This window comes from Periophthalmus magnuspinnatus, chromosome 16 (assembly GCF_009829125.3).
Source record: "Periophthalmus magnuspinnatus isolate fPerMag1 chromosome 16, fPerMag1.2.pri, whole genome shotgun sequence".
In the NCBI taxonomy this organism is placed as follows: domain Eukaryota; kingdom Metazoa; phylum Chordata; class Actinopteri; order Gobiiformes; family Gobiidae; genus Periophthalmus; species Periophthalmus magnuspinnatus.
Window position 1 is genome coordinate 8,701,660 of NC_047141.1, and position 51,575 is coordinate 8,753,234.

The 51,575-nt window shown below is 38.9% G+C and overlaps 2 protein-coding genes across 2 annotated transcripts; both read right to left on the reverse strand.

Moving 5' to 3' along the window:
* Positions 1-5,286: 5,286 nt before the first annotated feature.
* On the reverse strand, positions 5,287-42,628 carry crppa (CDP-L-ribitol pyrophosphorylase A). Its single transcript, XM_033981242.2, has 10 exons — positions 42,302-42,628; positions 40,841-41,132; positions 36,155-36,304; positions 34,011-34,115; positions 33,353-33,398; positions 31,847-31,944; positions 27,120-27,197; positions 26,948-27,037; positions 25,054-25,185; positions 5,287-6,397 (listed from the first exon to the last, which is right to left on the reverse strand). The coding sequence occupies exons 1-10, from the start codon at positions 42,538-42,540 to the stop codon at positions 6,293-6,295; spliced, it is 1,335 nt and encodes a 444-aa protein (XP_033837133.1). The 5' UTR covers positions 42,541-42,628; the 3' UTR covers positions 5,287-6,292.
* Positions 42,629-43,073: 445 nt separating this feature from the next.
* sostdc1a (sclerostin domain containing 1a) lies at positions 43,074-48,360 on the reverse strand. Its single transcript, XM_055227800.1, has 2 exons — positions 48,083-48,360; positions 43,074-44,493 (listed from the first exon to the last, which is right to left on the reverse strand). Exons 1-2 carry the CDS (start codon positions 48,285-48,287, stop codon positions 44,042-44,044), a joined length of 657 nt encoding a protein of 218 aa, XP_055083775.1. The 5' UTR covers positions 48,288-48,360; the 3' UTR covers positions 43,074-44,041.
* Positions 48,361-51,575: the final 3,215 nt, after the last annotated feature.

The following is a 51,575-nucleotide window of genomic DNA, read 5'->3' on the forward strand; positions in this document are numbered from 1 at the left end:
AGGTGCGCCGCGGGGCTGTTGGGGATCAATAAATGGCGTCCGAGCGTGGAGCTACTTGGAGGATTACAGAAGTACAAAGTGTTTGAGAGCGAGAGAAGTCATACGGGGTGGTTCTGAATTGAAGGGTTGTGTGGGGTGAGTGCTAACATTATGGACTTTAGCATGAATTTAACCAGAAAGGGTTCATTTTGCAGTCTTTGTTTCTCAACCAATCACCTCTCAAAACATGTTTTTTTAAAATAAGCACACTCTCTCGCCCCCTTTTGTCATGTTAATATTTTAGCTAGGCGCATCCCGCTAATCAAGCTAATTGACTTCAACATTGGCAGCGCCTTTTTAGCATAGTTCAAACATGGTGACATGCTTTGCGCCTTCTGCTGGTGTATATAGAAATATCATGTAATGTTTTTTGACTCTTTTACATAATTTGGCATTTTTTTTTTTTTTTTTTTTTTTAAAGTATGAGTTCAGTTAGTAAGTTCAGTTAAGTTAAATCGGACATATTATGTAAAATGTACTTTTATGAGCTTCTAATAATGGTGTTCCCTCATCATAATCTCAGAATTGTATGATTGATGATGGTTAAGTAATCCTGTACAGTATTGTCCTGAATATTGAGGCTTGAGTACTCAGAAAATGGCTGTTTTCACCTATCCCCTATCTACGCCCACTCCTCATGACATGTAGGGTTGAAAAAAAATGTAACAGCCATTTTGCAAAATTAAAAAACACATGAAATCCTGCAACTTGTTAGAGAAATGATACTATGTAGGTCTATGTTATAGTGTAGTATTGTGATCCTTATATGTATTTTTGTTAACTTTATTTACATCATAAACTTGCAGTATAGTGAGATTTGTTTTTAATAAATTTATATAATTTTAATGCCTTATTTTTAGTAACAAGTGCTATATCAGCTGGCGATATATCGTGCTAATATTTGGACTTTTTAGCTGATATTTTGGCTGTCGGCCTTACATCTTCAGCATAGGCTGATATTTTGTTTTGGTGGATTTGCTGCCTAGAATCTACACACAAAGCTTTATATTAACACTTTAATGCAAAGAGACAACTGCACTAAATGTGATATACAGCTCTCTTAAAGGCTTGTGGTAAAAAACGAGCTCTGGGTGAGTTTGTAGGAAAATTAAATGACATAATTTGAGGAAAATAATCAAAACCGGCCCAAAAATAAAAAACTCATATCAATCAATCTCTAGTCCATATACAGTGAAGGAGAAAAACTTGTGTCCGTCTTCTTCAGTTGCAATTGTAGTACCTTTTTTAAACCTGCCAAAAAATCCAAAAATGTTGTGAAAGTAGATTATAACTCAATGCTCAGATCACTAGCGACTTCTGTCCATTCTCCAGATAATGAGTCAGAGTGGTAAAGTTGTAGCCATTGGAAAAGCCGTCTCCAGGCCAGAGGACAAGAGGCTAATGCTCTGGCACCACATGAAGAGCCAAGGAGCTGGGGACTCACAAACCGCTGATGGATTGGGACTATTACTGAATTATTGAATTACTGAATGAAAGTGAAAACTGCAGACAGGGGTGGCACTGGCTCCGTGGATATAGTGCTTGAGTTACACTTTATAATAACTACACCTTATTTTGCCCTATGAAAGCATGAAGAAAGACATCATTCATAACGCCCAAATACTTTCATAACAGCTTAATAACAACGATTCAAGCTGAGTAACTAACTAAGTCTTTCTTAATAAACATTTTTTTTGTTATGAATCAATTTTTTAAGGCTGTTTTTGTGTCCTTAGGCATGGCACTTCACCCATCTTTGGTATGAATGTGTCAAAATTTTACAATGACAAAAATTAAACTTGTTGTAAAAATAAAATAATATTATTACATATTGGCTGCTCTGGATTTTGGAAGAGAAAAACAGTGATTGAACATTGAAATATGAACGGCTTAACTAATGTGGGAGTCCTATGCATTTCCAAAAATATAAGGTTACCCAGTTTTTCTCCATAAAAATACATAATATTGTTTTGTTTGCAGAGGACAACGACCACACACGACCAAACCTCCTTGAAAATGCCTTCTCTCGTCAGATCCCAGAAGCTTTGGCCTGGTTTGTACTTGGATGGAAGACTGTTGGGAATATTCATTTACCGGGCCCATATCCCAGGTGTGTGAGAGTAAAAAAGTCCCCTCGTCCCGGTTTAAAATCCTGTGAACAAGTTTCCGTATTTCAGTTGCCTCTTTAAAACTGTCGGGTATAAAAACAAACTAAACCTAGGTCTGGAAAAAGACCAGATAAACCTCATTGGACTATTTTTTTTGGTTAGTTTGCATGTAATTGTGCTCCATTAACTCCAAGTGGGGTATTTATGATTCGCCTATTTAATTTAATAATATAATCTAATATTATAACATTGTTTAAAGATTTAATATTACATTTTGGAATAAGTTACATATGCCAATTTATGTAAGAAAGTGAACATGGCTACGTCGTAAGAAATGATTGTGCTTGTGTCTACTATATAGTTTTAATCTATGACACCTGTGGATCATTATGTTATAATTTGAACGTTGTAAATCATAATATTCATCTAAAACGACTTCCACTTTAGTAATCTGTGATGACCAACGGGAGCTGACGTCTGACATCACAACAGAGAGCCATGAAATTGTCGGCCCCTCTTATTAGTTTCAAAAATAACGACGTGACGCTACTGAATCTTACAGATATCACTGATTAAGTAAATTAAATTGGAGAGCAAAGCAAGTACAGTGCAGTGGACGTATCCCAGCAGCGGTGAAAACGGTTTGATCGGCAATATGGTGTCTTGAAAATAAGTGATTAAAGATTGTTCAAAAATGCACGAATCTCTCCAAATACAGAAAGAAAGTAGAGAAATAACTATATCATGGTTAAAAGCTTTGAAAAGTCCATTTTGTGCATATTGTCTCTCAGGACTTCAGTAGTAGCTGAGGTTCGTGTGACGCCATGTAGACAGGCCGGTCCCAGATGAGAGGAGGGCTATGGGGAGCGGTGGGAGCCTTCTTAAGTCTGGACCAGACCCTGTCCATGGGAAAGACCAGCCTGGGACCAGCCTGGGACCAGTCTGAGATCACTCGGACAAATACATTTTTCTCTAATACATTTGATCTTATCACGAGAGATGACATATTTCTGTCCCAGTTGGGTATGCTGTAATCCCCCCTCATCAACATCACTACAGAATCCCTTTTTTGTTTTCACCTTCACAAAAAGTTGGGCCTGCTTTATACACGTAAATAAAAACATATGTGTATACAATTTAGCTCTTAGTTATCTCTTTACTGAGTCAGAGTTACCAGACTACAGTATAAAATCTCATACATTCAGAATATTCATTATTATCTGAGTACTTTTTATGAGTTAAAAGTCCTGTATTACACAAAATTGACTCTTGTGAGCTTTAGAAAGTTGTTATCTCCTCAAAAACAGATCTGAGTTGTGTTTTGTTTCATTCACACAGGTTTGAGTAATCCTTTATTATTAGTCTGTCTACATCTCTAAAGCTCAAAATGCTCTGTTCCACCTTGTGATGTCATGAAGTGAAGTTTTCACATTAACAGCTACATTTGACCTTTTGTTTATTGTAGATTGGATATTCCATGGTTGACATTATCCACATGATTCTAGTGAAGGTGTATGGAGTTTAAAAACACAGTGGGGCACTTCCTGTATCACCACATGACATCACAAGGTGGAACAGAGTGTTTTCCGTCTGAAAGAAGAACTCAGCCTAAACATGCAGGGTCTATGTGTCAAACATGTGTGAATGAAACAAAAAACAACCCCAGGTATGGTTTTGATCAGGAAACAACATTATAACGTAGATCAGAAAACAGCATAATACTGGCCCTTTACGCTTGATTTAATTTGGTTTAGAATATAAATCTAATATCTAATTTACAATCTAGATTGTTTTTAAAAATTAGTTCATGCAAAATGATGTTGTTATTGTCTGCTGAATTATTAAATTACATTTTCTGTTTCCACTGAAAAATATGAAACCAGACAGATTAATTTTTGGCTGTATAAATCTAAGAAAACAACAACATATTCTGAATAGAATTTGTACACAGCCTGTTTATTGACAAAAACAAAAATGGTCCAAAAGTGAATAAATGAATAATATAACAATAAATCTATTAAAAACAAAAAAACAACTAAGCTACATCTTCAGCAGATAATTAAAATAAATACAAAATAAATTAAACCATCAAAGTAACACAATTGTTAACTCTTATTATATTTGATCCCTCACACTGTGTGTCTGCACACAGTGTCACACAGTGTGAGTGAATGAGACCACATTCTTTCTCTCAGGCCAGTCTCTGTGGATGCTGTTGTCTTTGGCTTGGCCCTCACGAGCTTCCGTAGCTTTGGTCACTGTCACCTTTGACCTGATCTGTTTGTTTGGTCTCCAGGAAAAGACATTCAAGTCTCAGATTCCTTCATCCAAAAATATATATATGCTTTGGTTTAACAGTTTTCATATGCCTGAGTATTTTTTATTTTTAAATCTTGTATTATAAAAAATATTTCATTCCCAAGCTGAATGAACAAAACTAAAGTAAAATGTACCCAAATAATTACACATACTTATCTAGATCTAATCACTTGATTTCTGATAATGTAGTGTTTTTAATGGGAGTTTGGGGACACAGTGTGCTCTAATTATAAAGTAATGTAACGATGTTGTGGAACGTAACTGTAATGAGCAATGTATATGTAATAAAAGTTTTAATTTTTCTTTTATTTAAATGTTTTTATATTTTCCTCAAGGAAACATGTTACTGAAATGGAAAGAACTATTTAAACATAATAAACAATCGTTAATATTTGGAAAGTTTTATCTTTCAAAATGAACCTGTTGATTGTAGGATTTGTGTGTAACTGTGTAACAATGCCCCCCAGTGGACGAATAGTGTAAACAAATGATATGTGCTGAAGTTTCACTAATGTCCACCGGGTGGCAGCAAACTTACATAAATATCATACTGCAAAACTAAGCAAAACTGAAAAAAAATATTATACAGAATTTGGAAAGGCAACTGAGAAAGGGACAAGGCAACTGAAATGTTATTTTGAAGAAAAACTGTAGGCTAATGGTAAAAAGTGGTACATCATACATTAAGTTTATTTATTGCAAATTATTAGTTTGACACTTTGTCTTCAAGGACAATGGCAATAAAAGTGACTCTGATTAGAAAATGTAAAGTAAAATAAGAGCACATTTTCATTAAGAAAAAAGTCACCAAAAGGACTATAAGAAAATACCAGAGTTTATTTAGACACAAGATAAATATAGTCATGTTACATAATTCAATCTCCCATTTATATATTGTATATAGTAAGTTGTTGTGTTATTTCATACATACGATACATAGATTGTTTTGGGGTTTTTTGTAAAAGCAATTATTCTTTCCAGTATGACCCAGAGGAAAATTGGGGAGTATTAAAGCATATAATAAATGCTAATTAGCTGCACAACTTTTAATAACATGAGATTACATGACAAATGCCACAGTGGTGTAATAAACAGAAATACATCAGACTGTGCATAAACACTCTACAGAGCTTCAGGTTCCTGGATTACATGGAGCTGATACATCTGCATGAGCTGCAGGCATTGGACATAATGGATTTAGGACAGCTGTTCCCAAAGTAGAAGGCGGGACCCCCGGGGGGTCGAGAGGCAAGAGCTGGGAGCAAGATGATGCATAGTTATTTTGGGAGTCTTCTGCCTCAAAAGTTTGGGAACGTCTGTTATAGGACTGCAGGAGCAGTCCTAGCAGAGGACTGTGGATCCTCAGATCTGGGGTTCTCTCCTGGTCCAGGGTTACCTGAACAGCCAGAACTGCACTTTGGCAAAACTTTACAAAGAGGGTCTGGAACCGTATTCTGTCTCCCTGATTTCAGAGGGCGTGATTGACAGGTGGGTTAACCAATCAGAGAGACGCATGCTCTGTTGGTGTCAAAACAAACACGCCGGCTTATGAATAAAAAAGGGATAATGTTGTTGATCATATTGTTTGGAACATGCCAAGTTAAGATGGAGGTCTGTCACCCCCCGTCTGATTCCAGACTCTTTCTGGATTCAAACAGAATGTAGAAGGGACAGGCTGATCAGACAAGGCCCAGGGGCTATAATTTGGGCTGGGGTTCTCTTCTTGTGCAGGAGGCTGTAGTTTGGGCTGGGGTCCTCTCCTAGTCCAGTGTCTGTGGTTTATTGGGGCTGTGGTCCTCTCCTGGGTAGAGGATTTCAATGGTTCCTCAGGCCTGCAGGAGCTGTCCCACCAAGGCGGGGGTCCGGTCTTGGATCAGAGCTGATGTGATTTCAGTGAGCCCTGACACTGACCTCTCCCAGCTCTCTGGATCCTAAGAGACAGACGAAAACAGTGTTATAGACTCAACAATCACATGAGTCATCTCAGTAACAGGCCCTTTTCACGACACTGCCTCACACTAGTTCCAGTTGACTTATGTCATTTTATATGTATTTTTTTATGATTTTCTGTTCTGAAGACTTAATTGGACAGGATAGTTACAGCGTGAAATGAGGTGAGAGGGTACAGACATTTGGCAAATGGTTGGGCCAGAAAGCAAAGGCACAATGCTGCAGTGGTATCTACCACATGTGCAATGTCCTAAACATGAAACATGATCATCCATGGAGAGGCCCTCCCACAGGTGAAATAAATCAGGTTTGTGAAGGTGCAATAAAAATATCCCAAAATAAAAACAAACATGCTTTTATTTTGGTCTATTGTTGGTCTAAAAAGTTACACAGTGTGGCTTTAACAGTATACTCTATGGTCTCTTCTTGCATATCTCCAGTTGCAATATTACCTACTAAAAAAATAAATCTCCCATCTTTAGTAATGTTTCTACTTGTGCGTTAACAGCAGCTGCACAGCCCTTATAACGCCTGTGCCCTGACTCCTGCCTCAGTCTGCAGTGGTAGACACACTCCTGGTTTCCATCTCTCAGCGGCTGGGCTCTTCTGGACGCTTTGCTTTGTGTTACCCGTCTGCTCTGCTTCATATAGACTCGTGTTGTATTCTGGATTCCTTCATAAAACCGTGTTGATTCATAGCTATGCGCTGATGAACTGAGTCATTATAAAGTCCTTAAAAAACAAATATCAAACTTGAATAAAAAGAAAGTTGTATTAAAGGGGCACTATGTAACATTTTTGATGTAAGGTCCCTCACTTACTTATTTTCATGGAAAATATTATTGCTTTCCTTAGAATGTTCCAGGAAATGGCATTCATTTTATCTATTTCCATAGAGACAAGTAGATAACACCACCAGACTAAGTTACAGGTCAACGTGAGGGAGTAGTAAACCACACCCTCACTAATCAGGTGATCGGTGGCACTGGGTTGGAGCCACGCCCTTATTGCGCCGATTTGGACTCTGCCAAGTGCTGCTTGGGGAGGGGAGGTTTAGCTAGGAAAATGTTTTATTTTTATTTTTTTTTAATTAAATAATCATACATGAAATTATATTAAAAAGAACTGCTAAGGCTAAAATAACACTGTGCAATATTAATATCCGAACACATAATTGTAAATAGTGTAATAGTATTATTTTTTTTTCCTACAGCTAAATTGACCTGTGTCTGGGGCTTAGTGGTTTAGGCCATACTATATAATGTTTTTTTTGTTGCACTGAGGACATGCTGTCTATCAGATCTATGATTGTGTGCTCTATTAAACGGTAAAGAGCTCAAAAAACTTCCTTTTGTTTTTTGGATCCCTCAGATGCTATGGCTTTCCTGGGCTAGTAAGAGGCCAGATAACATCTATAATCTTACAATCACATCTGTGGAAAGGTGAGAGAACACTAACAGAAAAACTTTTTATGGCTAGTCCTCTCATCTCACAGCCAGAAGGTATCAGGGTTGACTCTGCCTGTGCATTTCTGTGTGGAGTTTGCATGTTCTCCCTGTGCCTGGGTGGGTTTTCTCTGGGCACTCTGGTTTCCCTCATCAACCCAAAACATGTACAATAGGTCGAATCCTCCAGCTAAGGTCCTGACCAAGACTAGCTCAAGATCTGGAGATGGGTTCCACTGCTCTCAATGAGGTGGCATTCAAGGATGGGTCAAATGCAGAGGACACATTTCCCTACAATAAAGTGTGCCTTAAAGCAATAACATCTCCCTGGAGACAAACAGGCCGTATTCCCCCCCATCAGTTACATAGTGCATCTTTAACTAAACGTTTAAAATAGTATAAAGCAAAAATGTCCAACGGTTATTTAAAAAGCCAGTATAATACATCTCCTCTCCCTGGTATGTAGCGTGACTAGTACCCTCCCCTGATTAGATACTTGCTACATCTGCTCGCAGTCAACAAAATGCAACCAAAATATTTCGCCGTTAGCACCGTGCCTCATCAATGATCGGTCCAGGAGTGAGGCAGCCGCGCCTGATTACAACTATTCACTGTTTACCCCATCACCAATCACGCAGCATTCCTCGCACTGGTATCTAAAGGCAGGGGTTCAATTCTCAGGCCAAAGAACACAAAGAAAGCATGTGTTTGGCACAGAATGATCGATGCGACGAGTATGATGCCACCCACGAGCGGTACCGTGCATCCTGGGAAAGTTACGCAGAGTCCTGTATGTCTCTGGGCATATTGGATACAGATATAGGCGTCAAACCACAACTAATGGTTGAGTTACTCGGCTCTGTTTTCTCGTAGGCAGATGCAAAAAGACCAAAGAGAGCCATGATCAGTGAGTAAGATCAAAGTTCTGGGTTCTACTTTAGATATGGCGCTGTGAAATATGAACGAGACTTTATTAAAACAGGTTGTTGATTCAAGAAGCTCCATGCTGTAAAACAGACACACTGCAATAGTTTTAAGTAACTATATGAAGAGCAAGGGAAAAGAGCGACAAGGATTACATATCTAGAATCTTGTTTTATAATGAGCGTTCACTGGTCTAAACAAGGACAATACCAGGACAAAACCAGGACTAAGCAGGGACAATAATGGAGGTGGCACTTCACCTGCATAATTCCATGGAAATAAGATACATTTTATGCCATACTGAAAGATTAAAGTCAAATGGACAATATTTCCATTGAAACAAGGAGGAGGCCCTCCTTGGCACTAAGTCAAGGAGTCAGTAAAAACATGTGCTTTGTAGCCAAGCAGACTTTAGAGGAAGAAATCTAGTATTTTTGGTGTTTTTGGGTGTTAATTCGCAATGATATTTATTGTTTATGTACAGGAATTCGTACTGACAGCATTTATTTTATTTAATTATTATATTATTATTATTAATTATTATTTTACAGTTTTTAATGACAAAAATTTGATCAAATTGAAAATCTTGATTGACCAATATCACAAAAAAAAGTCATGTGTTTTTTTGTCATATCACCCAGACCTAAAGTATATAACCTTTTTTTTTTTTTACAGTGTACCTAGGCCAAATAAAATGGGCTTTTCCATGAGCACCACAGCCACACAAATATTCCGCCTTTGAAGATGAACATTTGAGCCCAAAAATGGAGCTTTAAAGCGGGGACAATTAGCACGCCGTCTGCCCCTGGGGACGGCTGCTGCACGGGACTTGGGTTTCCTTCATCTAGTGCCAATAAGTGCGTGTGTAATAGAAAAAGTCATTATGGCGGGCTGGCATGTGCAGTGGAAAGACTGGAGAGAGGGCTGTGGGTCACACGAGAAGTGCCTAAGCAGATTTACAATGTTATTACTGCTGGATTCTTTTATATGAGCAAAAATCCCAATGGTGTTATGAAGTCATATTGACAGAGTCCACGAGGGGGCAGTAGAATTACTTTCAAGGATTGTGTCCATGCTCTTCTTGGTTGGGTCCTTGTTAGGGCCTGAATGTGCGAAGAGGGCGAGTCAGTGAAAAATCAAGCAATAAACAATAATGTATAGACAAGTAAGTGGTATCCAATAATAGAGTTCAGTGAGCTCAAATTTTGAGTGAAGATCCCACCAAAAAATTAAAGACGACTCAAAGCGCCACCTCAAAAATGTATTTACACTGCACCAATGGGAGCCCAGCTCAGAAAAATGTCATCATAGACAAGTGAAACTTAGCATCAAAAATAGGTCGCGTCAGGACATGTCAAAAATGATATGATGGCCTCGTCCTAAACCCTAAAGGAAGTCGGCCATATTGGATCAAACCAGGGATTGACAAAATCACTCATCATGATCTTTTGACATCTCCTCCAACAGTTTTCATCAAAAACACTTCAATCTTAGCCAAAAGACACACAACCCAGGTGCAATAAAAAGTTATCAATTACATTTTAAATAAAATGCTGCGTGTGGTCATGGTGATTTTTCAACAAAATGTCAATTTTTGAAAAAAAAAAACAAAACATTGTCAGACCTGTAAACTTCTTTAAAAATTACTCTCCAGCGCCCTCTGCAAAGTTAAAATGGGGCCGAAAAATTGAATTTGTCATAGAAAATAAAATTTGGTACAGATAGCCTGGAAGACCACGCCCTGTCTACATCCACATTTGCATGGCTACACCTCAAAAAAGTCAATGAGAAGTGACAAAAAAGTTTGTTATAATCTGATAAAATTTGGGACACTCATTCTTCATTTGACCCTGAGCAAGAAATTCTATGGGGACCACACCCTATCTATTTTTATCCAACCAACTCCAAACTGAGAAAGCAACATCAGGACATATCTGGGGTCAGACGTTGTTAAAATAATTTACATAAATCTCAGGGTGTGGTCATAATGAGGTCTTAGTGAAGCAGCCATTTTGGAAGCATAAAAATTCCTGTAACTTTTGCAAACATCGTTCAGTTCAAACAAAACCCGATGTAGTGTCTGTGTATTTTGATAAGCTGGACAAAATGATGTAGGGATTAAAATTCTATCTTTAAAAATGGCTCTCCAGCGCCCCCTGCAAAGATACAATAGGACGTAAACATTTATCTCCAACATGACACTGAAAATATTGAATCACATGTCAAGCTATGGTTGATATGAAGCTCTCCCACTGTGGCACGCCCTTCTGCGGTCGCAAGTGTTGCGAGGGCCCTTTATCACCGCTTGCAGCTTTAATTTTGTCTTATTCCAGTGCAATTATTTTAAAAATACCTGTATGTAGCCTGCACTCTTGCAGTTAAAAAATAACTAGAATTACAGCTGAACCTGGGCTGCCAGTGCTTTAACCTGCAGATAGAGGAGACATACATGCCCCATATGGAACCTCCAGAATTCACTCACTGAGCTGCAGAGGTTGCACTAGAACTGATTAATGATGGCTACAGGTGCTGGGGTGTAGGTAGTGATGATTCATATCAGAGAGAGTCCTTTTAGGTTTAAACCAACTGGATTTCAGCATTGAAGTTGGCAACCCGGATGAGAGACTCATGTGACGCTCATTCTACTTTCTGATTGGATAGTCGTCTTGACATCAAATAAATGGGACATTATGTCCAATGGTTTTGTAATTAGTAAATGAATTAGTACATTAATAAATCTGCTCTCACTGCCATCTCAGTCCTTGTTATCTTGGCCTACGTCATCAGAGGTATAATACTCCCTACAACTAAAGCATAGACTGGACTGCACTAGACTGGAATGGACAACATCATCACAATGTCTTGAGAGTTCATGCCTTCTGGTGCTCTACTAATGTAATAAACTTCTTCTGTGTTAAAACTCAAATGTCACTCCTCTTCAGCTCTCGGGCTACTACAACTAATGTGCTTCTATCTGCTTTCATTGCTTCGTGTTGTGTCCAGTTACAGGTCTATAGCTGTCCACTTTTGTTTTTATGACTTTCGCAATGCGTTGTGGTCGATATTGATGAGTCTAGTGATCATTGCTGAACATTACTTTTAAAGGTGCATTGTGGGAAATTTTGAGTGTACTACTTTGTCACTCACTGGACATTTGGAACCCACAAAAATGGCATGATCCCTAAATAGTGCCCTGAGTAGAGTTATGTAGGTAGTAGGGTGGACATTCAGACACAGCCTTAGCCAATTAAAAAGCCACAGAATAACCTAAACGGCTTGAACCATCCAGAATAATTGATTGACCTCTTGTCATCTCGGTGACACATCAGAGCAGCAGCTATGGTCTGGGGCAGATAGAGTTCCAGAGTTTGCGACTGCTGCCATGTTAGTCCTGATGTCCTCCCTTTAAGGTCCAATCACAGACAGGCTCCAGTTTCTTCGGGGTCAGAGCTTTGATTAGAGCCACCACTCCTTCTCACTAGAGACGCTTTGAAAATTAGTGACGCTTTAATGAAGGGCCTGTGTGAGGAATACCACTTGAACTTAATACTCATGGGGGTGACAGGCAGCAACACACAGAATCTGCTAAGATAAATACCACAGGAAATCCTGAAGGAAAATGCGCTAGCTAAAATACTACAAACACAATGTTGGTTGGTACGAGAGTTATAGTGGGACATTGGAATTGATGTTGTTTACCCAGCAGCTGAAAGGTAGCCAGTTCAAACCAAACCAATCCGTAAACTGCGTGTATTTTTGAAAAAGATGTGTCACATGCATTGATGGCTAGAATAATATCCAAACCACTATGACAGAGACCATTAGAGCCAAATAGAAACAATTCTTAACCCTATTTCTTTATACAGATAAATTAATAGCATGTGCAAATCATGTATTTTTTTGCATGCCTGACCAAACAATATTTTTCACTCAAACAAACCTGTAGACACTGAACTGTTACTACATAGACCAACTGGTTGGGTCATATTAAAGAACAAATTATGCAAAAATTTACTTTTCTGAGCTTTTAACCAACTTATTACTTACATTGTTCCCTCATCAAAAACATACCCGGAGCTGCATTTAGCTCCATTCACACTGGTTTCAATATTCCTCTGTTGTCTCTGAGCCTCAGGAAATGTGGCTAGAATTTTCACAGGATTGTTGCGTCACAGGTAGAAACCCTGCTAGGTAACATTTATGATGTTACTTCTACTTATGTCTTATCAGCTGCCCATGTCCAACCAGCAAGTAAACTTATAATACTTTTGACTAGCGACTTCAGGTAGAAATTAGAAACTTGGCTAACTTAACACAAACATAGTTCCTTGTTTGGTGTAAGTTAATGTTGAATTCTACATGACAATAAAAGAAACAAAGTAAAACAATTGTGTCTTTTTGACTTACTTGTGGCACATAAAACCAACTCTAGCTAGCAACTTATTTGTCAAAAGTAAATTATAGGGTAAAATCTTTGTGGGAAAAAATTTAATATGTAGCCAACAATTATGTCCCTTTATAGATTCATGAACAACAATAAATAGGCCAAGTGAGGGAACTAAAATCTAGTTGTGTTGACAGCTCCATCCATTCTCACAGCACATATTGGTGTAATATTGGATGTTTTTGAAGGTGCTGGCCCTGTGTCTTTCCTGTGTTTAAGGAGTTCTATTCCCTTTCTGCGTCATGTCATCTCAAAATGACCAGTGTATTTTGGAAAATTCATAACTTTTATAATCTCTAATTGGTTCTCAAAAGCAATATTATGTTCATTTTATGAGCAACTGCACACGTGTTGTATGACTACTCACCAGGGTTAGTACAGTCAGTGACTTTCCATAAGCTAGCAAACATGTTTTTTTAACATTACTGCATTAACAACATCTGTGTTCTGGGAAATTTCTGGAAATTCTCTGGAATGCTTTGAAAGAGCTTTAACTAAATATTTCACTATCAGGTAAAGATTAGGGTTATGATTAAGGCTAGGTTTAGGAGCAGATGATTTGGTTAAGGTTAGCGCTTTTGGGGCAGACTGTAGTACAGGGAATCAAGGGGCTCAGAATTTAAAAGAAACACAGGTAGAAGGTCGTGAGTAGCTGACAGCATAGATTTAGATCACCAGAAGTGCACTGAGTGTGATGTTATGGCACTCGGATGCAGCCAAATGAAGCCCATCAAAGTTAGCATTTATAGTGTCTAATCTGCACCCTTAGCAACAAAAACCCATTGTGATATCTGTCAATCAGACCTGTTGCGAATGCTAGTGAAAGCCAACATTGAAGAAAGAAGCCACCTCATTGGTCTGTTATTGTTCATATTTTGATTTACAGACAAAATAGCAAAATAAAAACACCAGGATCATTTAGAGCTAAGAATGAGAAGCAGCAGTTACAGAGAGAGAGGGGCGACAATATTTCAATAGAAGTCAATTAGAATCAGATGAGACCACTTCACGTCTATGCTCACTTCCAATTTGAAACGCAGACGATAGCGGGCTAGCCATGTCCATCTATACAGTTTACGGCTGACAGTGACATTGAGTTGGCAGAAAGAAGGAACAGGAGGATTCAAAGACTTCCTTGTGACATTTTTTTTGGTTTGATAAGAATTCTTAAGAAAATAAGACAATTAATGTTCTCTCAGACAAAACATTTTGGGAGGGGGCGGAGTTTCCACAAGAGCCCTTCAGCTGTGGGTTGCAGGCTCCCTGACAGACGCATCTCACAACACTGCTCTGAACAATGGTGTCTCAGTGGACAAGGCATGAAGGCAGAACCTCTCAGCAGGATTTATATAGTGTGAATGCCGTATCTCCATTCTCCAGTAATGTGTCTGAACGCTTCATTTGCTTATCAAGCTTAGGTGCACAGAGCCTGACAGGTAAAGATGTGATGAAAAGAGAGAATAGTAGTTTTGCTAGGACAAATGCCTTCTCTTTGCTCCTGGGTACTGCAGTGGTGAATAGGAGGTGATGAAGTAGCTGAGGAGGCTGTTGGATCTGCTGCTGTTGAGGAAACCTGCTGTGGTGCAGATTACTTTTTGTCAATATAAATATTAATGTGTTTTTTAGCAAAGTGAGTGTCCCAGAAGTCAAAGCGCCTTGTGATGCAGCGCCAACGCACAATATATTGGGCTGAATCTACTGTTGGCACACACCGTTTTATCATCATCATCATGAGCATCATCCCAAACACCGCATCATTAGCTAAGCAATCAGGTGACCGCAAAACTTATTTATAACAAGCAAAGAAACCCATGGATATGGCTTCCCTGGAACTATGTGGTGATCATTTGACAGCTGGGTACTTGTGACTCCAGAGAAATATACAGCGAAAGAACCTCACAGAGTACTTCGTGAAAATTTGCCTCATTGTGTTTTGTTCATACTATAAACTGTAGATGGCAGTGCACTGAGGGAGTGTAACATCACAGATAACGTTTGGCTGCAACTAAATGACCAGGGACAATATTTGGAAATCTGGGTTCAAAACCAAAGAGCCAATCAGGAGCGGGGTCACTGAAGGTACTGGGCCCATCACGCCCACACCGCTGGTTTGGCAAGGGGTGGGCGCTTAGCAATAAGGCTGTCAGTCAACCTGTTGCTAAAGCTAGCAGCAGGGACCTCAGGGAAAGAAGGCGTCTGATTGGTCTGTTTTAAATGTTCATGTCTTGATTTATGGACAAAATGGCGAAATAAAAAATAGTATGCAGAGCGGGTTAAACGAAAATTGTAAGGTCAGAATGAGAAGCCTGACAGCAGCAGTTACTGAAAAAGGGGCAATAATTTTTTGTCAATTGGAGCCAGAACCACTTCATGCCCATGCTCACTTCCTATTTGAAACTCGGTTTGCTAGCAGGTTAGCTATGTCCTTCTATATACAGTCTATGGTCCACACTGGCTCAGGTGTACCACACACAGATTGAAAACTCTTGTGTGAAAACTACCAGTTTGCAATGGTCTGATGTTTTGACAAGACGTGAAAGCAAAACATCCCAGCCATAATTTATGAAGTGTCACGCCCCAAACCCCAACCCTCCCACGGCTGTCTCCATACTCCCCATGTGTTTTCCTCACACTCTATCACTTACACAGGGGTATCTCAGGTCAGGTGCATAAGACACTAGTGTACTGAGGAATTTTGGCAGAGACAGCGGTACCCACACCTCCCTACTCCACGTGCACGAGATGGTATCACAATGGGAGGCACGCTAACAGAGGTGTATAGTTCTGGTGCATGTTTGTAAGAAGAATCAGGGCCCGTACAGACTAAACACCAGGGGACCAGGCTGCGCGGTGTGAGCTGAGCAATGGGCTGTGAGACCGAGAGAGACCAGGAGAGATTTAACCAATGCTAACAAAAACACGCACGATGGGAGGAAGGCGTAATAAAGGCGATAAGATGTATTTGGTTATTTGTAATCTTATAATAACACTCAAGTATAGATAACAGGTTTTCATGTTTTTTTTCTAATTATGACTTGGTTTGGTGAGAGAGTACCTGTGGTAAATATTTATCATAGTTTTACATCAGTCAAGTGGTAGTTTCTACAGGAAAACGTTGAGAAGAAAAAGTACAAAAATACAGGAAGTAGGGCTAAGTTTGAAATTGTTATGAAATATGTTATGAAATAGCTTCATTATATTACCAAATAATGGTTCTGCTTATGTTCTCACTACACTGATGGGCTAAATCCACTTGTCACTCATAAAAAAGTTTGACCAATAGGAGGAGTTGGTGGGGAAATATAGACACCATGTGAACTGCATTTTAAACAAGACATATTGCGCTTGTGTCTGCTATCGTTATAATTTATGACGGCCATGGATTATTATTTTACATGTTGCACATTTTAAATCGCAATATTGATCTAAAACAACTTAATAAAAGAAACACGTCTGCTGACTTCCGAGTCTAAAAGTGCAGCACCAACTTAGGATTTGGGAATTTTTGGAGCAATGACGTCTTGAATACAGGAGAGTAAAGATTAATCAAACATGCATCAATCAATCAATAAATGAGTAACAGGTACACGGAAACATTACAACATGATTAAAACCAAGTCAATTTTGCATAGTGAGTCTCTTTTAACAGAGCAGTACAAAATCACAATGGACCAATCTCTACAGACTCATCACAATTCAATATAAAATCCTTATAACATCCACCCCTAATTTTAAAAGGCAAGTTGTCCTTCACTTCTGTTGTGCTGTATTCAAAACGTTTCCACAAACTTCGCTAGCCCACACCCAAACATGCATGCAAGTGTTCTGAGAGGTCCCAGCAGACTGCGCTAGTACGTGCTGTGTGCATTAAATCACTCGTTAGCCTCTTGAAAGATGTGAGATTCTTAAAACTGCATGTGTCTACTGCATAAATCTGTATAAATTCTGTGGGTGGTCAGAACCTGCCACAAATCTCCAGGCCAAACAAACACTACACCCATGTGACTGACTGCTTACAAACTCATTGAGAAGAACTGGCTTATGTTGATCTTTCAACACAACACGCAGCCTTGTTTGTAGCCTTAAAGTGCATATGATAGATTTTTATGTTTTTGTAATTATTACTTGGTTTTCGGGTAAATATTTATCATAGCTTTACATACATTTTATGTCAATTGTTTGTACGGGGAAAAGTAGGCTATAAAATTACCATAAGTCAGCAGTGAGATCTTAAAAAAACACCAAAAACTCCATCTGAAACCCAGGAACAATTTAGGTGTAAGGAAGGCATTATTCTGACAGTTTATTCAGTATTTTTATTTCTCATAATTTCTAATCATCATAACTATTGTGCAATTTAGACTTCTTTTGGGCCTTTTTAAAATTATGGTTCCTTGGTAATGAAATGAAAAGTTTCCTCACATACAAATGAAAATGAATGGCCCATCCCCATATCAAAGTCTATAAAATATAAATTTCAAGATATTTATGTTAGTTCACTGTCAGAAGAATGCCTTCCTTGCACATAAATTATTCCTGGATTTTGGATGGAATGTTCAGTGTTGACAGGTATTCCTCACCAGTAACATGTAAAAGAGGATGTTTAATGGTCACTAGTGTGCTGTATGTTTACCAGATGCACACAAGTTCAGAAATTTCAGCTGAAAGTTGGTTAGCTTTTAGCTCAGATACTACTACTTTTACATGCAAATTATTATCTACAATAAAAAAACAAAAGGTTTACACACTTTTAAAGAGTCTTTGATCTCACGTAAATGTAGTCAGTGGGTTGGTACCGACTGATATCCTTTATTATTCATCATTTATTGACGGCTACAGGAAAAAATACACACATGTTAGTGCCACATGAACCATCTGGCCCTCAGAGGACCTCAGGGACCGGCCTCCTGCTGGTGCCCAGAGTCAGGACTAAACATGAGGAATCAGTGTTTTAGTTTTATCCAATTGAAATTTGGAACAGTCTTCCTGAAGATGTGAGACAGGCCTCTACTTTGACTATGTTTAAATCCAGGCCAAAAATGGTTTTGTTTAGCTGTACATATGACTGAAAGGGTTTTCTTTTTCTCTTTTCTTTTAATTTTATGATGATTATTTATAAACTTATTCTAAATTATAAACTTCACCATAATAATAATAATAATTAAAAAAAACTAGAACAAACTAGGCATGATTTCTCGTAAATATTTAAATATAATGATGTTAACTGTGTCTTAGTGAAAGAAGTAGTCTAATATCAGTCATATGGACTTTGACTCCCCCCGGCTGCAGTTATCCGTAAAATCCGAGTAACGTCACATTCTAACCCTGCGGTGTGTGGTTTCTTGATCTTAATCGGGTAAATCAAAGTTGAGTAAACAGACAGCTTTGGTAGGCCTGGGATTGGCCACGGTGGATCAGGCTTGATGTTGTGCACATGTGGAAGAGGAGGGAGCCGCCTGGAGGAGATGACCCCACACACAGGAGGGGTCTCAGGGCTTCTGTCTTGTGTGGAGATGTCAGGATAGCACTGGCAGCCAAGCACACGTATCCAGGGGGAGATTACGTACAGTTTGAAGACATCATTGGAAAATTAAGTGGTTAGAGCAAAAGAGAAAGGGAAGGAGAAAAGGGGAGTTGGACGTCAATCTGGTTAATATGCCGTATACTGGAAAAATGTATTGTATACTGTAGGCTGCCTTTAGTTTTTTAGTAAGTTGAAGCTGGGTTACCTGATTTTCAAACATTTAATGGAGGAATTAGGTATTTACATCTATATAACTTGCTCTCATAAACCCTTTGGCCTATTCAGCTTTTTCAAAACGACAAATGAAGGACTGGACTTTGGACAGCTAGCTCTCATCCCAAACCATTGTATAGTGTCTTTTCTTACAAATGTGTAAAGACAAAAAGGCCACATGCAGTTTTTCCACAGTTACTTACAATTACACAGAACTGACTTTGAGAAAAAGCTTTAATCAGACGATGGATTCTTAGTCAGTGAATATTTTGGAGCGCAGCAGAAGGCATGGAGTGCTAAGATCTTGGCAAGTTTTGAATTTTCATTTTTTGACTAATATGGAATTAAAAAGGCCTGTACGTGATTTCTTTCCATGTGTTTGAGCAAAATGGTCTTGCCCCAGAACAGATATATTGTATTAGCAGCTCTCGAGGTCAAAATAAGTTAGCAAAACTTCGCTCTGGCTTCTAAATGTTGAGAAAAGCACTTATTGCACTGAATAACTGAGATGCTCAGACTGCATAAGGTATACAAGGAAAAACTTTGGACCACTGCAAACCTTTTAAAATGAACCTGTTCTGTTTTTCACGTTTTTAAGACAATCAGGTACAATACTAAGCAGCCATGAGATAACTGTTAGAATAATCCAACAAACTTAAGTTTTTAGCCGTTTTTAGCCAGGTCTTCAGTGGAACATAAGAGTCAGATTAAAGGCTATGTGAGGAGAAAATACCTTGCTTCCCTGGACAATGGCTGGATTTGGTGAGAGCTCAGTGTGGAGTGTGCACCCATCACCGAAGAGACAGGACCCATGGGTGCTCTGGGCTGACCCCTGTGGGTGTGAATACAGAGGTGTGACAGCCTAACCTTAGCCCAGCTCTGGTTCCCTGGCTCGAGTTTCACTGTCTGCCAGTGAGGGGGAGCGAGACCTGAGGAGCTGTCTGATGGATATGGTGAGCGGCGACTACTTTGAACTGGTACTAATGCGCAAATGAAAAAAATATGAGCAGATTCTACAGTTGAGATGCACAATAAAACACTGTACAGGGCTTGATATAGGGCTGAACAATTTGGGAAATATTCTACAAGCTTTGTGACTGTGATTAGATTTACGATTGATGTATTTATAATAGGACTGGACTGGACTGGACTGAAAACTAGCCTATGAACTATCACAAGAATCACGTACTTCCGAACAACTTTTTACAGATCTAAACTACAAGGTTAGAAGATAGGATGTTGCTGTTTGTAAAGGAATGGTACTTCAAAAATAGTGTCCATTTAAATTGCGATTTTGATTTGATTGTGATTAATCTTTGCAATGAACTTGTTGCCAGTTTGCCAGTTGACATAGCAATATAAAAAAAAAAAAACTAAGTGGGTGAGTGGGTCCTTGGTGTGAAGCGTGTGGAATGCCTTGAAGGTACAAAAGACTTTTATGAACGTGACCATTTACTATTTCGTTATTTCTGCTTCCACTCTACAAATCTGCTTCTGTCATTAGGTATGTAATTATTTTAGTACAGTGGTCCCTCGTTTATCACGTTCTAAAAATAACACGCAATAGGCGAAATCCGCGAAGTAGTCAGCTTTATTTTTTACAGTTATTATATATGTTTTGAAGCTGTAAAACCCCTCACCACACACTTTATACACTTTTCTCACACAGGCATTCACATTTTCTCACATTTCTCTCTTGCTTAAACTCTCTCAAAGTTCAAACCTTCTTAGGTGCCTTAGTTGGTGCAGAACGTTTCATCGACATTGTGGATTTTGTCGAGGAGAAAACTTGCAAACATACAGCACTTCAGAGTCACACTGCGAACCAACATTTATGTAAATCTGGTTGAGCACATTCTGTACTGTACAGGAAAATAATTGACAATGGTCTACAGTCCCTTAACTAATCAGGACACGGAACACAATGCGGATTAAAAAAGCATGCAAAATTGCACTAAAAAAATCCACAAAACAGCAAGGCCACGAAAGGTGAACCGCGATATAGTGAGGGACAACTGTAGTGGGTTAGTCAGCGATTCATTTTTACATTTAGACAACTATTTAATCAATTATTTCTATTGTACATTGGGACTTTTTAACCAATTATAGGTTGAAATATGGAGACTGAAAGCTTCTAAATGGAGACTATTTACAAGTGTAGTATTAATTAAAAAATGAAATTTTTGGAGTTAATAATGCCACTGTTTTTGTTATAATATAGCCTGTATAGTCCAATTATTATCAATTATTACAGCCCTATCTGTTATTATTAGTATTTTTAGCCTCTGCAGAGCCTCTATGGTCAGTGGTCACATTCAAATCTCACTAGACATGGACACAATGGACATAATACACAATTTATATGGACCAACGCAATACATTTTTACTGAATTTTGTAATGGGGAACATATAATGGTATGTTCTATATAGCCTTTGGCATGAAACTACCATTTGGTCTGTCATATGTAACATCAGCACGGAGTAATTGTTGAAACTAAAAGACCAGGTTAAAGTACCCAGGACCTCGGTGACCCCAGCCCAGATATGAAACCAGTGGTGTCCCGGCAGAACCTCACTGATGGTGTCTGGTATCAGCTGTCTGCCTTTCAGAGCATTATGATCAGGTACAGCAGAATAGGCCCAGTCCCCTCCCTCTGCTCCATTCTTTCACCCTCTTTTCTTCTGCTCCTTCCACTAATCTGCTCCGGTTTAGGATTCCCTCCGCGGCTCTGTGAGGGCCAGGAAGTATGGGTTTGGGTAAACATGAGGGCCCACAGTGCAGGGGATTACAACAGCCATACATCACAGTGACAGGGCCCTTTTCAGCACATGACAAGTGTGTGGAGCCTGGGAGTAGAGATCTGATGACACGTCCCGTCACCACCGCGTCGGCCGATACCCTACAACATCAGCATTTTTACGGCTATGTGCAGGCGAGCAAAAATCTGGCTTTCACTTTTACCCACTTTTTACTCTGGCAGATATATTTTCTATGAAGATTTTTTTTTTAAATATATTTATTTTACCTTTATTTAACCAGGAATATGCATGTCCTGGTCATCAAACATTTTACAATTTTCTTGAATGCAAGTGACGCTGAAGAAATATTCAAATTTATGACTTAGTACATTGTAAAAACATGGCATAAAAACTTTATTAGGCTGGGTTGCCAGTTACTCAAAAATTTGGTTGCGTTTTACTGTCACGTCCAGCCATGCAACACATTGGCAGCCAAAAATGGTGAGAAGAAGAAAATAAATAAATTAATTAAATCAAATGGGACTTGACAATATAAGAATCTAGGTCAGTTTTAAGAGTATGATTCCCAGTTCACATATTACACATTATCTGTCAAATATATATTACACATATCTGTCAAATCACATCTGAAGTCAGCAGTAATTGCAAACAGAATTCGAATCAGGGATAATCTATTTTCAGAAGTTTGTATGGGAGGAGACTATGTTTAGAAGCCAAAAAATGTCTTATAATGGTACTATATATACTGCTAAACCTTATATTAATCTATTTTGATTTTAATATTGATTAGAATAGATTTTTATATTGTATTAGACAACGACAGGTTAGTTGACAATAGAGATATTACAAAAAAAATGCTATCACCATTTTCTAGTTGATGATTTCAATTTTATCATGACTGTACACATAGTTTTCAAATGGCTTCAAGGCCCTATAATAGATTTTTCCCATATATTTAAGCAAACCCAATAAAATATACATACAATTATAAAACAAGAGTCCAAAATTGGACCAGTAGATACATTTAAACAGTAATTGTGAAGCGTTTTATTGTTGTTATTGATCATCAGGAAGTACGTGTTTGCATGCTAGTTGCTGCTACCTTCACGGTGATGGCAAAACTCCGCTCTAGAGATGTGAAAAGTGCTTATAAACTCATCGCACTGAGTAATTATGATGTTCAGGATAACTTTGGAGCACTGCAAACCGTTTAAAATGAAATTGCTGTTTTTTTCAAGTTTTTAAGACAGTAAAAAACTACAGCTCCCTCTATGGTGAAAAATGGTGACACAGGGGACAGTTTGAACCCCTGTGGCTGCCTTCTGAACAGTGAAAGTGAAACTGAAGTCATGCCTCATTACAGAGAATGAGCTTTCAATTCAAACAGACATGAGTAAAGGATCACTTTCCCTCCTGACAATCCCCTGAGCTCATGTGATTAAACTATCAGGTTCAAAATCTATTTATCACATGGAAGAACCTCCTCTAAAGCAATGGCTGTAACCGCTCATTTTTCAATAACAATAAGAATACCCTAAGGACAACACAACAGGATGGTACAGTGAATGTATGACTGACACTTAAAAAAGAAAGGATAAAAAATAATGATATAAGTATAATAATGATACGGTGTTGGGGTTGGTTTAAACTTAAATATACTTTCTGATCTGAATTGTCACTACCTCCACCCCAGTACCTGCAGCCAATCATGAATCAGTGCCTGTGCTGCCGCAGTATATACTGTCCATATACTGAAAATGAGAAAAACTTGGTCACTATATGCAGGTTTAGGTACTAACAACCTACATTCAGTTGTAATTGTAATACGTTTTTAAACTGTAAGAGTGCTGGCTACAAACAGTTACTTTAAAACATTTGAAATAAATTAGCTTCGTTACCACCAAAGCTACAGTAACTTCTATAAACCTGGATCCTCCTGCTGCATGCGCTCATGTCTAAAAGTACTTTATCAGAGTTAGGAGGACAAGTACATAACGTGAGCTTCTCCCTTTTCAGCGTCTCTGAAGAGTTTAGACTAATCTACAGCACAAGTCTTATAAGCAATGTCTGGTGAAAATCAAATACACATGTGGCCAGTTTACAGTTACAAATATGAAGTACCTTGTGTATCCGGTGTTAGAGAATTATGGAGGTGAAATCTCAAGCCAGATCAACAGTACACTAATCACCAGTTTTACTCTGAACTCAGACCTCACCTTAGAGACTGTGTGGGGTTTTTGGCTGCCTGACTGGTCCAGACCACACACTTTTACAACAGTTTACAAAGACGTCTAGAACTGTATCCTAAATAAGATTCTTTAGGATCCTTTAGGTTCTTATTTAAACTGTTAGGTACTATATAACCATGGCTGATTTGGTCAAATTAATAGCCTAATAATTGTGAAATGTCACACACTTTATTGAATCATATTCAAATGAGGGTTAGGCGAGTCAGAGAGAGAGTCAGTGACCCCATATCATCACACACAATGTCAGCTATTGCTAACTGATGTATTGTGAAGAAAAATCATGGGTAGTGATCATAAACTGTATAAAGAAGTGGCCTAAGGGAGTGTGACATCACCCATATCGCTTGGCTCCAGTCAAATGAAACTTATCGAGGCTAACAGTTATAGGGGCAAATTTGGAGCCGAGTTCCATATCTGGAAGCGGGAGTGACCTCTGGGAATAAAGGCGCCTGATTCATCTGTTATTCATGTTTATATCTTATTTATGGCCATAATAGCGGAATAAAAATCCCAGGATCATGTAGCGCGGGTTAATACAAACATTTTAAGACCAAAATGATGAGGCACTCACTACAGCAGTTACAGAGAGAGGAATGATCTTTTTCAATATAAAGTGAATAGGGGTCAGAGTTGATGGAGCCAGAAGCGCGCCCATGATCACTTCCTATTTGGAACGTTGAGGCTAGCAGGTTAGCTATGTCAATTTATGTATACAATCTATGGTAGTGATGCTATTTGGCTTATTTAGTTTGTGAAAGTCCAAGGTTTCAAACAGGGCATAACATATCCAGCTGTGACATCCCCCAATCTGCAAAAGTGTAACCACTACCTACATTGGCCTGTCTCTGTTAAATAAAATAATCTAATCTGAAGCAATATTTGATTTGTGGTTTGAAAATTGAACTTAAGAACAACAGTATTTGCCTGTATAAATATCCTTCTAACCACTCTGATAGCACGCACATGACAGTGAGCTACAGGCAAACTCATCTGAAGCAGAATGGTTGAAAACATTACTGTAATTACTACAAAAATTGGAGGTACGTAAAGGGCAGAAATGTGAAATATTAAACTGTACCTTGGAGTGCTGTAGGTGGATGCCGTACAGGAGGATGTTTTTCAGTTTGGCGTCTGAGGCCAGGTCCCTGATTGCTTCTGGCTCTGTCGCAGTTTCTCTGATGGAAGGCACATCCACACCGCTCAAATGCACCTGACAAAACAAACCATCAGCATATTTAGAAATTTAGATGAAGTCCTAGCTGAAAATATCCTGTTTCAAACTGAGATTATTACAGACCAAATTGTGTAATTACATTTTTGCTACAGTAATTAACATAAAGGGTTTGGCAATAGGATATCACAATAAACCAAATCTATGAAATGGTTGTTTTTAACTCATTTACTTTTTCATAGTGGATATATTCGCTTGATTTCACATCTGACAGAAAGCCCACAGTCTTAAGTTCACTGAAATATAGATCTAAAACAACCAAAACTATAAAAAAATAAAAATAAAAAAATTGCAGTTTTCTGGTCAAAAACATCTCAAACTAAGTGTGTGCTGCCTTCAGTAGCCTCTGCAAGTTCAAGTACTATGTGACATCATGCAAGACTGCCCTGATTACAGCCAGATGTTTCTGATTACAAACACCTGACTGCAGGGGTGGAGTTTGAAATGCTGATCACTGTTATCTCCTATGTCCACATCCCGCCCCTCTTCTCTCCTCAATCTCTTCTTCAGTCCTCCAGGTACTGCACAGTTTAGCAGCAAAAAATGTGGCTGCGTGTGGAGTTTATGTGTTTAGTTCCACTTTTATAAATAGAAACAGGGAATTTAACAGGAAGTCAGTTAACTATCTGTTTGTTCCCCTATGTATTTGAGCCAATTGTCTTGCCCCAGTAGAGATATAGTGTATAAATAGCTCTCAAGGTCAAAATAAGTCAGCTGTGTACTGAATCTAATTATAAAGCGTATTATTGTCCAATAATCAGGAAGTGCAGGCAAGCATGCTAGTTGTTGTTAGCTTTAACATCACAAACAGTCTCAATCAGTTGTGAAATGAGCTTATAAAATCAGCGCGGTGAATAATTATACATGTTCGCAAAGCATAAGGTAAATGAGGAATAACTTTGGACCACTGCAAACCGTTTAAAATGAACAACTTCTGCTTTTCGTGTTTTTGAGACAGCACAATTCAGATACAGCGCCTTTAAAAAGTGCAGAACTGAGAAGCCAGTAGATAGTACAATTCTGAGTGAACTTTTGATGAGGAAACACTGTTATAATGTGATTAAAATCTCATAAAAGTCAATTATACTAATATGTATTCTTTAATCACAAATACTGTATGTCTCATTGTATATTATTCAGAGTATAGAAGCCAAGAAAAAGTGGTCACAGGGTCACATTTGAGGTTGTAGAAGCAAAAACTTGGGCCGCTGTGAAAGTGAGCCAACATCAGTAGATCCTTGCTTGTGACGTCTTTGAAAACGTATCCTCAGAAAAATAAAGTGAGATTTTCAGTAATGTGGTGTGACTTGTGGTATTTTTTTGCCAAATCCACTTGAAATTGTTGTTGTGGCTTTTCGGGTTTCCTTGTCTGTTCCAAATAATCTTTCACCAATAAGAAATGAAAGCACAAATATTTTCATGGCATGTGTGTGCAGATCTGCCTGGTTTATTTTGGTATTCGTGCAGTGTGTTTTGAAACTGTCCCATTGGTGAATGTGAGGTCGTTTCCACACATGATACTGCACTCAGTGGAGCGACCCTAGTGTGCATTACATTTATTTCAGTTTACTTCACGTTTTTGGGTAGGTCTTGTTCACGAGGACTGCACATCATTCACCACACACACGCACCATGAGCCACGTAATATGACATCAGCTGATCGCCAAACTTATTTCCATGGCAACCTGTGAATACGTACAAACACAGGCTCGTTTCCCTGGTGCTGTACACATGCACTCACCCAGATGACCACCACGGGGCTGAGTAGAGCTCGATCTGCTGCTTCCAAAGCCGCGAGTAAGGTCTTCACTTCTGATGGACGGCCGCTCACCTACATTAAAAAAAGATCAGGGGAATTAGAAGTATTTCAAAGCTCAAAAAGAAGGTTCAAAAAGTTTGAATGATGAACATACAGATATTTGTATGAAGTTCCACGTTTTGAGCAGGTAGGTGGCGTTGTCTCCCAGGACGTCAGGAATGATGTCCAGGTTCTGGCAGGAGAATAAATGATTTGTAAGATTATAGTAACTAGGCCTGTGTGATATGCTGCCAAAGAAAATATAGACAGTAAATGATAATATAGAAACTAATTTATGCCACTGATGCAAAAACCCTGAAGTAGAAGTAGAAGTATTCACAAAAAAATATTCAAAATGTAAAATATGGTTAAAAAACACAAACTGGAATCAATAAATAAATAGCAGAATTAAACACTTGAGTACTTGAGATGCTAGTTTGTATCTATAATGAGTCATAGACGTTATTTATTCAACCCTCTTCAACTCAAATCTAAATCTAAACAAATATCTTTTACTCATAACAATGGTAATGCTGCTTATTTCTTAATTACAAAAACATTGGACATGATGGCCCAGTTGTTTATGCTGTGATTTAATGTTTTGGTTCTCAAGAGCATGAATAAGCCTCACATAAGTATCTCATTTGGGTTGCCATGCTGGAATAGCTGTCCATCTGAGCATGAGGGAATTATTATTTTTTTCATATTTTTAATTGACACACCAGTATTCTGCATTACCAGCGGTTCTCTGGCTACTGTTGATATTATAGAGGATTTAAACAATTGTAAATGAATGATTGCGAGAAGGCACGACTATTGGAGAAATGTTCTATGGTTGTTCCAAGTTACAAGCATATGGCCCACAGATACTGAGACTGGGTCCCCTCAAAAGGAATAAACAATCTTTTCATATGATGTTTCAGCTAAAGGAACTATATGTAGCCTGCATTCTTATAGGTTCAAAAACTACAACAGAACTTGTGTGTCCAAAGCCTTAACCTGCAGATTGAGAACACATACAAGTTTTTCTCAGTCTCAGTTTATGGACAAGCCTCATGTGAAAACTCGGAACCTCCAGAATTCACTCACTGAGCTGCAAAGGCTGCACTAGCACTGATTTATGATTGGCTGCAAGTGCTGGGGTTTAGGTAGTGACCATTCAGATCAGAGAGAGTCCTTTTAGGTTCACACCAGCTGGATTTCCACATTGAAACTGGTATCAGACTATGAGGTTCATTCTGCTTTCTGATTGGATAACCGTCTTGAATCAAACCAAACCACCAAATTATAACATAAATGCAACATCATGTCTAATGTTTCTAAAATCAAGAATAAAACAGCAGAATTCTTACCAGTAAAAGCTATATGTCATTTTGGATGACCTCGTACCTGGGGACACAGATCACGTTCATGTTCACGGAGAATTTAAAATAAAAATCAAATCTTACATAAGCTTCCTTTAAGGTTGTTTGTATTGTATTGATGAGATTGACTACCAGCTGCTCCACTGCAACTCCCGGGAGCTGGGGCCCAGAAAGAACTCTCCCAAAGAGCACAATGCTTTTTCTGAGTTCAAACTGTCCTTATGCAGCTGACAGGGCATCCACAGCAATTGTAGCGATTCTTCTCTATTACGCCATTTTGGATTCACTTTTTACTTCCATGGCCAGGATGTTTGGGTGCACCTACACACCTACACACACCTACACACACGCAGCAATACCAACACTGCTGCGTGCCCATTTTTGCCCATTTCACACTCTATTTATTTGGACATTCACACTATGCAAATAATAACATTTCACAAACAGGAAATAAACTGTTTCTGTGTTGTTCTATGTGAGTCCTGAGGAGAACACACAAATCACAAATGTTAAATGTTATTAAAAACATATGCGAGGGTTTAGCAAGTTCCAAAACATCAGTGCCAAAGTCCTCTGTAGAAAATCACTTCAGCCCAGAGTGGAGATTGGCTGGGATTGGAAAAGTTGTTCTAAATGATCTTGATCTAAAGCAGGTTGGGCATGAAATCCTGCAGAATTGGGAATGTTTATTTGAATTTAGTCATGCGCCACAGAGCCAAGCCGTCATGGAGGCTAAAGACCACACTAAAGAGAGGGCTACCTGCACTGAGAAAAAAAACACGTTTTTTCTACAATATGTTTAAATGCATGTGTTGTGTTGCATTTATATCTTTAAAAGTATTCACAGCAGCAACCATTTCTGTCACTGGACAATCAATATGAATTAGAATTTACACTTCTCTATTCCTGATTGGAAGTGTTGCATTTTCATAGAGGTACAGGTACAAGTCAAACTAAACGCTAAATTAACCTTTTTTGCTCTTAAAGCTGACCTATCATGCAAAAATGACTTTTTAGAGCTTTTACCACGTTATAGTTGTTTCTCCTCACCATTTACAGTTGTATTTGGAGTGATTCATGCATATTTGATCACAAATTGCTTATTTTCCAGGACCCCATGTTGCTGATCAGCCGTTTTTGAGAAAATGTGTATGTACATATTTCATTCTCCAATTTAATTTTCTTAATCGGTGATATGCACAGGATTCTCCAGTGCTGCGTAGCCATTTTGAAAAATGAAAAAAAAAAAAATTTAATGAAAAAAATCTGCGGCTCATTAGCGTCATCAGCAGCTATCTATCAGAGGTGATGACCCTTTATTGTGTTTACAGTGACATCGGCTCTTGTCGGGTGCCACAGTTTTCTAACGCAGAAGTCAGCAGACTTGTTTCTTTGAAGTCATTTTAGATGAATTTGCGATTTATTTTTCAAAATTATAACAATCAGTCAATCAATCAACGTTTATTTATAGAGCACTTTACAACACTCAAGGTGACCAAAGTGCTTTTCAGTGAAATCAAACTAAAAGCAAGTTAATGATAATGAGCAAGATTGTCCCTCAGTATGTCCAGAGAAACATGTAGATTATCCTTTTTCCACCGTCGTTCTGCCTGTCAGCAACGCTGCCTAAGAGCACAAGTAGTGTCATTTAACCAGGGATCAGTCCTTGGCTTGGTGGACCTGTGCTTAAAAGGAGCAATAGTGTCCAGGATCCCAGAACATGACTTGCATATTTATTCAGACTGGGTTTCAACACCTAGTAATGTTGTGACACACTATCATTATTTATATTTTGTTGTATTAATGTATTTTATTTTATTTTATTCTCCTATAACAATGATCCACGGGTGTCATAGATTTTAAATATATAGCAGATACAAGGACAATAGGTCTTTTTTAAACTGTGTATACAATGTTTGAATAGCATTGTCTACTGTTTCTAATCCTTTTTGGCAATTTTAGTGCAAACTAGGTAAATGTGTGCTAAGTTTTTTGGCCAAAAAATTATAAAATTATGTGTGTCTTGGCTCCAGTGGCCAATTTAAGTATTTGGTGAGATCACACACCTCTGCCCCGATTACAGCCAGGTGTGTCTTATTACAAACACCTGGCTGTGGGGGTGGAGTTTGAAGTATGGATACATGTTAGACCAATCAAAAAAAAAGTGCAATAATTATCTATTAAAAGGCAGAAAAGCAAAAGGCTCAACAATGGGTTTCAAAGGCTGTAAAAACCACCAGTGTAAAGTAGGAATGGGCAAAAAAATTCAAGTTCAAACTGATTTGTTTGGAAGAAAAATTCCATCTTATTTCCCCCAATTCTTGCATTGGAAATGTAAGAAAGGCTGCTCACCACAGTCATACAGTGTTCTATGGTGGCACACTAGGGCTTTTGAACCATGATGTGCTCAAGCTTAGGGTCCTATGGCCCCCATGGCCCACACAATGCAATGTTGAAATAACATCACATTCTTAGGGTGCTTTTAGTTAAAAGGAGCTGGGACTATTTACTTGCACTACAACTTGAATTTAAACAATTGTTCATCTTTTTGTTTTGACAGTTTTCTGTAGTTTGCAGCTAATCTTTAGTAGAGCGAAAATTGAAAAAAAAATTATTTATTTTCAGGCCAAATCGCCCAGCTGTAGTGTAAAGTTCACGAGCCAGTGCTGCACACCCACTCCAACATCAGTCCAAGGAAAGATGCGAGAAACCTGTTGTTCTACAGCACCTAGTCCCTCACCATTGCCACATCCTGCACCATGTGTGCCTGTGATGATTGCACCATCTCTTGGACACCCTGTTGGTACTGTGCGGTTAAACCAGTGAAGACTGCATTGGATTCCCATAAAGCACCTACAATTGCCTCCTGGTCCGGTCCTCTTTTGCACTTGCCTCTCGTTCTTTGTACGGGGACGAGGGTGTCCCACGTTGGACGTGAGAGTGATGGTCCTTGTGTTGAAGTGTGTGACTCTGATGGCACAGGCAACAACGGGCGTGGCACAGATGGCCCGGGAGTGGAGGAGCACAACAGAATGATTGATGTCACATCTCACCTGGCACTGCTCCACGCTGCAGATGTATCCAATGGCCACCATCCTCTGTGCAACTGACTGAAACACCCTGTCATTGTGTGTAGCTCCATCCAGGTTTCACTATGTTTCATTCTCATAAGGAGGGTGAGCAGCACTAAGATGGAGGTGCAAAGTTATCTCTGGACAACTATTAATCAAGACAGCTCCACCAAACGTGAGACCCCATCTGTTTCTCAGAGAATGAAGATCGACACACTAGACTTGGACACACCACATTTCAAATCTAACCACAAAAGGAAAACCTCAGGACCAGGCCACCCAAGCTGTGGTCGAGTTAGGGCTTCAGTCTGCGAGATGAGGCATATTATGTGAAGGTTGTGGAAAGTGAAGCTGTCAGCGCTCTCTTGTCTGTGTACGGCACTAGCATCAGAAGGGTGGGGTCTTACCATGTGTAGCGTCCCAAAGGCCTTCTGAACAGAATAGGCCAGAGACAGAGCAACTGAGCAGCCACTAGTGAGGACACAGGAGGACAGGGACAGGGACTCTGCAAGGGGAAAGATCACAGTGTTAAAAGGATAAAGAAAGTATTAGGCTAAAACACTTTTTGCGCTTTTAATTAACATTCAGTTTATGGCAGGAAATGCTGTACAAGTTCATACACTAGAAGGATCCCATAGGTGCTCTACAGAACTTTTCTGGTGGGTGGTCTGCTGTCTGCTTGTCTCCATAGAGATGTTATTGCTTTGCCTGGAATGTTCCACAGTATATGACATTAAACTTCTATCCTCTGTCTTACATGTATTCATTTATAGCTGTTTTGATTGCTCTCACCATGTAATGATGGCTTCACCCGCTTGTCTTCATGAAACTAAAGCAATTTTTCCATACTCTGAAACATTACAAGCAAAGCAAGAACATCTCCATTGAGACAAGCAAGTGATGGTCTCTCCGCCAGAAGTTACATACTGCACATTTAAATTATCTTATAAAAAGCATTTGTTACAATCTCATTGGCAATATCCATGCTGCTAAACTATGTTATTACATATATTATCAAAATTATTCTTACTTTTTTGGGGAAAGTAGGGCCATCTAAAACATGATTAGACAACAAGTTTGCTGGTGAATTTACCAAAAACTGTACTTTTTACATCAAGTTTTTTTTTTTAAATCTACAATTATAAACCCAATATCAAACATTTTAGTCTGTCTCAGTGAGGTGTTTAGCCCAATTAAAGGTCTGGTGGTTCTGTCTAATCTATGGTAAATGCTCCTATTTGAATAACTCAGTTTACATTATTATCGATAAACAGCCCTTGAAGTTTGGACACCTCTGGTCTAAAATCACAGTCAATACAAACTTGTTCATGTTTTACACAATTAGAATGTGCTGTTGCTGCTATATTATTGAGGTTACAACACCCAACTCGTTGTTTCTTTTGGCTCTGCCAATCAAAATCACACAAGAGCTACCAGACTAATGTAAGTCTGACTGGCCAGGTTTGTTGTTGGACATTAAAATGTTGCTGTAAAGTTTATAAATGGACCGGTCCTGGCACAACTTTGTATAAATATACTGTATGTATGTACTGTACTGTAAGTTCTCAGTTTCAACATTCTGCCACCACATAATGCACAGTTTACAGTATGACCCATTCCAATGAGCCAAGTGTAAAAATGACTGATGTGAGAACTCTCCTTCACATGTTTCCCAGCCCAGGTGCAGTCAGACTGACAAACATGCCACTATTTTTACATTGTTCTGATTGTGGTGGTCTCACTAGTTTGGACTTGTGCTGTGTTCCTGGACTGCAAACACCACAACTGTTTAAACTATTATGTTCCTTTTGAGAGGAATAGAGACACTTTTGGTCTACGGTCGACACGTCTTTGAACTAGAGACAAAGAGACAAAAGAACTGACTGAAAAATAGAAAAGTACAAAGCAGTCACCTTTTATAATGGACTCTGCAGCAGCCAAGTCTCTTTTATAGGTGACCTGAAAAATGAAATACTATTAGATCATAAATAGTAATATATATATATATATATATATATATATATATATATATATATATATATATATATATATATATATATATATATATATATATATATATATATATATATATATATATATATATATATATATATATATATATATATATATATATATATATATACATACACACATTTCCAAAACGAATATCAAATTTGAAAGCAGAATGATTCTTCCATTTGGGTTGCCAGTTTTACTGCTGAAATGTAGTTGGTTGAAACTTAAACAAAAATTTATAATGACTACCTAAACCTGTAATCATTAATCAGCGCTAAAGCAGCCTCTTGAACGTGTATTGATACAAAAGGAAAAACTCTTTTAGAATAATCTTAATCTTAATGAGAACTAGTAAAGACCACAAGATAATACGAAGAAAGACAAAAAGAATATAAAAGTATTTTTATTATCAATATGGTATCAAAATCAGTATCGAGTATTAAACCCATTCCTTAGTATCGAGAACTGTATTAAATTGAGTTTGAAATCTTACTATTGTGCCAACAGTACTATAAAAAAGATCAAATGAAAATAGTGATATGAACATTGGCTGACCTTCCACAGAGTGGGCGGGCCTTCGATCAGTCTGGCATTGGTGCCACAGTACTGCAGAGCAAGATGGAGGCACTCTGTCCCATAGTCCAAGTCATAATCTGTGCACTGAGAGAGGACACCTGTCAGGAGCAATGTCAATACCATTTTCATACTGCTGTGATAAAAATCTGTTACTATTAACTTCATCCCTATTGTTGGGTCTCAGAAGACATCCCAACACTCTATAGGCCAATAATATTTATTACAGATGGGGGGCAGATGGGGGCTTTAATTTTAGCTGCCCACATCTTATTGTTCAAATACAGATTCTTGTTTTAATGCAGTGAGTTCTGGGGTCTAATCAATTAAAGAAAATATCAGGTTACATTCTGGGCTTATTTTAACAGGAAGAAACTGGAACATGTCACTCCTCACTTCTCTATTTGGTACAAGGGCTGTTACAATAACTGAAATACTGTGATATTATATCATCAAATGTCTTCTAATAAAATTAGGGGCAGCCGCAATAAATTGGGTTACACGCTCCACTGCTTCAATGATTTGTTTTGTTGGAGCAATAATGAAAAAAAACAAAGGAAACTACGCAGACCATGATCCTTTGCTCCATTTCGGTACAGACAGAATGAAGAAATAACTATTATTAAATATGTTTAAATTCAATTCTTTGGATTTAGATAGTAAAATTGTATTTTATTTATTTAAATTCAATTGTTTTAAGTATATGAATTGCAAAAATACGAGCTGTATTCAGTACTTTAGTTCAAAGACTTGGACTTGTGGGCCACTGACTTGGGACTCGACTTGGACTTGCCTCTCTTTGACTTGGGATTTGACACTTGCTCACTTGGCCTTGGCCCCACCTCTGGATTAAATTCTTTAGCCAAATATCAGTACCGGTTCAAAAAATTAATATCAGATCATCCCTCTTCCTTAGGTGTGACACTGCAGAGACACTTCCCTTTTTAAGATTGATAGTAGATAGTTGATCCCAAGACTTTCATTTAACTACCTACATTTTTCAACTCACGGTGAGCTCACTTTTAGAAAAGGCCAAAATCAACAGAGCCTATGAAGTTAAGATCCAAATGTTCCACACATAAAAACACCAACGACTGGAGTTCTAATCAAAGGCATTCCACACAGCTGAGCTCAAAGTGCCGCTGTATTCTATCGGAAACGAAATGTCAAATTTTTTTTGGAAGAAAGAAATATGGTTGAAGAAGAAATATGAATTAATCTGGTTATTACATTTTTAATTTATTCATTCATGATTTTGGGGTTTATTTATAATCAAACATTAAATGGAGAAGAGATCAAGGAAAAATGATGGTCAAAGAGGCTAATGAAAGCTGAGGTAAGAATGCTGTCACACTGTGCACTGTGCCCCAACTCCTAGGCCAGTGCACCTGCATGCCTTTTTTTTAAGGTTTTATAATAAAGCATTTAGATAAATTAGAATGGCATTTGTGCATTTGTCTTGCCCCAGTAGAGATATATTGTATAAGCAGCTCTGGAGTTCAAAATAAGTCAGCTGTGTACTATCTGCTTCCAATTAATTATACATTTTATATGATAATATGTATTGTTTAATAATCAGGAAGTGTGCTGTTAGCATGCTAGTTGTGAATCTCATTGCTGCGAATAATTAGGATGCTCAGAATGCCTAAGATAAGTGAGGAATAATTTTGGATCACTGCAAACTGTTTAAAATGAACGAGGTCAGTTTTTCATGTTTTAAGACAGTAAAAATCAGGTACAGCTTTAGTATTAAACAAAAATGAACTCTTTAATTACTAGCTGTGCGACAAAATAAAATCTAAACGCTAAACCGCATCCAAATATAGGGACTAAAATGAGATTACGGCTAAAGCTGGAATTTTACAGTTAAAAATTCAGTTAAAATGTTATGTTATATTAGAGTCTATCTTTAGTTTATTTTTAAGTCTATTTTTTTAATTATTTTAAGCTATTTATCTATTATCTTGTTTTATTGCATGTAGCATTTTCCTTCTGTTCTTTAACTGTGTGGTGCAATACTGGAATTTCCCCACTGTGGGACTAATAAAGGCATATCTAATCTTATCTTATCTTAAAAGTTAAAACTAATTTCCGTTTCATTAAATACAAAACAGTATCCCCCTGACCTTCTGATAGGCTTGGCAGATGACGTCATAGGTGAACCCCTGTGGCATCTCGCTGGCTCTGTACTTGGCCCGCTCCAGGCTGTGGTCCAGGTATCCCTCTGAGGTAGTGGCTATCACCGTGGAGACGAGTGGCCGGATCGCACCTGCCGCCTGCGGGGAGAAGATGCGCCGTATTTGAGGTATGGAATTCTCCTACGACATGAATGTTTGATATTAAAGTCACCTGCTTGACCTTGCGGCTGATAGATCTCCACCCTGCGTTTATCTGGGAATCTAAATAAATCCGTCACTCGTATTTCTCGCTATTTTTGGTAATTGGTAAGAGGTGTGGTATAAAGCTGAGCAGTTGTGATGGCTCCACTATATCTTTTGCTTACACTGAAAGCATTTTGCATCTCTACATTGTACGTATCTTTCGCAGCAACTTTACTAACATAATAACCGATACCAAAAGCGTTCAACAGAATAATAAGTGTTTACAATTAATGGACAAGACTATGGTGACTATGGTACTAAAGTGAATCAAATTTATCCTACTTATGTCTATATGTTTAATTCTGTGTCCTCCCTCGTTTCCGTTTCCGTTTAGCGTCCTGATTATGCACCACGATGAGTTTAAAAGCACGTACACAACTTTCTGTCACTGTAATGCTAACAACAACTAGCGAACTAAGAGTGCACCAGCGGTATTTCTAGGTTCGAGGATGTCAAAAACATTTTTAATGAGATTCAGACAGCTCATAACGGATTAATTATGCCCCTAAGTATACAAAATATATGAACTGCAACAGAAGAATTTTTTACTTTTTTTTACGAAATCACAAAATCTGATTCTTTAAAGACATGACAGAGGCTAACCAGCTCTGTGGTAAGCCAACAAATGATGACAAGGCATATTGAATTCAAAATCTATTTCTGAAACAACATCAAATATTTCTATTTTGGGGAATTGAATATAATTGTGTTTTGGTCAGTGCACATCACTTTAAATCAAAAGTTACAACATAAAAATCGCCTGTTTTATTTTCTTCCCAACAAAAAGGAGACTAGCTTAGAACCGCTAGAACTAAGTATCAATAATACCTTTTGTTTGCGTTGAAAGCGTTGCATTATAAAGTGTGTGAAGGCTTATTTGTGAGTCACCAATATTCAATACAACTGGTCCATGAAATATTTGTACTTCCTCCACCGGAAAAATCACAATAATGGGAAATTCTGAACAAACGCGTCGTGTCCATTCTCGCATGACTAGGGACAGGATTCCTGAGCAGGGAGCCGGACTGGTGTGGAGAGAAAGCAGACATGTGTTTTACGTGTTACACATGCTGCTAATATCGGAATTATTCTGTTTTCTGTCAGCGAGACGAGTTTTCTGTCATGAGCGGGGTCCAGCTAGCGTTACACAGACCAGATTCATCACACACGCTAGCTAGCTAACATGAACAAAGCGCACTTAGGTTAAGCAATTTGGGAAGAAACTGCGATTTAGGGTAATATTGTACATTTTCTTGTGGAGGATCAGTGGCCTGTGTTTGGTTACCCGTAGGGAAATTGTCTCCTGCATTTGACCCATTCCTCGATGCCGTTGTGGCGACCTGTCAGATCTGGAGCTAGCCTTGGTCAGGACTATCTTAGCTGGAGTATTTGATCTATGGTGCATGTTTTTGGGGAAATGGAGTGCCAGGAAGAAACTCACCAAAACATGCAAACTCCACACAGAAAAGCGACCCGGGAATCAAACCTGGAACCTTCTTGCTGTGAGCTAACAGTGCTAGCTAGCCACTGTGCTTCTTAATAACTCAACTCAATAATAACTCAAAACGTTAATATTTTTTCAACACAGCTTTTCTATTTCTAATGGAAACAGAGGAGCAATGAAACTAAAGGCTAAAGGCTGCGTCACAAACATCATAAAAAGTACAACAAGTGATCTCAATATCCAGGTACAATAGCAAGACAAATACTGGCTATCAGGATCGGAAACGGCTGAAAAAGTCTGTGTTGGACCATACTGGATTGAGATGTCACAGTGTGTTCCACAGTATGACTCCTATAATTGAATAAATGCAAGATTTTTATATAACATACATGTAATATTCCAGGCAAAGCAATGACATCACCACAGAGACAAGCAGGTGCCGGACCCCCTCCCAGAAAAGATACATATTGCATATTTACGTATTTAAATTTATCGAAAAAGCTAAAATACGTCTGGCCTGAATGGTATGAATCATGTCAATGGTATCGTGCACAGAGCCATCAGAGCAGCATGACTGGCCCAAATGTTTTCCATCTCTCACTGGAGAAATAAACCCTACTACTGCCTGTCAATCTGAAGAACCGTTTAAGACCAGGCCCACCGAGGAGGAGGAGAGGAGGAGGAGGAGAGGAAGAGGAGGGGGGGAGATGATGAGGAGGAGAGGAGAAGAGGGGGAGACAAAAGGAGAGGAACAGAATGTACAGGTCCATGTTTACTGCTTTTAAACACCATTTGATTTTGATTTGACTTGATGGCAAAAAAAAAATTATTTAAATTTTTTTGCCATCAAGTCAAATCAAAATCAAATGGTGTTGAGAATAAAAGCAGCAAACATCGACCTGTACATTCTGTTCCTCTCCATATTTATCACATGTTTTGTATTACATTTTATTTAAAAAAAATCATAAAAATGGCCTTCAGCATCGAATTCCTGAACATAAAAAGTACGTTTAATCGTTACCCTTTAATCCCAGAAATGGACAAAATTTAACTATGCTCCAAACCACATGCTTTTCTTGACAGAGGCTGGAGACCTCAGACCAAAGCCCATCACTGCCGAATAGAAATGACTGAATTTGAGTCTTCATTTTCATTCACTGTGCAACCCTGACTGCAAGTTTCTTCAATTTAATTTGTTTTACTCGCATAACAATACATCAGGTTTATATAGCACTTTTCAAAACATCCAGAGCTGCCAATCTGCGCCATCAGGCCCTCCAACCAATACTCACAAACCACACAACATTCAACCAAATATACACTATATTGTTCATATCTTCCAGACAACAGTATCAGTATTATCAAAATACAGTGCTGCGAAAAAGTATTTGCCCCCTTATCGAAATTGAAATATTAAACAAAGAGAAACCAAGTAAACATAAAATGCAGTTTTTCTGTGATGATTTTATTTGTTAAGAGAAAAATACTATGCAAACCTACATGATCCTGTGTGAAAAAGTAATTGCCCCCCTTGTTAAATGATGAGATGACTGTGATTACTCATATTATTGTGGAAAGCTGAGTTCAGTTCCATAGCCACACCCAGGCCTGATTGGCACGAGACGTTTTAAATCAATAGATCACTTAAAGAGAACCTGTCTGACAAGGTGAAGTCGGCCATATTGAACCCAAGACATCATGCCGCCATCCAAAGAAATTCAGGAGCAGATAAGAAGAAAAGTAATTGACATGTCACAGTCTGGAAAAGGTTACAAAGCTAGCTAAATCTTTGGGATTCCATCGAACCACGGTGAGAGCCATTATCCACAAATGGAGAAAACACAGTACAGTGGTCAACCTTCCCAGGAGTGGCCAGCCTACAAAAATTACCCCAAGAGCAGAGCGATGACTGATCGCTGATCCCAGAACAACATCTAAACAACCGCAGGCCTCACTTGCCTCAGTAAAGGTCAGTGTTCATGACTCTATCATAAGAAAGAGACTAGGCAAAAATGGCATGCATGGCAAAGTTCCAAGGGAAAAAACACTGCTGACAAAAAAGAACATAAAGGCTTGTCTCACTTTTGCCAGAGAACATCTTGAAAAAAATATTCTGTGGACTGATGAAACAAAAGTTGAACTTTTTGGAAGAAGTGCATCCCATTACATCTGGCATAAAATGAACAGAGCATTTGATAAAAAGAACATCATGCCAACAGTGAAACATGGTGGTGGTATTGTCATGGTTTGAGGCTGCTTTGCTGCTTCAGGACCTGGACGACTTGCCGTGATTGAAAGAACCATGAACTTTGCTCTCTACCAACAAATCCTGAAGGAGAATGTCCGGCCATCAGTTTGTGACCTCAAGCTGAAGTGCACTTGGGTTTTGCAGCAGGAAAATGATCCAAAGCATACCAGCAAGTCCACTTTTGAATGGCTTAAAATAAACAAAAAGAGGGTTTTGGAGTGGCCTAGTCAAGGTCCAGACCTTAACCCAATAGAGATGCTGTGGCATGACCTTAAAAAGGCGGTTCATGCTCGGAAACCGTCCAATATGGCCAATTTAAAACAATTCTGCAAAGAAGAGTGGGCCAAAATTCCACCACAGCGATGTTGCCAGATATCGCAAACGCTTGACTGCAGTTGTTGCTGCTAAGAGTGGTTTGGTTCAACCAGTTATTAGGTTTAGGGGGCAATTAATTTTTCACATGAGCCATGTAGGTTCAGATGGCTTTCTTCCCTTAATACATAAAAATGGCACTTAAAACTGCATTTTTTTGTTTACTTATGAGTTGTCTTTGTCTAATATTTAAGTTTGCTTGATCTGAAATGGTTAAGAGTGACAGAGGTGCAGAAAAAGTAAGAAATTGGTAAGGGGGAACTACGTTTTCATAGTACTATAAAACCAATTTACAGTATTATAAATATGTTTGGGTACTGCTTCAGTGTAGAAAGAATTAAATACAAAATACAGTTACAAAACTAACCCCTTGTTCCTTGGCAGCCATTGCTATCTTGTACAGAAAGTCCTCCTCCACAAAGGGCCGCACTGCGTCGTGTATAACGACCACTTTAGGCGGGTGTGCTCCTGTCGCCTCTGCCCCTGTCTGCTCCTCAGGGTCTCCCAGAGCCTGCACCCCTCGGCGGATGGAGCGGTGCCGCGTGGAGCCGCCTGGTACCACCCGGACCTTAGAGTGTCTGTACCTTTGCACTATGTCTGTCATCAGGGAGAGATGTTCTGTGGCCACCACTACCACAATGCACTGGATCCACTGCACTCTGAACAGGAAGGGAGACAGGAATCGTACATTATTTTTATGCAGTATTTATTTCATTTTTGTTAGATGGGAAATGGAACTGGATCATATTTTCATTGATATTTTTTGTTGTTGTATTGTGGGATAATTCATAGATGGATGAAATGGCAAAAGAAAGTTTAATTCTGTCAACTGTTCCCTACCTGGCTGACAGAGGGATTGATTATTTTTTATGCGTTCATGTTTATGCGATTCATTTTTTTTTTTTACACATAATTTATAATACATTTTGTTTATTGTAAAAAGCTATGTTGATCTAAAACACTTCGAATGTGTCTTGTCATGATACTAAATCTTCAAACTCGATTTTGTTACTAAGGAATGCACTCAATACCTAATACTGATTCTGATACCACGGTGATAATTAATTACCCTCTTTCTGTAGACGATAGAATGTGATTTTCATCATTCAACAGTACTTTCTTTTATATTCCCATGTGGCCTTATATGTGTAATCCCTCATTCGTCCATGTAGGTTCCATAGTGGTCCATGTGGTTTCATACTAGTCTGTCTTATACTTGTTCAGATACAGCTCAAGATCATTCTAAAACTATTCAGGAAAGGTTCATTTCTGTCCTAGTTTTAGCACCATAACCGAATCATAGGTCAGAACCTTCTCCATAGAGCTACATACATTTTGCGCCATAAGGTGAAACATTTTATCCAAAGCCATACAATTTCCACACAGCTCTCTTCCAGACCACGTTTGGTTTGGGTCAGGTTTGTGGAGATGCAAGTCCGCTCACAGTAACTGATTGACTGATTCATTCATTCATTTTTAATGCAATGAAAACATCCATATAAATATTTGCCTTTATTATTGGCTAAAAAGTTACAGGAACTTTTTTTAAATTTTTTTTTATTAGTGTAAAGAAAGATTAGTTATCCAGATATCCCTAGTTTTAACTGACCATATTTTGAGTCTTTGAACTATTTATTAGAACATTATTATGTCTTATTATCTAGTTTCCCTCAAAGCTGGTCAAACCTGCCTGCATCCCTGTGATAAATCAGTGAATGGATGTGCATCTCTTCTCCTCAATGGCAGGTCTTAGTTGGTTGTAGGCTAGCATACTGTATCCATGGCTACCACACTGACCTGGACACTGTCATTACACCGTTACACGCACCTCTCGAAAGCCTGGACCGTGTAGCTGATGAGTGGCCTGCCCAGAAACCTACAGAACTGCTTCGGTGTCTGTAGCCCGGTTCTCTCCCCCGTGCCTCCGGCTGGGAGCACCACAGACACCGGGAAGTCCACGCTCACATTCCCGGGATAGGGGTCGTCCTTTCCCGGCTCGTGAGAAAAGAAAGTTCCGGGATCCGCGGGCCTCTCCGAACCCGATCGGTGTGTGACGCTTTGATCCATGCTTATAAGTTATTTCATAGTGGAATAGTTATTTAATTTAATTTAATTGATAAAGCAGGACATCACTAGCTCGTGGGCGGGGAGTAAACTTCAGCAAGGCATGAAGTGATTTGGATGCTGCGGTCAAGCCGGAAAATGAGTCCCATTGAATTCCGTTTTCTTTCTTTCAAAATAAAGCTCTTAACTAGGTTTAACTTTATTTTATTGCAATTTTCGAAATTTTTACTTTTTTAATATATGTATCAAATTGTTTATTAAATACAGATGAAAACCAACACAACACAACAAATTTTTTCTGTAAAATGTAGTGTCTATTCTTTTAATTTGAAAAAGCAACTCAGTAACTTCTCGTAGATCCCTTTTAAGTAAACGCCAACTTGATTTTGGTAAATAAAAAGTAATTTGTTTTACACTGGCATAAAAATGTAGTATTTATTGTTTGAAACATTTGTTATTCTTCAAGTTTTACAGATTTGGTACAAAATTATGAAAAAAAATATAAAAATATAAAAAAATATATTAGGCCCTACAATATAAATCTTAACAACATAACATCTGTATATTTTTAAGTAATATGCGTTATTTCTGGCATTTTATACACATATTTACACCCTTTGAAAATGATATAACTTTTGTAGTGGAGCAGATACAATTCATAGTCACAGTTCAAGCAGGATTCTCCATTTAAAGAAACCATTTTGAGCAATATGCCTACTGCCTTTGATTCTGTGTAGGCTATTACTAGTGGTAGAAAATAACTGAAAACTGTCTTGTTCTCACTAAAACATCATTTTATAACCTTTTATATTTTTCATAGCTTATTATTCATAGTATTAGTATTAGACCTATGTGAGTTTGAACTGAGCAGATACTGACTATTGACTTTAGATATCACATGCAGTCATGTAATTTAACCAAGTTCTTTCTCTAATTCCCCAAGTCTCCAGGGCGATAAGACCCATTGTAGTCGGGGGCGTCCGTTTAAAACTAAACTTTCAAGGCACTGTACCTCATTTTTATTGTATTAGAACAGTGAAAACAGAACTAGTTCATTTTAAACAGTTTGCAGTGAGTTTTTTCTCACTTATCTTATGCATTCCGAGCATATTCATTATTCGCTACAATGAGTTTATCAGCAAAATTTCGCTGTGCTGAGTTTTGCCAACACTGTAGTTTAATGCAAACAACAACTAGCATGCAAACTGTGTCTTTTCTGATTATAGGACAATAAAACGCTTTATAAATAGATGCAGCACGTAGCAGACATATTTTGATCTCAAGTGCTGCTTATAAAATATTGGGAACTAGGGCAAAACAAATTAAGGATTGATAATAACCTTGCAAATATCAAACTGATATCACCCTGGATTTGCTTTCATAAAATAATTTGAAGCAAAACTGAAATCTAGTCAGAGTACCTTAACGCTGCAGCCAAGTGGGTACCACCCTAACTAACCCTTGTAGAGTCTATATAGTCCATAATCTTCCAGTGAGTCCGTTCTCAAGGCTCGTGCCAATTGTCCATGTAGTTCTTCTTCTTGCCCAGTCTCCTCTTGCTCTTCACCTGATGTTTGAGGTGCGGCGATGACATCACTTCCTCCTCCTCATACTTGCCTCCTGATTGGTTGTGCTGGCGGGAGGACCTCTTGCACTTACAGGAGGTTACCACAGTGATCTTGTACGTGCGCGTGCTTCCGTCCTGGCACTGCAGCTGGATGCGTTGGGTGCGGGTTTTGTCATTGACACACCTCCAGTCCGGCCCCCCACTGCTGCTGCTGCTCCTCTTGGCCCACAGCCGGCCTCCAGGGGCCCCTCCAATCCAGTTGGGCAGGAGCTGAGCGGGGAGACACTCGCCCGCACACACCAGCTCCCTGATGGGTTTGAGGCTGGTGCAGTGGCCGTCCGAGATGTACTTTGTGGACCTCAGCTCCCTGCAGCCGATCTGGCCTTTGTCTGTGGGGACAAAAATGGGTAAAGGGTCAACTAGTGGTATGGTTGAAAGCAGCACTATCCTCAAACAAAAAAATTTAAATGAGTGAGTGACAGGTGGATTTAACCAACTGCAAGGAAATGAACTTTCAGAACAACCACATGACTTTAGTTCCCTCTTCAAGCTGTATAAAGATACTAAGTGTAGGACTGCAACAAGTTAATCAATTAATCACATCTAATTGATTACTGAAATAATTGTCAACTAATTCAGTAATCGAATCATCGTTAAATTGGTCTATAACAAACATGTCAGACTCAGGCCTGTGGGCCAAATCTGCGAGATCATATCAAATATGTATTAGAGCTGGCCCACTGGTTGCCAAGCCAGTATAGCGTATGCACCACTAATACTATGAATCCCAGGATGCTTTGCCACTACCACTTCTGCTGACAATCATTAACATCTGCTACCTGTCGCCTCATTCAAATTGAATCCACCCCTTCTGAAAAACATGCAGAAATTTTTAAATAAATATTTAGTTTGGCCCACAGCTTAGTCCCAGCTTTTAATTTTGGCCCTCTGTGAATTTGAGCCTGATACCCCTGGTCTCTAAGATGATTCCAAAACATGCCATGAGCTGACGGTCATGAGCTGCTCTGAGTCATATCTGAAGGATATGACTCAGAGCAGTAATTACAATTTATGTTTTTGATTAACTCCAACAAGAATCAAACAGCTTCTTTTAAGGTTTATCTGGGTAAAATTTTGTAAAAAAAAAAATCTTGTATTCATAGGCCTTCCACATTCTGAACAACTAAGCCATTAATCAAAAGACAAATTGCTTGACTAATTGATTACCAAAATAATCATTAGCTGGACCCCTAACTGACTGTACATGAGTCGTGATCTGGCTCCAAGAAAATAGTTATATCAAATTTTGTTGGCATATCACCCACCCCTACTTTCTTTACCTAAAACAGGGGAAGTAGATATTTAACTGTATCTTGTTCCTAGCTCACATAGCAGCTCACAAACTTTGACACATTGCTAGTATTCACATGCATAATTTTTTCGGTCTAGCGTCAACTTCTTCCTTCCAGGTTTGTGACTGACTTGAATGTCCTCGAAATGTTGCAGGCTGAACCCCATGAATAGCAATTTAAATGTTTGCAGTAGTCTTACACAATATAACCTGCTTTATTACTTTCAATGCAAAGTAAAAAAAAAATGCACCTGTTTAAAAAGTAACACGGTGTAACTTTTTGAAGGTGGTGTGTCACCTGTAGGATTCCGTAGAAAGTACAATACTTTCGAACGTGGAGGACAAGTAAGTCAGGTTTGTGGAGATGCAGGCCCGCTCACAGTAAGGACACATGTTTTGTCACGTTTTTCAGTTCAAATAAAAACATCCAACATGAAAAAAAGCTTTATCTTAGTCTATTTTTAGCTAAAAGTTCCATGTTGAGGCTTTAAGAAGGCTATCTGAATGCTTTAGTCCTTGGTGTGTTTATAGAGGCTGTCTGAAGATACGTGCAGATAGTGAAAGTATGGTACAGTTATTTATATGGGCTGTGAATGTTCAGAGCATTACCTCATCACTATTATCATCTCTCCTCCTCCACCTCCTCCTCCTCCACCACCTCTCTGCTGAAACCCTAAATCACCCTCTCATGCCCTCTCCCTCATCTGAGACAAAGACTATTTTTAAAGATCCCATTTGTTATATTTGATGAGCATTTGACCGTGTTATAAGGCCGTTTCCTTATCAAAAACATACGTGGTTTTGAGTAATCCTGCAGAATTCAGTCTTTCTCTCCAAAGCATAATTGTATACAGTAAGCAGGTTTTAAAGCAATAGTAGAGTACCAATGTTTTTAACCATAAAAGAAAGACCTGGGGCACTGTTTAGCCAGGTCCCAGTGCAGAGAGGGGCCCCTCACACAGTCTGTAATGAGCATTTATCATTGGACAACATATACTGTGGGGCCACCATGATGATTTGTACCCAGGTCCCAGAATTAGACTCGACCAGACCAGGACTAGACCAGAAATAGACCAGGACTAGACCAGGACTAGACCAAGGACTCAACCAAAGACTAGAGCAAGACTAGACCAGGACAAGACCAGGACTACACCAGGACTGGACCAAGATTAGACAAAGACTAGACCAGGACTAGACCAGGACTAGACCCGGACTAGACCAAGAATAGACTAGGACTCGACCAGGACTAGACCAGGACTCGACCAATATTAGACCAGCACTAGAGCAGGACTAGACTAAGATTAGACCAAGATTAGACAAAGACTAGACCAAGACTAGACCAGGACTAGACCAAGATTAGACCAGGACTAGACCAGGACTAGACCAAGAATAGACCAGGACTCGACCAGGATTAGACCAGGACTCGACCAAGATTAGACCAGCACTAGAGCAGGACTAGTGCTGGATTAGACAAAGACTAGACCAAGACTAGGCCAGGACTAGACCAAGATTAGACCAGGACTAGACCAGGACTAGACCAGGACTAGACCAAGAATAGACCAGGACTCGACCAGGATTAGACCAGCACTAGAGCAGGACTAGACTAAGATTAGACCAAGATTAGACAAAGACTAGACCAGGACTAGACCAGGACTAGATCAGGACTAGATCAGGACTAGACCAGGACTAGACCAGGACTAGACCAAGATTAGACCAGGACTAGACCAGGTCTCAACCAATATTAGGCCAGGACTAGACTAGAACTAGACCAAGATTAGACCAAGATTAGACTAGGATTAGACTAGGACTAGACCAGAATTAGACCAGGATTAGGCCAAGACCAGACCAGGACTAGAATAAGACTAGACCAGGACTAGCCTAACACTAGACCAACACTAGACCAGAAATAGACCAAGACTAGATCAGGATTAGACCTGGACTAAACCTAGAACTTTAATTCTAACTTGATTATAATGCATTTATATCCTGCAACAACACGTGACAAAAGCTTCATGTCGACAATATGACATGATTTGAATATCTGTGTATCTTGCACCACTCCTTCAGATATGATTTATTTTTTATCCCTATTTTTGTGACAGGTCTATGAATAGAGTTATGTCCATCAAATCACATTAACCACAAATTATAAATCAGATGTTATGTCCAGACAGTTACATGTGCAGTTACATTTTTTACTCTTACTTGAGTAATTTCCCAGACCACTTTGTACTCCTACTTGTATAATATTATTGCAGTACATCTTTTGGCTACTCTACTGACCCTATGTCATTATGTTTTTTAAAGTGAATGGTTTCTAGTTCAAATGACATTACCTACATTCGATTGATTAGAAACTGTGTCCAATTAGGCCAACCGGAGTAACAGTTTCTCCAAATACTTATTACTTTTACTTGAGTAGCCTAATTTTCTGGACCACTTTGTACTTCTACCTGAGTTATATTATTCTGAAGTAACTTTTTTGGCTACTGCCCACCCTATCATTATGTTTTTAAATTTAAACGCTTATTCGTCAAATTTAATCTATAGTTATTTGTATTTTTTCTTTACTTTTTTATTATTTTTTTAATCTTTTTTTTTTGCCATTTCCCCGTGCAGTCACTCACCTCTTCTTTGGTGGGTCGCTCCCCTGCCTCCGGTCCGGGCTCGGTTCTGCAGCAGGGACACGTTGCTCTGGTGCTCCTGGCTGCGGGCGCTGCTGCTGTGGCCGTGGGGGGACAGCAGCTCCGTGGCGTCGTTGTTCAAGGCCAGACAGCAGCTCCGGAGCAGCGCGCAGAGGCAGACGCACAGCAGCAGGTCGTTCAGGTGCATGGTGCCCCGGGTCGCGGACAGGGTGAAGCGGTCTGATGGTGGTGGTGTTGTTGTGGAGCGGGGACTGCGGGGATGCGCTGCAGCTGGAGGAGCCGTGTGCGCGCTCCCGGTCTGACTCTTATACCGGGCTTTACGCGCGGGGCAGACGCGCGCGCTCAGGTGTGGCTTCTGATTGGTTCAAAGGATAAATATAAACGCCCACTACTTTCACTTTTAAGCTTTGTGTTAATGAAAATGAGCTGCAAAGAACTGTCTGAATCCCACTTATCAAAGGCACAGGGAGTAGACTATGGAATGGTTGAGCACATGAGAAAACATGAGTTTGACAGTGAGAAAAGAGTCTATGCAGTTGTTTGGAGACCTGAGGAGCAACCTGCTCTAGTGTCATGATACTAAAAATACTACAAACTCAGCCATAGCCTATTCATAGCTTTAAAAACTATTATAGGCTTCGTTAGGTATGGCTATGTGGGTGACTTGAAATTGTAAGCAACTATAGTGTAAGCCTAATTTATGTCTTTGAATTCAACTAGACCTCCATCCATCCACCCATTTTCATCGGCTTATTTATTTATTTATTTATTTATTTATTTATTTATTTTAATTAGGACAGTGCATATTAATCAACATGTCAACAAACAGCATCAATGTAAATATGCCGGAATTAGCACAATAGCTACTTTACATCTGTTGTCCTAAGGCAGGTCAGAAACAGAACATTTAGAGAAACACACAGATGAGACAAAAGTGCACATAGACATGACAACAAGTGAACAACAATAGACCATATTCTGAGTTTAAGATGCCCCAAGAAAAAAAAAAAAATCTAGATGTGTGTGCATGTTTGACTATTTTTCAACCAATGTTTCAGAGGGCCAGGGGCCAGGTCGTGGGGTCAGCAGTCTAAGCAGGGACTCCCAGACTTCCCTCACCCCGGACATGTCCTCTAGCTCCTCCGGTGGGACCCCAAGGCGTTCCCAGGCCAGCCGAGAGACATAGTCCCTCCAGCGTGTTCTGGGTCTTCCCTGGGGCCTCCTCCTGGTGGGACATGCCCAGAACACCTCCCTAGGGAGGTGTCCAGGAGGCATCCTGAGCAGATGCCCGAGCCACCTCAACTGGTTCTTCTCGACATGTAGAAGCAGCGGCTCTACTCTGAGCTCCTCCCGTGTGACCGAGCTCCTCAACCCTATCGTAATGTCTTGAACCCTCAAGACATTACGATAGTGTGGTCCATTCCAGTCTAGAAGCGTCCAGTCTGACAATGCGTCTGTTGTAGGGAGTATTATACTTCTGATGGTGTAGGTCACACATGTCAAACTCAAGGCCAACGGGCCAAATACGGCCCTCCACATCATTGTATGTGGCCCTCGACAGGGTAAACTAAAAGATATGATGGTCTTAAAATGTCATTTTACCAAGAGATAGTACAGTTACACAGCCATATTGTTACATCTAGGCAAATTCATATGCATTATTTGTAACTTGAATAAGTAATAAATACAGAACAGTGAATTAACAAGTTAAAAAAGTAGTTAGATTTATTTTAGCTCTGGCCCTTTCACAGCAGCCATTTTGCTGATGTGGCCGTCGGTGAAAATGTGTTTGACACCCCTGGTGTAGGTCAAGACAACAAGGACTGAGCTGATAGAAAATGCTATTGCTATTTCTAAATATGAACCATTGCAACGAGGGCTGTTAAAACATGGCCTTCATTATTGACCTGGCAGCATTATTACTGTTATTACATTATTATTATTATAAGTACCAGTCTATAGTCCTCTTATGAAAACAAACATCTATCATCTATTCTGATGTCAATACTTCAAATATGACCCAGGGGACCATGTTTTACCCTGGAGAGAACTCACTGAGGCAGCTTCTCGTTGTAAACATCTGCACATATTTTTGGACATTTGTGTCTGATATGTTCTGTTCTCTGTGTGTTATTAGAACATTTCATTCCCATATACATCTTTAACAAACAAACAGCATTTTATTTTGATATTTGTCTGATTCATACTGTGGTTTGTGCATCTCTGTGCAGTGCAAACACCAATAACCAATCACTGAACAATGAACACACTCAGAATGTATAACAAAGAAAGAAACTGATGCTACTTACATGTGATAATCAGTCTGTTGTATTATATTGTGAAGAATATAGAGTGTGTATGCTGTTTGGATAATTGTCAAAGTGTCTAGTAATTGTAAAAGAGAACAGGGATCACATAAGTTTAGCTTCTTCCTACTCCCTTTCAAACACGTGTACATTATTTTCATTTTCCTGACTTTTTATACACAACCAGCCAAAAGTTTGGGCACACTTTTTCATGTATTTTTCTTCTTATTTCCATGATTTACACTCTAGATTCTCACTCAAGTCAGCAAAAACTATGAGTGGATATATGAAATGTAGCAAACAAACAACTCAAAATAACTCCAAACTGGTTTTAGATGAACACAATTTTAAATATCCTCCATTTGCTTTGAACACTGCATGTATGTATATAAAATGTGCAAAGTAGTAAACATAAAGAAAGAGAGGGTGTGTCCAAACCTTTGAGTGGTAGCGCATAAGATTTATATGCATTTACATGTTTGAAATAAAAAGGAATCAAATCAAATCAACTGCTGAGTATCTCAAAAGTGAAATACTGTGTGTACAATCGTGTACAAATGGCTGGCATTACTTTGGAGGACTACGTGATGGCCAACCCTACTTTTTGGAACTTTGCAACTTTGTAAAGATCAGTAGAAATGTTATTACTTTGCCTGGAATGTCCCGCAGTATAGCATTAAACCAATATATCTCTATAGAGCGAGCGGATGAAAAAAACAGACCAGGTGACAGGTCAGATCTGTGGAGAAGTGACTCCGCTCAATGTAAATATGCATGTTTATTTATTTATTTTTTTATGGATTCAATTAAGCAATAAAAATACCCTTAACTGTTTACATGCGTATACAATAATAAGTAATATTTGTATTGCAAGACAAAATAGCTCAAATACATGGGAAAAAAAATCAGGTAGTGTTTGTCCTACATTATTTTTGTCCACATTGTCCTTTAACAACTGCTGGTAATCCAAGTGGGGCGCTGGCTTTCCGGTGTTTTTGACAGGCCCTGAATGCAGCAGGTGTTGAGTGCGTCTTTTTGTTTAGCCTCAAACAGGAGCGGCGCAGGTTCACTGGCTCCACTTCCGACCGGGACAAGGGAAAACTGTTGACACTTAGAGATGAGAGAGAGCCCTGCCCCTAAGACTCATGGGAAAAGCAAAGGTGGGTTTG

What these genes read in the sequence shown, in the direction of transcription:
- crppa (XM_033981242.2), bottom strand. Translation starts at nt 42,540, where the DNA reads ATGGATCAAAGCGTCACACACCGATCGGGTTCGGAGAGGCCCGCGGAT. An exon ending in ACGGTCCAGGCTTTCGAGAG is followed by an intron (nt 41,133 to 42,301) that starts GTGCGTGTAACG and finishes CTTCCTGTTCAG; the next exon opens with AGTGCAGTGGATCCAGTGCA. An exon ending in GCCCCGTGGTGGTCATCTGG is followed by an intron (nt 25,186 to 26,947) that starts GTGAGTGCATGT and finishes TTGTTTTGTCAG; the next exon opens with GTGCATTTGAGCGGTGTGGA.
- sostdc1a (XM_055227800.1), bottom strand. Translation starts at nt 48,287, where the DNA reads ATGCACCTGAACGACCTGCTGCTGTGCGTCTGCCTCTGCGCGCTGCTC. An exon ending in AGCGACCCACCAAAGAAGAG is followed by an intron (nt 44,494 to 48,082) that starts GTGAGTGACTGC and finishes TTGTCCCCACAG; the next exon opens with ACAAAGGCCAGATCGGCTGC.